The sequence below is a fragment of the Piliocolobus tephrosceles genome, chromosome 1 (genome assembly GCF_002776525.5).
Source record: "Piliocolobus tephrosceles isolate RC106 chromosome 1, ASM277652v3, whole genome shotgun sequence".
In the NCBI taxonomy this organism is placed as follows: domain Eukaryota; kingdom Metazoa; phylum Chordata; class Mammalia; order Primates; family Cercopithecidae; genus Piliocolobus; species Piliocolobus tephrosceles.
Window position 1 is genome coordinate 22497039 of NC_045434.1, and position 72089 is coordinate 22569127.

Below are 72089 nucleotides of genomic sequence, written 5' to 3' on the forward strand. Positions count from 1 at the left end.
ATGCAATATGACTCATTGGGTTGCTGGGAGGATCACATTCTTGACACAGGGTAAATAGTAAACGGTGGTTATCATGTTTCCTTAAATCACAGGCAATCTCTGTAACAACACTGGAGAAGCAATATTCATCATCTCTATTTTACCAAAGAGAAAACCAACGCCCATAGAAGCTAAAGTGTGTGCCCAAAGCCACCCACTGAGGAATCTTCTCACTACAAAGCTCACACTGTGGTTACCACAGTTTTCTCTCCCATACTGAAATCTACAAGGCACCTATAAAGGGTCCATATTCTCGTCCCAAATCAATGGGCTTAGACAACTGCCATTATTGGCAGTTACAAATCAAGTTTCAAGAATAAGGACTGCTACACATAAGCTTAGCCATGGGCAACAGTTTATTGATTTGCTATAAGCTGAAAACATGATCCAATTCTGCCCCTAAAAAGGGTATACAATTTACAGGCTTCCCCTTGGATCCTCTGGACAATGAATCCTGCAGAAGTGTAGAATGTAGATGAAGCCTAGAAATCAAAGATATCCCTGGTGAATGCAACAAACGGGAGTGATTTCCTCTGGCCCTCTGGCCTTTACTGTGTTAGGGTCTGATCTCCTGAGTGGAGACTCCAGCAGCCTGAAGGGAAAAGACAAAAATAGTTTCTACCAGCTGGCACGGGAAACAGAACCAAGACTCATGAATAGACAGATACATACATATTTAGCCCTTAGGCCTCAGCCCTCCCGGCATGTTTTGGAACTCTTTTTCCACTTTCAGGCTGAACTTCTTGTCCCCAGGCACCACACCTGCTGAGAGATGACTTTGCTGAAGAGGGCCCAGGCAGTGTCAAAAGTCTGGAGTGAACTGGATACTATAAGTGGCTCCTACACCAAAGTCCTTGAGACTGTGACATTCTTTAGACCTGAACCCACAACATTCCCTGCCTGGCGAGCAGTTTAACAAAGTACTGACTTGTGTGCCCCTATGTTGCTAACCCCATGTAAGTCCTAAGTTGAGCACATTGGCAGTTTCAATGGAATAAAATGGCACGTGCACTTCCTTCTGCTATTTTTCTCCTGAGAAAATAAAAGCATGCCAAAATTAAATATCCCTTACCACTTGTACCCAGACAGCTGAGTGGACTATTTACTAGCTAACGTTCACGGTCTGCTTTGTAATCGCTTGACTCTGTCTTAGTTGCTTGGGCTTTGACGCTTCAATCATCTGTTCTCTCCCTTCACAACCGAAGCTTGATGGAATTTTAAAACTGGGAAAGTCTTTGGAGAGCATCCTGTCTTGTTTTACAGAAAGAAAATCAGGGCCTTGAGAGGTGGCGAAGTCATACTGCCTCAGCATCTCAATTGTGTTCACTTTGCCCTATGTCATCCAGCCTCTTCTTTGTATGATATCAGGGGCTGTGCCCACCCATCCTTTGGATCACCAGAGAGCTGTTTGGAGGCATGCTGGCATCTGAGAGGGATCACTAAGCTGGGAAGACAGTGCCTCCATCAGATACAGCTAAAAATAGGAGCCTGCCTGAGAGCAGAGTCAGCTAGCACGATTGTATGAGATAAGAGGGGCCTCCCCAAGTGCTCACTTGATACTTCACCTGTCCTCCTGGAAGGATGGGCACACCAGCTATCCAAGCGGCAGGGGCAGGCTAATAAAACAGCCACACACACGAAGGGCAACCATGTTGCAGCTGAAGCTGCATGAGCTGCTCGCTGGGTAGAGAGATCTCCCTTTTTGCAGCCACATGATAGGTGGGACTATATGGTGTGATGAGAAGGAGTAGGAAGGCGGCGGGGCACAGTGGCTCACACCTGTAATCCCAACACTTTGGGAGGCCAAGGTGGGCAGATGACAAGGTCAGGAGTTCGAGACCAGCCTGGCCCACATGGTGAAACCCTGTCTCTACTAAAAATACAAAAAAATTAGCTAGGCATGGTGGCAGGGGCCTGTAATTCCAGCTACTTGGGAGGCCGAGCAAGAAGAATCACTTGAACCTGGGAGGCAGAGATTGCAGTGAGCCAAGATCACGCCATCGTGCTCCAGCCTCTACTGGTTTGCTGGGTGATGCCTGAAACCTTTCCATTATGAAGGAATTTGGAAGTCCTAAAGACACTTGGAAATTATCTACTTCATTTCCCTCAATATGTAGATGATAGAAATAAAGCCAAGAGAAATTAAGCACCTCAACCAAGGGCAAACAGCTTAGTGTAGGACTTCCCAATGCAGCATTTCTGAAATAATAGTTTCACAAGTTGTTCTCTGAAAACAAAATTTCTTTAAGGTTCTGAAATCAGGTAATTTAAGCAATGCTACATTCTCTATTATCCTTTGTCTAGTCTACTTCTTCTTTATTGAACATATATTTATTCAGTCTCAAAATGAGGTACACACTTTAGAGATGTGGTCTAACATGGCAAAGCTGAAACTAGCCCATGAGTGTCCAGACTTCAGGACCAAAAAAATACAGCTACCTCAAACAAAAAGAATCTTCCCTGAGGTTAAACCAGTCATAGTGCTTTGTGAAAATGGTAATACTCCAGAGCCAGGCATAGCTGACTGGTGTCAGTCAATAACCTTTAGCATGACATATTTACCTAAGGCTTTTCTAAGGAGAGCACTTGTAACTAAACAGGTAGGCGTAATCCTGAGGCTACTATCTTGAGAAAGCTAGTGTGGATAAGGAGGCTGGAAATGAAGTAGGGCAACCTGGAGATGGGGCTGTCTGAGGGGAAGAAGTCAGAAAGAGGGAGAACGGCATAAAAGAAAAGGTGAAAGAAACATCAGCAAAATCACTCCATGAGCTTTGGTGAGTGAATCAGTGATCATTTCTCATCGAAGGGAAGCAGATAACAAAAACGGCCCTTCCAAACAAAGCATCCCTGCCACACTCCACCAGCAAAACACACCCTCGCCACAGCTCCCAGAGTAGTCACTTTGGAAATTAATTCTTTTCTATAGACTTCATATGCCAGATTTCTCTCCTCAGCAATCACATAAGATCTAGGAAGGAACTTATTTTTTTAATAGAATTTGTTTTAATTATGAGGAGAGGGTGTCTGCCCTATCAATTAAGTCATGCTTCAATTAGTACAGCTATCATTTGGGTCATTACTTTAAGTATTTGAAATGTCTACTTAAATAAGGTCACTTTCAATTTGGTAAACACGCCTAAGTCATCATATTAATTCACAGCCAGTCACCCAAGGAATGCTGAGTAAGTAAACAATCAAGCATTAGCTAACTAGCCACAAATCCATTTGACTTTATTAATTTCTCTTGGCAAAGAAGCAAAAGAAGGAAACAAAACATTAGAAACATTCTCACATCGTTCATTCACTACACATTTATTACACACCAGGTGCCAGGCACTCTGCTTAGCTTTCAATATGTTATTAATATTCACAACTCAGTATATATGAAGGTTTTTAAAAAATGAAATCCAATTTTCCCAAAAATAAAAGTTTCAACTCCTCAGATGTTTTATCTTATTTCTGTCTGATATGCCTTCTTCCACAGGGTGTGTGATACATCCCAACTCTTCAGCTTCCAGGTTTTCTATCCCTCGCTCCAAAAGACTCCCATCACCTGACAAGTAATTAATGAATATAAACTCACACTAGAAGTACTAGAGAGGCACTCACTATTTTAAAAGTCCTAGGAGAATACGAGTGGTAAAAAAATAGTTCTATTGTTGCACTCAGATTTTTTTTATACATACATTTGGGTTTTGTGTTAGGAGGAGTAGCTTATACTTGTTCAAAAACTTTTTAAAATACACACACACAGATATCTATATATACATTCATATATATATATTCAAAATGCAGAGATGTATACATCCTAGGAATAAAGTCTGAAAAGAGTACCACTTTATCAGAGGAATTCCCTTTGCCTCATTTCAAAAGAAACAACCCCCTTTCCATCTTCTGGCAACACTGAAAAACTGGCACCCATCCAAATCTATACCCAAGAAAAGACCCACGCTGAGAACTGACCTCAAGCAAGTCACTCTGCTCATCCCTAAGAAAAGAAGTTGGCCTGGAGATGTCCTGTGTTCCCTCCATGGCCTGCAGATTAGGGGGTCCAGTGTCACCTAATCTTCCACTACAGCTCCATGCGGAGGGGGTACAGATACTATACACATCCACACACTGAACCCAGCCCGGTCCCCAACACACGCATGCTGCAGGCTCCTACCCATGAGGCCCCAACTCCCCCAGGGAGTTCCAGCTGGCTTACCAAGACACATAAAACACCCCCACACCACCCAGAAGGAGAGGTGAGGAATCTCTTTCCCTCAGCCAGGCAGTCTCCGGAGGCTGCTGACATCACAAAGGTGTCCACTGGCAACCTCATTGTCATGTGGCTCTCCCCTGGCTCCCCTTCACTTGCAAATGCAGGGAAAGGGTGAGACCTTTCAAAGCTGCCAAGTGGGCAAGCTTCCAGCAGCAGTCTGGGAGCGAGAGGCAGAGCCACCAAGCTGGGTGGCAGGGCATTGAGCCTCGCGTTTCAATTTCTGTTCAGTCCTCCTGTAATGGAAAATTGCTCTGCACAAAGCTAAAGTGTTACAGTTCTTTCCAGCGCCCCTCCCCCGCCCCACCCTCCACCGGCAGCCTTCGGATCAGAGGGACAGAGCCCGCAGGAAGGTGGAAGGAGGGTGGTTGTGGCTTCTTACTATGTCCCTTGCTTCAGGCCCTGGCCCCGGGTGGTTACTCTTTTCCTTTGGAATGGGGCTGGTATCAGGGTCAAAGTGTCCAAATAATTGTCTGTGTCAAGCCCAAGAAGTAATCTGCACAGCGAAGCAGTTAACCGAATACCCCCTTGACATACCCCTGAACACCCGGAGGCTGTTCCTGAACGAGAACAGAATCACTAGTTTGCCAGCAATGCATCTAGGACTCCTCAGTGACCTTGTTTATTTGGACTGTCAGAACAACTGGATTCGAGAGTTGATGGATTATACCTTCATCGGGGTCTTCAAACTCATCTACCTTGACCTCAGCTCCAACAACCTAACCTCAATCTCCCCATTCACTTTCTCGGTCCTCAGCAACCTGGTGCAGCTGAACATTGCCAACAACCCTCACCTGTTATCGCTTCACAAGTTCACCTTTGCCAACACCACCTCTTTGAGGTACCTGGACCTCAGAAATACCGGCTTGCAGACCCTGGACAGTGCTGCCTTACACCACCTCCCTGTTCTGGAGACCCTGTTTCTGAGTGGAAACCCCTGGAAGTGCAACTGCTCTTTCCTGGACTTCGCCATCTTCTTAATAGTGTCCCATATGGACCCCTCAGGTGAGGGCTTGATCGGGTGTGGGGAAGAGGATGTGATTGAAGTGGCTCCAGAAAAGGTGAACTCAAAAGATGGTCAGAATGGGAGATAAAGTTGGGTGAAGCTGATTGAATGCATTCTTATTACTCTGCAGGACCCACCCTTGGGTTGACTGGAGTAGCAATAAGAAAAAGTTCTGAAATAGGAATTCAAAGAGCTGAGTTCTGGTCCCAAACTAGCACTTACCAGTTGGCTACCCTTGAAAATATCACCATTTCTCTGAGCCTCAGTTTTCTAATCCATAAAGTGGGGACAATAATATTACCTAAGCTACAGAGTTGCATCAAATAGATGATGTGTGTAGAAATGATAAAGTAATTGCAAAGTGACAAGGTAATATAGGGACACTGTATTCTGTTGGTAAACTGTTTTAATCTGTTTAATTCAGCAACAGAATTTTTCCAGGATCAAAAAGTAAATTCAGTTATTCATAAGCAGTAGAGAATTCAATAGAAGTATAATATATATAGAAGGGAAAGTTTAATATACAGATGGAAGGAGGGGCACGTGAGCTACCCAGACAGTGAGAGAGGGAAGGAAGAAGGAAGACAGGGCTTTTGATAGCTGCTTTGTTTTGAAGATGCTGGCCTCCTACGGAAGGAGAGAATGGCATGAATCAATGGAGAAAGGGTCCCAGTGCTCACTGTGTCAAGCAGAGAGATTCTAGTCTTACAGGTAGATGCTCAACTCTTACCTGGGAGATTTCCAAGCTCCTTGCCACCACTCTACCCGCTGTCCTCACCCGGCCTGCCATGGCACCTGTGCTTCATTCCTTCTTTATCTTAGGGACTTTACTGTCTCATCCTTACCCTCCAATTCTTCTCTCTACCAATAATAGCACTTTTACCCAGGAAAGTCAGAGCTTCAGAAAAACGAGAAAAAACCCCTCACAGAAAGTCTGGAGCCACTGATGTAATCTGACAAAATTGGACTCTGGGTAGAAAATCAAATCCTGTCAAAACCATGTCTTTTCCCCCTTCCCTGGGTGTTTGCCTTTGAAAATGTTTTCATAGATGCAGGTTCATAAAATTCCTGCTAAAGCTTCCACCATGAAGTCCTGCCCAGGTGGCAATATGCTAGGAATAATCCTGGCCAGAATGACAGACTTCAAGGAGAACTGGGGGAGAGAGAACCAAGTGGTGACAGCAAGTAAAAAACGTGCCCTCCTGGCCTCCCAATGGGTGTGTCTCAAAAAGTCCTCCTGGCAGAATCTGGACTGGGATGAGGCAAGCAGGACTTTTAGGAGGCAAAATTTAAGGAGGCACTGAGAGCGAGTGCACTAAGAATGAGACATTGTGAGTCAGTGCCTCCTTAAATGTTGTGCCTTAGACACCTGACCCTATTGCCAAATACCTCATCTTGAGTTGTTAGAATAAATCAAAACAAACTAACTTTGTCAGACCCTCTTCCAACAGGACTAGAAGGCAGAAGCAGTTATCTGGGGTAGGTGGCCTTGCCTTTCTATAACACCATCTCTAGGAGCCAGAGATAATGTTTTCTACTTTTCTCCAAAACCGTGATAGTGTCTAGAAAGCACTATCAAAGATGTTCAATACTAATCATCGTCATGCATGACCTGTGGTCCATAAAGGGATTCTCCCTGTCCATGTTCCTGTAAATTAGCCTATGGAAGGGTGTCATCTTCTCTTGCCCCTCCCCACCATATATGCACTTTTCCTTGAGTAGAGCCTATCAGGTTGCAAGTAGGACCTCCCACCCCAGATGACAAGAGTAACATAGCTTGGCTTCCACCCCAGCACCTAAGCCTACCATTTCACCTCCCACTCCATCTCCCTTCATCAAATTTCTGCTTGCACTCTTCTATCTTCTCAGAATTTTCAGGCTGACCACTTTGGACTCTTTGACTCTTCAGTTCAATCCACAGTTGAACGGGATTATAAAGTAGATCTTTTTCACTGCATATTTGCCAAGACATCAGAAAGGAATGTCTATCTTGTCAAGCTTATAAGCTCCTCATGAATGAAGAGTCTGTTTTGTGAGGTAGAGAAAGCTTTCATCCCCCAGTCGTGGGACCCCACACATGCACCCACCACTGCTAATTTGCTCATCTCCCTCCATTTTTCCACACATGGTACCTCATTTTCTTCAGTGTGAGTGTCACACCAACACTTAAACTTGTGCCCTCAGCCTGTGGAAGAGACTAGGATTGATATTTTTAACCCTATCCTTGGATGAGAAAATAGACTGACCCGCCCCAAATCACACAGTTGATAAATGGCAAGAAAGTGATTTGAACCACTTGATTTCAAATGCAGGTCTTTTTCCACAAGACTATACTATCTCATAAGTCCTCAAATTACATAACTATCATCCTGTAAGTGAATTTAGTTATAAATATAAGTCATATTATAAACATATGGCTACTGCATCTAAACTTCAGCTTTATTTTCTATCTGGCTGCCACTTGGAACTGACTCAAGATCATTTTCATTGGATAATAAGCACTAACCATCATAAAGTCGTTGATATGCCTGTACTTGCCTTGCAAACCCAGGTTTCACCCCAGTCTACCCCAACTCCAAAAGGGTGAATCTAACTTTAGCATTTGCTCTCATTTGGGCCTTATTCAGTCTGGTTCTCCCTTCCCATACACACATGCAATCACAAATATGCACACAAACACACATGAAAACACAAATACATACACACACATATGCAAACACAAAGGTTTGTATATACCATGTATACATATGTTCATACCATATATACATACATACTCACATACCCGTACGTATATACCATTTATACATACATACCTACTTACATACCCACTCGCATATTACATACACATACATAAATGTACAGGTTCACACCCACATACATGAACAGATACATGCATACCCATAAAGTTGAACACCCTTACAGTAAAATTCATTGGCTGCTTCTCTTATTTTCTATGAAATAAGTTGAGTAATCTGGTTGTTTATAGAACAGAATCCACTTCACAAACAGGCTCATTTTAGATCCAGGGAAATACTGAACCTTAGCCCTGGGAAATTTTCACTGTAGTGTAATATTAAGGACAATATAAGAATGCACATGTATTCCTTGAAAAGCAATGCAGTGAACTAAAGGACTTCCATGCTACAATTCAGTTCATCCATTCATCTATTTAAATACTTATTGAGTGCCTACTATGTGCCAAACAAGTGCTTATGAAGGTATCTAACCAAGAAACCTAAGGCTGCATATGGAGACTCACGTAACTCTGGGTCATCTGCGCCATATCTGTGCCATAGTTTAGTTGGGCATAACGGAACAAAACAGGGCATGACAAATGAGGCCAGCATGTGCCTACTCGGGTGACAGGCACTTGGGGCAGCCACTTGTCCTCCAGGTGATGAAGGACAGCCACCCTCAGGCAGCAGAGCCCAGTGTTAAGAGCTCAGGTTCTGGAATAAAATCAATGGGTTATAATCCTAGCCCTCATGCTGACTAGCTGCAGGATATAAGATAAGTTACTTAACTTCTCTGAACTTTAATCTCCTCGTCTTGAAGACAAGGATAATAATAGAACCAAATTCCTAGGGCTGTCATAAAATGAAATGAGAACATTTATGAAGTGCCATTAGCATTTAAGCTTGACACGCTACAAGCAATCAAAAAACAAATGGTTGGTAGATGAGGAAAGGTACAGGATACTAAGAGAGTAGAATAGCAGAAAGCAGTCAAGTGTTCCCCTAGATAAGCAGTGGACTTCAGGAAGGCTCAGCATATGTGGTGTTAAAGGACAATGCACCCTGTCTAGAAACATGACTATAGAGATGCAGGCAGGAATATAGATAGGATGTAGGAAGGTGGGCAGCTGCTTCTAAGACTCTAACCCAAACAAAAATGGGGCAAAGAGAATCCTGGAGGGACAGGACAAGTCTATGTCACATTCTGAGTTGGGTATTATTAGGTAAGTTAAGAACATGGGTGTTCAGACCCTAGTCAACAAAAGCAGAAGCTCAAATCAAGGCTTTGTCTCAGCCTGGGCCATGAGACCTGGGGCTAGACCAGCAGCAGCAGGGTGCCTGTTCCTGAGTCACCTGAATCTAGAACCAAAACTCTACGGAAAGACAAGCTCCACTTCCAGAGGCAGGTGTGGATGTGTAGGCAACATTCTGGGGATGTTAGAAGTAGGCAACTTTCACTAGCCTCAGGAGAAAGACGTCACCTACATGGTATAACTGAGTAATAAATACTTTTGCCCCAGTGTGTCCCTATCCACTTCCTACCACTAATCTGAAATTAGCCACTAGAGGTTCATCCTTTTGGGTCCCAAGTATGTGTTATGATCTTGTAGAACCTGCAAAAATACATGAACTCCTGGGAAGAATAACACAAGTGTCCTTAAGCCTTTATCAGCTCTCACATCAGGGGGAGTTAATTCTTGGGAATTTGATTAGCTAAGATTAATTCTGCAGCAGTGGAGAACCTTGAAGGAAACAGAAGTGCAAGAAGGAAGTGCAGAGGTCTTAAAATAAAAGACATGAGGACAATATCATATGCTTCTTCTGTGTCACATTTTTGCTAAGGACATCCCCTATAGAGGGGTTGTAGAGGAAGCCAAGTGTTTCATTCACTTTATTTTATCATAAGGCTACACTGAACAAGGATATCAAAACTTTCTCAAGTTGGCAAGAGATTTGGCACTATAATCAAAGTTCTGAATCAAAAGAAACTCTCCAATGGCATACTCACCAGATGTACTGAAAAGTATTCAGTTATCAAAGAGTTAATATCGTCACTCTTTAAACACAAAAGTTACAGCAGAAGTGGAGGTGTGTTGTAATGTGTCCCTTGCCAGGGTGCTCTACTGAGCCCTGATCAATACAGACTGAAAACAGACCCACATGTTCCATTTCCTTTCTGGCACAAGTTAGCAAGTGGGAGGACTAATTCCTGGCCAGAACTGTTATTTTCCAGTCATTAATGATACTTGAAGGTGAGAGTGGTCATTGAGTTCTTCCCACGATATTTGATTTCCCTCAGGGGATAGGGTCAAATGGCTTTCAGGATGCTCTCAAAAATTCAATCAAACTCTAAGCTCTGAAACATACAAAACCTGGCCTCATACATCCCATTCCCCTCTACCGGCAAAGTCTGCTCTAATGCTATCCAACAGAAGTTTCTGCAACAGGGTAAATAGTCTACATATATGGTGCCCGATACAGTAGTCTCTAGCCTCATGTGGCCATTGAGCTCTTGAAATTTGACTAGAACAAATGAACTGAATTTTTTTATTTTATTTTATTTCAATACATTTAAATAGCAACCTAAGGCTAGTGGCTACCATACTGGTCAAGGTAGCCTTTTAACATAGGATGTTTAAGCTACAACTTTAGAATCCAGAGTCACAGGTAAGTGGCTATAGAGAAAAGCCCAGCACAGAGATATCCTGACATCCAAGTTCAATGTTTTTCCCTGATGCCACGATATTTCTTTGCTGTCAGGCATATCATGATCCATTTAACTCTGAAACATTTATTGTATATTCATTATGTCCCAACATTGCATTATAATGCTGGAGTGGCTGTTTCACAGAGAAAAAAGTCATAATTTTTGTCTTGAATAAGATAATCTAGGATACAAGAGACAGAAAATAGAATTAAAAGCCGGGAGGCCCTGTCCTGATCCCAGAAATGCCACTATGTGATATGGGGAAAGTCACTTTCCTTCTTCAAGGGTCACTTTTCTTGTCCTTAAAATAAAGGATTTGGGTTAGATATCCTCAAAGGCCTCTTATAGCTGGTAGCCTATGGACCTAAATAGAAAGATAAGTGCACAGGAGGTGAGAAGAGAACAGTGCTCAGCAGGCAGGGTCCCAGGTGAGCAAGTGCATAGTGGCAAGTGCTGAGGTGGAGGTGTTCCCAGTGATGAGGGCTACATCACATAATTAGGAAGTTCAATTAAGAAGCAGATGCCTCTAACTCCTGCACTCTCCCAAGTCCTATATTAAGCACCCTCAACTTCGCTAAGACAATGCCTCCACCCCAAGGAACTCATTGCCCCAAACTTTTCTCCCAGGCCAGACCTGCTCAAACAGTGCTTCTCAAACTCTAACGAGCACAAGAATCCCAGGTCCTATGCCCTAAGGTTCTGATTCAGTCAACTCTTCATGCCAGTGGTCCTTAGGCCACTTTTCAGAAACCCTAGAACAGTGGCTTGTGTTCTGGACCTTCCGTGGCTGTTCCAATTAGTAAATGAATCAATTTGCACTGAGATGCTAATGCCTAATGTTTTGAAATATCCCCTCAGGGAACACTTGCAATTTGACAGGGAACAACCAGAAACAGTGAGAATTCAGAAAGTGACAGGCTACCGGGGCCAGAGTGGGGCGGTTTGAGGACAGAGAGTCCCCTCTGTGTCAGCTCTGATAGCCTTAGCCAGTCCTAAATGAGCCTGATGGTGGGGCCCATACATCAGAGGAGCTTGAGCAAGGGTGCTGCAGAGGCAGTGGACAAAGCCACTCAGGGCCATCTGCAGGGAGCAGATGGGTTGAGTCATGTGCTGCTTCAGGTCCAAGTCATTTTGAGGGCGTTTTGAGCAGAGAACATCTTAGTTTCATGATGAGGTTATATCATCCTGTATTCAAGACTGCTGTAATGGGATAGTGGCCCCATTTCAACCTACCAAGTACAAAGTCATCCACAACTGTGCCCGAACTTAGATTTCCAGAATGAATTCAGGTCCTCACGTTATTCCACTATCAATGCTTACCCATGTCCTCCATCAGGGCAATTAAAATAAAGATCAAAGGCAAAAAAAAAAAAAAAGAAAGAAAGAAAGCCTGGGCAACCAGAAGTTCCAAGCCTTCCAAGGCTGTTGAAAGCCAGAAGAGCAGCCTCCCGAGGGCAAGTAGGGGTCTGAGAGGGGTGCAGCTGAGTCAGTGATCCCTAAGCCACCCAGAAAAGCTGAGAAGGCATAGGAGCAGCAAGCATGGGACATTTAGGAACCCCTGGGTGATGCTGACACATTCCCTGATGCAGGCCAATTGGGATCCCTGAGAGTAGGTGATCGAAGGTCACTCCAAGCTCAGAAATGCCAGATCTCTACACCTGGCCCCTCAGGTCACCCAGTATCACTCAGGACTCTGGAAAACAGCAGTGCAAATCTGGCCAAAGCAGCCAACCTCAGTTTCCTCATCTTTAAAGGTGAAGAGCTCCTCATCCTGGAGGTAATCCTGCAAAGGATGGAGGCGGCTAGAGAAAAGGATGGGGGCCCAGCTAGGAAGGGCCTTGAATGGTTTTTTGGGGAACATGCAATATATCCTAAGAAGTCTTGGGAGGTAGCAAGCTGGTGGTAGGGCTAGGAAGGAAGTTTCTGTAGGCGTTCAAGCCAGACAGTATGGCAGCCTATAGCAACAGTGAGGAGGAGAGGTGTAGACATTTGAGAAGGAATCATTTAGAAGGCAGAAGCAACAAGATTTGGGACTGAACTAGCTCTTCTCATAGTTTCTTGTGCACCCTTTGTAACTTCTGGCACAATTCTAATTAATAAATGTGTATTCGTTTAACATTTGTCTTCCCTGATAGACTGGAAGCGCTATGAGAGCAGATCTGAATCTTCGGAAACAAGCACAGTCCTGACACAGAGAAAATGCTCAACTAGTGTTTCCTGAGTGAATGAATGAGATACAGAAGAAATAGGAAAGGGAAATAATCAATGGTAGCTCCCAAGACTTTGACTTGGACAGTGTGGGGGCTTTGCTGACATAAACACACTTGGAGGAGGGCAGTGAGGAAGTCAGGGGAGAAGCCGAGTCCCGTCTTGACCTTATTGAGTGAGAAGTCCCTGTTAAACACTAGGCATTTGGGTGTTCTGACCTGAAATTCAGAATAGAGAACAGGGCATAAAATATACATATATTTGGGGATCATCAACTCACTAGTGATCATTGAAACCTAACAGAAGATAAGATCAATCAGGAAAAAGAGTTTCAAATGAGGATAAGGGCCAAGTACAGAAGAAGCTTTGGGGAATGCAACATACCAATGGGTCAAGTAAGGAAGAGCAACCCATGTAGGACAGCAGGAGCCCCCAGACAAAGGAAATTAGAACGAGATAAATTCATGGGAGCCAAAGAGTTCCAAAAAGTGGGAGCAGGTCAGATAAGGACAGAAAACTGTCCATCAGGTTTAGCACCGGAGATCCCTGATGTCTTAGGCCGTTCCACTGGCATGATGGGAGTGAACACCTATCCATGATGGGCTATGAACTGAACATCAAAGATAAGAAGGAGTAAACCATGTAAACTACTCTTCTAGAAAGCATGGCTGTGGACTGAAGGGAATAGGGTGCTAGTTGGAGAGAAAACAAACGAAGAACGAGGATTGTTAGGAGAAAAGAAATCCAACCATGTGTTTATCTGCTGATGGAAAGAGTCGATGCAGAGAAAAAGGACAAAGATACAGGAGAGAGGGGAAGTCATTTGTGGGGTAGAGTTCCCAAGGGGACAGGAGTGGATGGATGGTCTCCAGAACCAAATGGAGGGCTAATCCTTGAAAGGGGAGTGGCACCTCCTCTGCCCTCTGGGACTGCAGAGAAGGAGGCAAGGGTAAACATAGATGGGGGTGAGTGTGATGATGGGGGACGAGTACAATTGAGTGGCCCAATTGGTGCCTGTATTTCTCTTTCAGTGAGGTAAAAAACAAAGAATGACTATATATCTATAAAGTACACAGTTTCATGTAATATTTTCTATGATGCTTCCATAACACCAATCCAATTAGGCGACTATAAAATATCCATTGTCCTTGAGATATTCACATGCTAGCTGAGCAGGCAACACTAAGGTGGGCTCTGGATGCAGGTCACCTGGCTTTTCATCCTGCTTCTGTCACTTGCCAACTACTTGACTGTGGGCAACAGTCTCCATCCAACCCAAGTTCTCATCTGCAAAATGCAGATAAAATAGTGCCTATTACCTCAAGTTATGATAATTAAATGAAAAAACCCACATGAAGATTTTAGAACTGCACACAGTAAATGTTCAATTAATGCTAGCTGTCGTTGTTACAAATTCTTTGCCTGGTGGTGATTCTGATTGTCACATGAGATGTGGAGAAGGCGTAGAGCAGTGTGGGTTTGCAGAAACAAACAGGGTGAGCAGAGGCAAGGAGTTCAACTTAGGGGTGCTGGAGCTCTTGAGGGGAGTGTTAACGCTTCCAAGATGATGTCATTAAAAAACACCTAATCTGCTGCATGGTCCATATGCAATGATAGTTAGTGTTTTGTTTTTTGGTTTTGTTTTGTTTTTTTTTTTTTTTTTTTTGGAGGCACACTCTTGCTACTCTGTCACCTAGGCTGGAGTGCAGTGGTACAATCCCAGCTCACTGCTGCCTCGACTTACCGGGCTAGGGTGATCCTCAGCATCCCCAGGAGCTGGGACTATAAGCATGTGCCACCATGCTTAGCTAACGTTTTTACTTTTAGTAGAGATGGATTTTGCCATATTGGCCAGGCTGGTCTGACCTCAAGTGATCCGCCCACCTTGGCCTTCCAAAGTGCTGGGAGGCGTGAGCTACTGCACCTGGCCAATGATAGCTTTTTTGATCACACAGATGAATTTGGCCTTCTCCTCAACCCAAATAAGAGAATAACTAAAAACCTGATGCATCCAATTAAAACATAGTTAAGACTGGAATTAAAGTCATGTTAGACAAACCCTTGTAATTTTCAACGCATTTTCTTCTAACAGTCAAGATGTTTTGGTCACAGCATTTGGCTGAGGTGAGGCACAGGCATTGTTATCCCTATTTCACATTTACAAAGGGGTAAGGAGCCCAGACTGAGATCTGAGTGCATGCATTCACTGACAGTTACTGAGCACCAATCAGACGCCAGCGCCTTGGCCAGGCACGGGGCATACTGGTGTGAACAGAAACAAACATGCTCTCATGAAGCTTACATTCTAGTGGGAGAAGAAGACAATAAATAAATTGACATATGACATAATGTCAAATAACAACAAGTGCCATGGAGGAAAATAAGAGAAGGGAAGAGAAGTGTGTGCCTGAGATTGAGAACAAGGCAGATACTTCAGGCTCAGTGGGCCCGCAAAGGTGATTTTGAGCAGAGAACTGAAATAAAGTGAGAGAGAAGTCATGGAAATATTACATGAGGAGGAAGAAGCTCTTTCTAGACCAAGGGGAGAACGAACACAAAGGCCTTGGGCTGGAATGAGTATGACATATTAGAAAGGGAATATGGCTGGAGCAGAGTGAAGGAAAAGGAGAAAGGGAAGAATGAGATAGAAAATTACGAAGGCCAGGTCACATAGGGTAGATAGGCCATGGAGAGGCTTTTGATTTTATTCTAAGTGTGACGGTAAGTCGTGGAAGGATTTTGAGCAGGGAAGTGACAGGATCTGTAATTACAAATTGCTCCCACTGCTGTCTCCAGACAGAGATTGTAGGAAAAAGCAAGGACACACATTCAGAGGCCAACACAGTTCAGGCAAAAGAGGACACTGGCTGGGACCAGGGCAATGGTCCAGGTGATGAGAAGAGGTAAGAATCGGGACACATTTTGAAGGTAGGACTAGCAGGGTTTCCTTATGATCCAAACGTGGAATGTGAAAGAGGAAGCAAACAGTTTCTGCCTGGTGTTTCTGCCTGGTGGACTGGTGAATGATGGTGCCCTTCGGCTCCTGGGGTTTCATAATGGTTTGTTATCCATGAGGACAACTGTCTGCCCTCTGGATTTTTCTGAGCAGATGGGTAGTTCTTAAGTAGGCTCAGCTTTAGGCCAAACTGAGAAGAAAGTAGAAGGAAAAAAATTTAATTTTTAACTTCCAAGAAGAACCTGATCCCAGCCCCCAGCCCCATCAAGCAGCTTGTTCCCCTCACCCCACCAAAAGGTGGTAGCAGGGGGCTACCCCTGAGTAGGGATTAAATCACTTGCTTCTTTTTCAGAAAACGTTACACTTTGAGTGTTATTTTATTGGTGAAATGAAAGGTTTCATCTCCCACTGACAGAGTTCTGGGTACTGATAAGCCCATGAGACGGAATTATGAGAAAAAGAAAGCTTCTTGCCTCTGAATCATGCCCACACGCAACCGGTTATACACAAGACCAGTTCTATAACCTAAAACACCTGTAAAGCACAGGCATCATCGGGTTGAACTTGCTGAACGTCAAGGTCTCATCTACATGTTCCATGAGTCTATGAATCACTTTTAACCTTTAAAAATCCATAGACTGTATACACAAGGGGGGGAAATTGTGAATACCAGATAAGAATTGTACTTTGCACAAGCGCATATAACACAAATCCTTAAGGTTTTAAGGTGCCTAGGATAGATTAGACCAGGAGTCAGCATATGCTTTCCAGAAAGGGTCAACAGTAAATATTCTAGGCCTTGTGGGTTTTCATTGCACCTACTCAACATTGCCATTAAGGTGAAGGCAGCATTAGAAAATAAGCAAAAGGATGGGAAAACTGTGTTCCAATAAAACTTTGTTTACAAAACAGCAGTCTGGATTTGGCCCACAGGTTGTAGTTTGCTGACCTCTGGCTTATGCCATCATTGGATGACAGCTGGGCAATGAGTAAGTGGAGCTCCACAAAGGCAAAGGTAGAAGCCAGTGCCAGGGCTTGAAATTCTCATAGGTTTGCGCATGAGGATCTGAGAAGGGGGCCTTGCTGGCCAGTTGGCTTTGGTGTTCTTGAGCAGCCATATTGCCCAACCCAGGTTTCCTTCTAGGGAATCATCTCCTCTGGGCACCCGTAGTACAACAGAATATATAATAGTGATCCCTTCGAATTCTATTTGGGGAACCAGTCCTAAACAACAGGCCAAAGACATCAGACTTTTAAAAGTACTATAGGAGATCAGACCAATAATCCACCCTTGCATTCGACATACATTCATTGAGCACCTACTGCGTGCCAGGAACTAAGGATACAAGGGTTCAGAAAAAGGGTCTCTGCTCTCAAACAGTTCTCAAAAAGTAATTTGGAAATAATAATAATTACCTTTTGATATCATACCTGCAGCAGTTTGTCCTCATACTCTTACCCTTGTTTCCTTCTCTTTGGTCTCACAGGACAGAGGAGGTGCCCTTCCCAGTTCAAGGCTTATACCTCCATTTGGTCCTAGAGAGCATCCATTCCTGCCTCCTTGGAGCTTCACTTAGCTCACTGAACCTCCCCAGACTCTCACAGGGATTGCTACTCACCCAGTGTAGAGTGTCTGAGGCAGTTCAAGGTCAGCTGACCCACGTATGGTATTCTACCACTCAGGTTCCCTTTCCTCCACCGGAGCATTATGTCAGGGACAGTGAGCCCAAGGAGTTTGAATAGCAATCAATTCATTCAACAAATACACCCTGAGCTCTAGCATCCTGATAAACGTCAGTGAACAAAACAGACAAAAAATCTTTATCCTCATAGTATCTGTAATCTAATGAGTGGAGTCAGACAAATGAATAGGTGGCAAATCAATTTCCTTGACAAAAACATAATTTACCTTGCAAAAAAAATAGAAGGCAAAACACTGTACACCTACTGATATTTGGGTGGACTGGGGCCTAAAAGAAAACATGGGGGAATTAGGCTTTTCTCTAGGTCCAGGATAGAAGTTGACAAAGTGCTTGACAAGGTGCTTAAGCTGATGGAAACATAATTTACTCACTGAGAGGTAATTGCAGTACCTTCAGATTCCACTCTCTTGCTTTCCATTGCCACCGCCTAGATGCTCACCCCGCCAGTCAGCCCAGAAGGTTCCTAAGCAAGCTGCCACAGGGGCTCAGAGCAACCTGACTTCTTTGGGGGCACCAAGTCACTGGGAACCTGCAGCAGAGCCCTACGCAGAACTGGGGTCCCTCCAGAAGACAGAGAAAAGAAGCAGTTCCTCTTATAACCAGAGGGTTCAGGACTATTTTCTGAAAGGGAGGTCTCCTGGGCTGCTATACTAACAGGTGTGGTTCCAGGCCCCAGACACTATAGTTGTTCCATGCATCTGATTCTGACAAAGAGGTTTTCTGCCTTTGAGCAAGATACTGTGTACAGAAATAAACCAGGTGGTAGTTTGTATTTCCTTAGGAACTATTTGAAATAAGAAGTTCAATATTAATGACATCTGTAGTTAATGCCCTGGGCCACTGGAGTGAGGTTGAGTAAAGTGGTGTCATAAAGCTGGGTCACCTATCTATAAAATGAATGGAACCTCCTGGAGTTGTGCAGTGCACAGCATGTACAACAGTACTTGCTGACGCCCTGTGTGGGAGACAAGGAAATCAAGAAAGCCAGAGAAGGAAGAATTGATGTATAGTTTATTCATTCCATAGCATGGGAATAATTAAAACTGCCCTGTGGGGTGATCAAGAGTAGAGCTTAGAGTTTAATTTTGTAAAGCATCTCATATAGTGCCTAGCACATGTCAGGCACTCCAGGATCAGTAGATGGGTATAAAACCTCTAAAGTCACCATACTAGAATAGGAAAAGAAAGTGTGGTTAATAAGCTAAAGAAAAGGAAGTTAAATGATTTATTAAAAAATAAAAATAAAAGGAGGCAACAAAGGGTTAGAAAAAGGACATGAAATAAGGAGACAAATGAAAAAAATAGATACTAGATATAAATCCAAATATATCAGTAATTACATTAAATGTCAATGGGCTTATTAAAATACAAAGTTTGCTAGCTTGGATGAAAAACAAAACCCAGCTACATACTGCTTACAAAAATATACCTTATATATAAGAACATAGAAAGATAAAAGTAAAAGGATGGAAGAAGATACACAATGCAAACACTAACCAAAAGAATTTCAATGCAGCCATAGTAATGTTAAACAAAGTAAACTTTAAGGCAAGAAGCATTACTAGAGATAATGAGAGATATTGATCAATATTAGAAGGGTAATTCTACCAGGAAGACGTAACAATTATAACTTTGTATGTACCTAATAACACAGCTTTAAAATTTGTAAAGGGAAGGCCAGGTGTGGTAGTTCACACCTGTAATCTCAGCACTTTGGGAGGCCGAGGCAGGTGGATCACCTAAGGTCAGGAGTTCGAGACCAGCCTGGCCAACATAGTGGAACCCCATCTCTATTAAAAATATAAATATTAGCTGGGCGTGGTGGCATGTGCCTGTAATCTCAGCTACTTAGGAGGCTGAGGCAGGAGAACCACTTGAACCTGGGAGGCAGAGGTTGCAGTGAGCCAAGATCACACCACTACGCTCCAGCCTGGGCAACAAGAGGGAAACTCCATCTCAAAAAAAAAAAAAAAAAATGTGAAGCAAAACTTGAAAGAACTATATGGAGCGGACCAGTGCACAGTAAAAACTGGTAATTTTACATAGTTACAGAGACTAGTAGACAATAGTCTAATAATAACTAAGAGACAATAGATGCTTATAAATAAAAAGTCAATAAGGGTATAGAAGATCAGTACACCACCACAACATAACTGACATGCACAGAACAATGTACTCAACAAAGAATACAATAAGTCCTCACTTAATATCCATAGGTTCTTGGAAACTGCCACTTTAAGCAAAATGACATATAACAAAACCAATTCTACCATAGGCTAATTGATATAAGCAAGAATTAAGTTTCTAAAGCTTATTTCTAGTCACAAAAACATCACCAAACTTCTACACAAAGATAAAAAAATACTTCTGATATTTAGCATTGAAATATGAAACATACATACATTTAAGAAAGATTCATACACACAAGTAAGATAATATTTGCCTAATTATTTCAGTTCAGGGCTGTGAGTGGCTGGAGCCTATCTTGGCAGCTCAGGGTGTAAGGTGGGAAGCAGCCCTGGCCAGGACGCCATTCCACTGGGGGCCACACATACACACACTCGCACATACTCAGACTGGCCCAATCTAGACAAGCCAGTTCACCTAATATGCACATCTTTGAGATGTGGGCAGAAACCAGGGCACCTGGAGAAAACCTGTCCAGACATGGGGAGCGTGCACACACCGCATACAAACAGTGGCCCTGGCTGGGAATAGTTTTTTTCTCATTAATATTGTAACAAAATGACAGAGGATGAAACAACATTATTAGAGGTTCTACTGTATAATATTTTTGTAGCACATGGAAAATGTACTAAAATTGACCTTACATTCAGCCATATAGCAAATTCTCAAGAAATTGCAAAGGATCAAAATTACAGAGTGTTTTTATAGAATTAAACTAGAACAGTAGGATTAACCTAGAATCTCATAATTTAAAAAAAGAACATCCCTCAATTTTACAAATTACACAATTTGGTCAATGAATGATAGCTCTTATTAACCAGAACAATAATGATCAGACATGGTTTATACCTTTAAGAGCTAAAAGTCTATCTAGTAGGGGAGAAAGGATGCACATTGTAAATAACCATCATGCAAGATAGAATGTGATAGGTACTTAAGAATGACACACGGAAATGCTAGGGATGAGTTCACAAATGGGAACAATCACATGTCCTCCAAGCTCTGAGGACGGGGTGGTTGAGGAAGGTCTCCTTGGAATAGACGCATTTAAGTTAGATCTTAAAAGATGGGATCCTGCAAAACTAGGAGTATGAGGCATTTGATACAAAAGGAGCCGTGTAACAAAGTAACTACAGATGAGGGCAAGGGTGAGGTGTAATCAAGGCATAGTATGTAGTTTAATTTGATTGGAGCAAAGGTTACCAGCAGTGCTGAGAAGCAAGGAGAGAAGGGGAGAAGGGGTAGATGCTGAGGGGCTCTGAATGCCAGGCCAAATGGTCTGAGTGTTATTCTGAGGTTCACAGGAGGTCAGAGGAGGGTTTTGAGCCAGAGTGTGACCGGGGAAGAGCTGTACTTGGGGAAGGCAATTTGGCAGAAGTGTATGAAATGGCCCTGAGCTGGGAAAGGGAAACAATGGAGATAGGGAGCCGGGGAGGGGAGAGCCCAAATCTTGGCAGTCACTGAGACTGGGAAGAGGGGGAGATAATTCAACGGGAGAGAAACCCAGGCCTCCCTCCCAACAAAGCCACCCACATCCCTCACTTAGCAGCCTAACAATGCATTAAAATCACTGCCTAATTGCTCCTTTCAAAGTTAATGCTCCAAAACGGGGAAACGTGTGTGATGTTTAGTCTCATCCCTGCCGCCCAAGCTGCAATTTGAAAGCCCAATCTTTTTAAAAATAGAATGAGATAAACCCCCCTAGACACATCCCAGACCCTCCGAATCCCGTGTTTTCATTTCTCAAATACAACTTTCTTTGAAGATTCATGTCTCCCAGAGTTTGGGCAGGTGACCTGAGCTCTCTCTCGATAGAATTCTTGGAGAGCTTCCAGGTGCCTCCCCAGCTCATGGGAGCCCCATGCTCAGGCCTCCTGGGCAAAGCCACAGAGGTCCTCAAGCCAGGCTGACCAGAAAGAGGTACAGAGGCATAATTGCATTCCTGCGACTTCAGCCCTCAACTCCTTTCCCTCTACCTGAGAGCTCTCTGGTGGGGCAGGTTTGCCCTGAGGGCCACCATCCCATACTCAGTCTAGAGAGAGGCTTCTTCCTCTCCCTTCCTCTGTAATCATTACAAACAGTGGATACAACACAGTTCCTGCACTGGCTTCCCCTCTTGTGTCTACAACTTTTTCTGAGCTTGAGTCCTAAACAGCATTACACACTTCAGGCCATCTTCCTGAACAAAACAAAATGACTTTGCTATAGGTGCATTGATACAGAAGCAAGAGGTAGGTAATGGTGTCCAGGTGAAGAGGACAGCTCTTTCTAGCCACCCATAATCCCAAATGCCTTCTCCCCAGCCAACTTACTTCTGTACTTTTTCTTTGAATGCTGCTTCCAGCCCCCATTAGGATTTCCCTAACTGAACCGGATTTTCCTAACATCCTGGGTCACCAAGGATAGTGATGTTTTCACTAGTCAGGCAGTTCCTGCCCTGAAGTTTAGAGGAAACTCCTCTTCACAATGGCTCCTGTTTGCAAATCCCACTTATGCAAAACAAGCTCACACTGTCTTTCTGTCTTCTGTCTTCTATCTAGATTCTGCAGTTATCTACAACCTTCAAGTTATGGGATCTCCTGAGTCTCAGTTTCCTTATTTGTAAGACAAGGAAAATAATATTATGTGCATCAAGGTTATTATTAGAATTAAATGAGATATTTGTAATTCACTTAGTGCATAGTAAGCACTTAGCAAATACTGGCTGCTATTATAATATTGATTGTGGTTGTCTCAAGCTCTGGCCTCAGTGCTGAGCTGGAGCTCAATGATCTAGCGTGTGCTGGATACATTCACCTGAGCATCTCACACAAGCACTCAGCCTCAGCATGACAGAGTATATGGAGTTAGAAAAATGCAGGGGCAGTGATAGGGCTCCAAGGATTCCATGCTCGAGGCACAATCACTTGTGCCTTCTTACCTGTGTCAGTACGTTCTCTCAACTACCCTGAGAAGTGTCATTCTTTGCACTGGTAAGATGAGGAAATGGAAATCAGAGAAAGAATTCAGTATCCTGCTGAAGTTTACAAAATTAGCAAGTAACAGAGTCTGGATTAGAAGCCTGGCCTGTCTAGCTCCAGAGCCCACTTTTCTTTCTGTTATATAGTGAAGGCCATGGCATCACATATGGGGAGGTGCTCAGAGAAGTAGCCAGGAAGCTGAGTCAGCTGCTAAGAATGACTGAAGACTCATGTGGATGACATAATCAGCCAGTGATGGCCAACACCACCTCTGAGAAGCAGAACTGCTTTCCCTATTGGCAACCTGTTTACCCTGGGCTCCCCTGACTTGTTCAGGGGCGGGGGGTGGGGAAGTGGTGAGCGGGTAGAACACACAGTAAACATTTCAAGAGACTCTCGTCCCTTCCTAGAGTTGAGTGGCTTGCAATGCTCTTGGCGGGTGCTGATGGTCCCAGGTTGGTCTCAGCTACTGCTAAAGAGAAAGGGACAAGGTGAAGGGAAAGTTGGGATGGACACAAGGGAGGGGCAAGAGGAAGGTGATCGGTAAAGAACAGAGAGATGTCAACACTTCATGGCAATCTTGCCTAACCTTTCAACCTCCCTACCCCTGTTGCGGCCTCTCCTTCCTTGAGCATCCTTAAGAAGCATTTTCATGGCCTGAATGCAGCAAAGCCTGGGGACAAGGAACAGTCCAGGCCCAGTACTTCTCAAACTCCAATGTGCAACAGATACCCTGAAGGCCTTGTTGAGATGCAGATTCGGATTCAGGAGGTCACAAGTGGGTCCTGAGATTCTGCATTTCTAACAAGGTCCAGGTGATGTTGACGCTGCTGGCCCACAGACCGTACTTGGAGCAGTGAGGGTCCAGATGGCCCCTCCAGATCTCCTTTGGCCTTAGGACCCTGGGAGTCACGCTGTTTCAGCACCCTGCCTGCTGTGTTTTTCTTCTTAGATGATCTAAATGCCACATGTGTGGAGCCCACAGAGCTGACAGGGTGGCCCATCACCCGGGTGGGGAACCCACTCCGGTACATGTGCATCACGCACCTGGACCACAAAGACTACTTCTTCCTGCTGCTCATCGGCTTCGGCATCTTCGCCGCAGGAACTGTGGCTGCCTGGCTCACAGGTGTGTGTGCTGTGCTCTACCAGAACACTCGCCGCAAGTCAAGCGAAGAGGACGAGGACGAGGCCGGGACTAGGGTGGAAGTCAGCAGGCAGATTTTTCCAACCTAGACGAGCTCGGTCCAGGAGTTCCCTCAGCTTATTTAGTTGCCAGAGACCACTATCTTATGTGCCTCCCCCAGGCTTCCTGCTTTCTCTCTTGCCCTCCCCATCCCACCACCTTGGAGCTGTCATAGAGATTGAAACCTACTAGTAAAATAAATAAAATCTCTGCTAGCCATTTCACAGGTTGGTCCCTTCCCACTTCACCAGCCCGAGGATGACTTCTTGAGCTCAGCAGGATGGGGTAGAACAAAATCTAGAAACATTGTTGGATGCATCTAAATACCAAGAAAGCCTACCCCAAAAGTCAGCCAACTTGTGTTTAATAAGCACCTACTATGTCCCCAAACTAAGTGCTGGAGGGATGGATACAAGGAAAACACAATTTAAGATCTCTCCTAAAGAGCAAACAATTTAAGTGGAAGTGAAGATTAATATTAATCAAATGGAAAAACATATAAGACAATGATAAGAACTAACATTAATGGAATGTGTCCATGGGCCATCTTCACACTCCATCTCGTAGTTATCACAGCAATCCTATAATATTGATATTATTTTACCATGAAAATTTGAGGCCTGAACAAGTTAAACAACTGACAGAGGTCACACAACTGGTAAGTAGCACAGCTTCCCAAAGTCCATGTTCTTTCCTTTACATGAAATACAAATATTTTAGCAGCACAACCAAGGGTTCATCATATAAACCTGGCCACATAGAGGTGGCCACCACCCAGTGGGTCCATCCCAAGTGCCCAGAAATGTGCTTTATATACATTTCCCCCTGGATTAATGTGCCTGACAACAAGGTCAGATGGTCATTGTTACCGTTATTTTCCTGATGTATGGAGAGATGAAGTCACCAGCTCAAGATCACGTAGATGGTAAGAGCAGAGCAACTGATGGACCCATGCCAAAGTCCATGCCCTATGCACTATGAGCTACTGTTTGTCACGAAGTACTAAACAGAATAGCCAAATGTACACAAGCATGTCCTGCACTCAGGCCTGGGAAAGGGAGTGAAGAGAGGGTCGGCTCAACCCAGGTCCCAAAACCCACTCCAGGTTTTCCTTTTTGCTCTACTCAGATCAAATTACACTCATGTTCAAGACTCAGATCAAACCCCCACCCGTGAAACTAGCTGTCTCTAAACTCCCAACCAGATCTGTTTTTACATCTGCACTTCCGCTGTGAATTGCATGTGACTCTAATCACCACTTGCCCTCCAGTTTGTTTGGTGCAATGCTTAAGAGCATGGGTCCATACTCAAGAGCTGGATCTCTATCCCCAGTTCTGCACTTAGCACTGTGTGAACTTGGGCTTCCTACTTATAATGACCTTGAGAGCAGAGACCACTTGCCTTCAGTATTCTCTATGGACACAGCATATAGGGTGATAACTTACACAAAATAAATGTTTATTATGCATTCTATTTAAATCCCAACCCACCAATCATTCCTACTTTGTTATCCTGAACTAAGAGTGACCATGGGCAAGTTACTTAACTTTTGTGTGCCTCAGTTTCTTCATCTGTAAGTGGCAATCACTACAGTACTTATATAGGGATATTGTGAGAATACAATGAATATCAATTATAATAAGAATTTATTTTAATACATTTTTTATGATGGAATAACTTTGGACTAAGCTACAGAGGTAGCACAGAGTCCCCATATACCTCTCACCCAGTTCCCCCTAACGTTATCTCAATTACAGTGGTACATTTATCAAAGCTGAAAAACTTATACTGGAACACTACTATTAACTAAATTCTAGACTTTATTGGTATTTCACTGGGTTTTTTTGTTGTTTGTTTTTTCACAATGCCCTTTTCTCTGTTCCAAGACCCAATCTAGGATACTCTATTTGCAATTACGGTATTTTTAATGTAATAACACGTCTAACATTTATTGGGCCCTTCTATATGTTAAGCATTGTTCTAAGTGCATATACATACACACAAACACATTCACATACACACATAAACACGTGCATCTCAACTAATTGAATCATCACAACAATCCCATGCAGTAGGCATTATTCCCATCAGATCCTGAAACTGAGGCTTAAGAGGATAAGTAACTTGCTAAACATCACACATCTAGTACAACCAGAAGTGAAACCAGCTCTGTCTGACTATAGACTGTTTCCTCCAAATCACTAATCAATATTGTCTCTCAGGAATTTAAACTACTAAGAAAGTCTTAGCAAAAGAAATGTGAACTGCGGCTTTTCACGATAGCTTCTTCCCCAAGATTTTGCCTGGGTCTTCCAGCAATAACTCATTCCACAAAAATGATCTGAGCACCTACTCTGACAAGGCCTGAGAAGATCACGGTGAATGGGGCAAAGTAGTGAAGCTCAGGGAGCTTCCAGTTCACTTTGGTGGAGAAACAAGAAAACAGGCCATTTCAAGACAGAGTGGTAAGTGAAGGGCCGGCACAGTATTCTAAGGGGACCCAGAGGAAGGGCGCCTCAACCAGGAGGCAGTAGGGTATCCTGGAGGGCTTCTCAGAGCAAGAGGCATCTACACTGAGGCTTGAAAGTTGAGTTGAGATTCACTAGGCAAAGTAGTAAAGTGGATGTGGGTGACAAAAAGACATCCTAAGCAAAAAGAGCTGCATATACAAAGGCCTGGAAGTGAGGAAGAGCCTGGCATGCCATTATAACTGGAATATAGAATATAAGGGAAGGAAGAACAGAGAAGTAATGTTAGAGAGAGAAGCAAGGCCAGATCCTGAAGGGCCTTTTCTATCCCTGTGGTGGTCAGGATTATGGTAGCCTATACTACAGTAACAAATTAACCCCAAAGTCTCATTGGCTTACCACAACAAAGACTAATTAGTCACTCATGTAGAGTCCTATGTGGGTAGGGAGCCCTCCCACCCTGTAGCTCCAGCACCTAGAACACGGCCTCAGATGTCCACTCCAGAAGAGAAAAGAGAGGCCACAGGCACACAGTTTGTAACTGCTGGGCCTGGAAATGACACGTGTCACTTCCACTCACATTTCACACGGTCCCAACCTTACTGCAGAGAAACGTAGTCTGTGTGCCAGGAATGCTATGGAAAACAAGGAATTGGCCGGGCGCGGTGACTCAAGCCTGTAATCCCAGCACTTTGGGAGGCCGAGACGGGTGGATCACGAGGTCAGGAGTTCGAGACCATCCTGGCTAACATGGTGAAACCCCATCTCTACTAAAAACACAAAAAACTAGCCAGGCGAGGTGGCGGGCGCCTGTAGTCCCAGCTACTCAAGAGGCTGAGGCAGGAGAATGGCGTAAACCCAGGAGGCGGAGCTTGCAGTGAGCTGAGATCCGGCCACTGCACTCCAGCCTGGGCGACAAAGCGAGACTCTGTCTCAAAAAAAAAAAAAAAAAAAAGGAAAACAAGGAACTGTCTCTGCCCCACCAGGATAAGATATGGAACTTGCTCCTGAAGTAAGCATGAGAGTTGTAAGCATGAGAACCACCGAGTCTAGTTAACCTGTGTTTGAGAAAACTCACTCTGGCTATAAGGTGAAGAAGAGACCAGAGGGAGGCATGATGGAAAATGGGGAGACTAGCAGTACTGTAGTATTCTAGTGGGGGTTGAGGGTAATAGACCAAAGGCAGTGGCTGTGGGAACAAACAGAACTGAATGAATTTGTGAGGTTATGTCAGAGGTAGAGCTGACAGAATTTCATGAGTAACTGGATATGGGAGGTTGGGGAAGAATTAATGGAGGGAGGATTCAGAGAAAGAAGAAGGAGTTAAGGAGAGGGCCCAAATTTCTGATTTGGATAGCCAGGTGCCTGGTAGCATCAGTCAACCTGAGAACCACCACATGGCATACTGGATGCAAAAACATGCTGGGCAATAAAATATGGGGAAGGAATATGGGAAGGCGGGAGGGTTAAATCCTCATTGTCTCAGTGGAAAGTCAATAGCTGGTGCCTAACACTGAAAAATCAAATAGGAGCAATAAAAGCATACCTTTTAGACATATCAAAAGAATCAGCAAAAAGAGTTCCAGGTGCTTGCCTCTGGAGAGGAAAAAAACACTAGGACAAAAAAAATGGAAGACTGCTGTTTAATAAAAAACTGTTGTACAACTGCTACTCTTTAAACTATGTGCATGTATATCTGATAAAAATGAATTTCTTTAAAGGAAAGACCAGCTGGTCCAGGATGTTTCTCCTTTCCTCTGAGAGGTGTCTTTTGTCTTTAACCACCTTAAATGGCGAGGTGTCCATCGTGATTACAAAGGGTAGAGTACTAGTCAATGGGACACTCATACCACCTGCTGCATTTCCCCATTTGCAACAGGCCCCTGCACTTAATTATCAGAAAAATCAGGGAGGGCTTTTTAGGGGAGACTATGCTTAACCTACATCTTGAAAAATCATAGAATTTCATATAGGAAGGAGCATTTCAAATGGATGGTAAGGGTGTGAGTATGGAGGTATGGCAAACAGATGTGTTAGGGGAAGAGTTGTAGTTGTGTTTGGAGCCTGGAAGAGAAATGAAGGTGACTAGAAGATGAAGACCAATGAAGGTGACTAGAAAATGGAGACAGAAGACCAATCAGGGAGCTGACAAAAGTGGTCAATGTTTCTCCAAAGAAGGCTCACGGACCCACATCTCAAGACTCCGAGGATCTCTCATTCCTTCAGATGCTCAGGAAGGATGGGCAGTATCCTGCATTTTAATAAGTTCACTAGGTGAATTTCATACACACCAAAATATGAGAAACACAAGTTAAGCAAGAGGATAAAGTCCTGAAATAAGGTCATGACAGTGTGAATGGGAGGAGGAAATGGTCATCAGACCCAGGGACTCTTGGGTCCAGAGCTAGCCTTGGCCAACAAGTCAGGTAAAGTGGCTCTTCTGCCTGCAAAGAAATGCAGATAGTGGAGAAGCAGCAATGCCCTACAGCTCCTGCTCACCTTTGACTTTCATTCCTGCTTCAGTGCAAGTCCTCCCACTAAATATGATATAGGGAAAAAGTATTGATTTCGAGTCTCACCTTTTCCACTATGTATGTAATCTGAAAAAAATCACTTCATTGCTTGGGTCTCAGTTTCCCCAACTATAAAATGAAGTGGTTAGACTAGATTACCTCAAAGGTCACCTCTAAATCTAAGCTTCTAAAAACAACTCTGGATAATATCCAAAACATACAAGCAGCTCCTACAAATCAAAAAGAAAAGCACAGAACTCCAATAGAAAAAAAATGGCTAAGAATATGAACAGGCAATGCATAGGGGAAGCAAAAAAAAAAAAAACTAGCAAGCATATAAAAAGATGCTGATGCTCATCAGTAATCAGAGAATGCAAATGAAAACAATAGATGTCACTGTGTCCCTATTAGATTTGCAAAGTTTTGAAATCTGGATGTTGCATATTGAGCTGCAGGAACCCTCATGCCTTGCTGAAGGGACTCTAAATGGGTGCAGCTAGCCTAGGGAGTCATCTGGCACTATTAAGTTAAATTCAGTGTCTGTCTACCCTGGGATCCAGCAAGCCCAATTGTTCCTGGGTGTTTCTCCACAGAAATGATCATACAAGTGCACAAGGGAACACATACAAAGACATCCATGGCAGTATTATTTGTAATGGCAGGGGGTTGGAAGAGTGACTAGGGAAAATTTGTGGATTACTATGGGACAGTTAGAAATAAATAACTAGGAGCCAGGTGCAGTGAGTCATGCCTGTAATCCCAGCACTTTGGGAGGCCAAGGTGGGCAGATCACAAGGTCAGAAAATCGACACTACCCTGGCTAACATGGTGAAATCCCGTCTCTACTAAAAAATACAAAAAAAAATTAGCCGGGCGTGGTGGCAGACGCCTGTAGTCCCAGCTACTCAGGAGGCTGAGGCAGGAGAATAGCATGAACCCAGGAGGTGGAGCTTGCAGTGATCCAAGATCATGCCACTGCATTCCAGCCTGGGTGACAGAGCGAGACTCCATCTCAAAATAAATAAATAAATAGGCATACATCTAGCAACAAGATGAATACAGCTGAGTAGGGAAAAAAAGAATAAATATAATGAGAATATTCTACAACACTCAGCGTCCTGAAATGGCTCCCTATCGCAATAAGAGCCAAAGTCTTCACAATGTCCCACCAGGCCCTAAATGATGCGCCTCCACCCCTACTCCCACCACCTCTTTACCTCACTGATGTCATCCTCTATCACTACCCCGCTACTCACTCTGCCCAGCCTCACTGGCCTCCCTGCTGCCATGAAATGATATGGGGCATTGATGCTGCCACAGAGCCTTTGCACTGGCTTTTCCCTCTGCCTGGGCTTGGAACCCTTCAAAGTCCCCTATACATGCCTTCACACTCCTTCCCCCTTACCCTGCTCAATGTTTAACTTAGACAACAATCAACTATAATAACTAAATTATATCCTAGTCTAAAAGGCAGTAAGTACTGTCTTCTCACCCTCACCTTCACCTCTAGAATAGAAGCTCCCTGAGAATGGGCATTTTTGCTTATTTTGTTCACTGATGTCTCCCAAGGATGAGAGCAAAACCTGTCACAAAAGAGGCACTATTTTAAATACACTTTTAAACACATTATATGAATGCACATGCAGAAAATGATGAATGGGAACTGGCGGTAAAGAGGATTAAACAAAATAAGAGAGGAGCCTAGCCTGGAACAAGGATGATAACTCACCATTAAGGGAGGATTCTGAGTAACTCAACCTTCTGTACCTGAGGTTAACAAAAGGGGAGGAGGGAAGCAGTGCCTGGTCACCTCTCCTGAGCCCATCTGTTGAAGTTTCTCTTTTTGCCGGGTCTTTGCCAAGTCCATCTACACAGCAGCTGTTTCTGAGATTGCAAGGTCGTTACTGGGCTGAGGATACCTCACAAGCAACCCTTCCATGTACAACCTCACCCACCTCCCTACATTTCCTCAACACTGGCCCACCTGAGGAAGAAAGGACTGGGCTCCACATAGAACACTACCTAATAATTTTAGACTGATTTCTAACTCACAAAATCACTTCACAACTTTGAAAGATATTACTGTCCCCATTGTATGGGTTAAAACAAACTAAGGCTTAGAAAGATTCATGGTTGTCCTGTTTCACTGGCTAGTCCCCAGCAGAACTGAGATGTTCAACAACCCAGGTCTTCCTGACACCACGTTTCACGTTTTCTCTACCAACTTACTCTTCCTCTAGGTTCACATAAAAAGACTTCCATATTAAGGAAATTAGCAAAATAAGCTTTTCCAGATCTGATTTTGCATGACCCTGTTCTCAGCTCTTTCCTGTTTCTAAGTAACTGCTCTCCATCTGTAGGCTAGGATGCAAATTCAAAACCTGTGGATTTGACACAGTCTGTCTAAAAGCTAATGTTAGAAAATAAGGCCAAACAAATCATCTATTACTATTAAGACTTTAAAAGGATTATCCGTTCTTTGCAAGGAGCCAGATGGTGAAGACCGCACACTGTCAATCAGCTCTGGCAATAATAGTTCTGATACTACCGAGGAGTACAGAGGAACCACTAAGAATGTGGGGAATTCTCAATGCAACACTCGGTGTTTGACAAGAATCAGATGATGAAAGGGTTAGGGCTGGTTGATGTTTTAAGCAGGCCAACTATTTAGGCCAAGAGATTAACATTTAAGAACAACAGCCAGGAGTGGTGGCTCATGCCTGTAATCCCAGCACTTTGAGAGGTCGAGGTGGGCGGATCGCCTGAGGTCAGGAGTTCGAGACCAGCCTGACCAACATGGTGAAACCCTGTCTCTACTAAAATTACAAAATTAGCCAGGTGTGGTGGTGCATGCCTGTAATCCCAGCTAATAGGGAGGCTGAGGCAGGAGAATCGCTTGAATGTGTGAGGCGGAGATTGCAGTGAGCTGAGATCGCGCCACTGCACTCCAGCCTGGGCAACAAGAGTGAAACTCCATATCAAAAAAAAAAAAAAAGAACAGACTCAGGTACATAACTTAGAGTTTACTTGCATGCCACTCTACGGACTCACTTAAGTGACTCTGGGCTCATTCTCATTCAGCAAAATGGATCAGGACTGGTGCATACTCATGGCTTCTGGTTCTTCTTTACCTCCACTTAACTTGGCACGGTGCAGTACACATGGCAGGGGCTTCATAAAGCTCCCTGAATTACAAGCTCACTGAAACTCATACTGCAACAACTTATATTAAAGCGCTGAAACCTTGCAAGTCTCCTACTAAGAAAGCCTCTCAGGGATTACCAGTTTCCAATGAAAAATCTCCTTAGGCTGATCTAGTCTTAACTCCTCACCCTGCCCAATAATCAAGTAAAAAGAAATACAATATAATGATAAGTATTATTGACATGGTTAGACATTTCCTAGTCAGTGACATGAGCCTTGAACACATTATAATCTCTGTTATTCTCCTTTTCCCTCAAATTAAAATGGGGATTAAACTCGCCTTGTGGTTCTAAAAGTTAGAGACTCTTTATGCAAAGGACTTTAATATAATTACTGGCACAAATTAGGTCTTCAAAAAAAATTGGTAGCTTTGGGGAAAGAATGAGCCACCTTAGCACCCCACACACAAGAACGCTCTTTTTCAGATGGACTGATAGCACTCGTGTTTTGTTCTTGCTTGACACCACCAGCTGCATAATCATAAGTAAACCATTCCATCTGTCTAGCCTTCAATTTTTTTATTAAGTAAAAATAAAGGTTGTGGGCTAGAGCTCTGATATTCCTCCTACCTCCATTTTCTTTTTCTTTTTTTTTTTTTAAGATGGAGTTTTGCTCTTATTGCCCAGGCTGGAGTGTAATGGCATGATCTCAGCTCACTGCAACCTCCACCTCCCGGGTTCAAGCGATTCTCCTGCCTCAGCCTCCCAAGTAGCTGGGATTACAGGCATCCATCACCACGCCTGTCTAATTTTTGTATTTTTAGTACAGACGAGGTTTCACCATCTTGGCCAGACTGGTCTTGAACTCCTGACCTCGTGATCCACTAAGTGCTGGGATTACAGGCGTGAGCCACCATGCCCGGCTGCCTCCAATTTTTTATGCCTGTTATTACAGGGTTTCATTTAAAAGAAGTCCTCAAGTAGGGAATCTTGGTTTCTCTAAGCCTGGGTTTTGCACAATTTTTTTTGAGATCAAAAGAACGTTTAAAAATTGTTTGGAAAATGAGATGGTACCCTACTCTAAGACTTTGCACCCCAGGCGGAGTGTCATATAAGCAAATAATAACATTACAGGATGAATTCTACACACATAAGTATATGTATAGACTTTTTCAGACCACAGAAGAGCAAAGAGCTCTCTCAGCCTGGAGAAGTTAAGGAGCGTTTCAACAAGGAGACATCTGAGCTGGGATTTCAAGGATGGAGGTCAGGAAAAAACACTGCAACTGAGCAAAGCATGTGCAGAGTCCCAAAGGTAGGTGACAGCATGACATATTCAAGGATTTGAAAGAAGAGAGCATTGAAGCTACAATATAAGCAATAAGAAGAGGAGTGTAAAATAAAATGGGACAGACAGGAAAAGGCCAAATCAACAGGGCCATGGAAAGGGTTTTGGTCTTTATCCTAAAAGCTACTAAAAGTCACCGAAGAGTTTTAAGCCAAAAGAAGATATGACCAAGTTTGAATTTAAATAAAAAGACTCTGACTAGAAAGGGAAAAGAAAGGATGTAAAAAGACAATTAGGGGACATTGCAATTGCCAGGTGAAAGAGGATCATGGTTTGGTGGTAGCAGTGGGGATGGGAAGAAGTGGCTGATCACAGAGTCCCCAAGGAGGTAAAGAGAAGAGAATCTGTAGATTGATTGGATAGGAGAGTAAGGGAGAAGGAGATACTAAGAACGGATTCTAAGTGTTTGCCAAGAACAACTGGCTGGATGGCCTGGTCCTTGAGGGTACACTTACAGTGACCAGAGTTAAGTCTTACTATACTGACATTTATGTGGAAATCAAACCAGAGCTGTCGAGCAGGCAGTAGGCTATATGGGTCTGGGACTCTGAGGCATCTGTGCTGAGAATGTGGAAATAAGAATCATCAGAGAGTACTTAACTGAAGCCATGGTTATGTATAAGATCACCTGTAGAAAAGCATAGAAGAAGAGAAAGGGGCCTACGAAAGCCTTGAGAATGCCAACAGTAAAGAAGGATGAATCACAAGTGGCTGAGAATAAGAGGTTGGAAGAGAAACAGGAAATCTTTTCTCAGATATTGACAAATTATCTTTCATCGGCTCTGCTTTAAGTAAGAAAAACTGAATAAGGAGACAAACTTCCATAGCCAAAGGGAAAGATAGAAATGAAAAGGCTCAAATATTCCATGCATGCAATGATCAATACTTGTATTACCAAGAATTGCCTCTATTAAAATTCTTACTTGCTACAGATTATACTATTCATTTACAAACCTCCTACCATGTTTCCCTTTAGATGAAGTACACTTACCTACCAAGTGACTCTGAGCTTGACCATATGATCATCAATGTGAGCAAATATGATACACACCATGGCCAAGCAGAGACTTTAAATACACTAACATGGATTGGCTCCAGTCCTCTTGAGTTTCTGCCCTCCACCATAAGAACAGCATGTTCCTTCAACCAGGGTCTTGCAATAAAAAGATACAAAGAGCAGAACCCAATCCAGCAAAGTCCAGCAAGGCCCTCATGCAACATAAGCAATACATAAACGAATGTGATTTTTTTTAAATTTTATAGAGTCGAGGTCTCATTCTGTTGCCCAGGCTGGAATGCAGTAACCCAGTCATGGTTCACTGCAGCCTTGAACTCCTGGGGTCAAGTGATCCTCTTGTCTCAGACTTCTAAGTAACTGAGACTATAGGTGTGTGCCACCATGCCCAGCTATTTTTTCTTAATTTTTTTAGAGATAGGGGTCTCACTGTGTTGCCTAGGCTGGTCTCAAAATCCTGGCTTCCCGCAATTCTCCCACCTTGGCCTCCCAAAGTGCTGGGATTATAGGCATGAGCCACCACACCTGGCCTGAATGTCATTTTTAGCAGCTGAACTTTTGGGGCTGTTTGTTACTGCAGCAAATGCTGACTAATATACTTGCCACAGTGAGATATCTTTGACACTAAAGCTACTTATTTTAAACTCCAATCCAAAGAAGAAATAGTACTATTTGTCTAGATTGTATTATATACCTGGCACTAATAAGTGGTTTATAGACATTATCTCATCTTAATACTCATGACAATTATTTTCACCATTTTACAGGCTCAAATAAGTTAAATACATTTGTCAGGATCACAAAGCTAGCAAATAAATAATGGAAATGGAACAAAAATTCATCTAACTGATTCCAAAGCCCATGCATTCTCTATATTGCCATATTAATGAATCTCCTAGAAATCAAAACCTAAGTCTCCCACATGGGAAACAAGACATGTTAATACATTGACAGTTGTGCTACTGTTGAGCAAGCCAAGAACAACCAGCAGGAGAATATTTACAGCTCCGGATCCGAAGCTCATATTGCCACAAGCTCCACCTTCCTCTCACAAATATCACAGCTGAGAACATGGGAGCTTTTTGGCTTGAAATTTGGTGAAATGTGGTGCTCAAGTCAGGTCACATTAAAACATTGGCAACAAAGGTTTCATTTTTATCTCAATCTCTATAGCCAGGTGACTTTTTGTAATAGCTCACTATGATCACCCCTTATGAATTCAGCTTGCACCTGATCCTTAGTAATAGGAGTCATCACTACCTTTCTGAATCTTGAGGCAAAGTTAAAACTTTAACATGTTAAGGAACAAGGAGAAGCAAGATATAGTGATCACTTACCAGTGTCCATTTGTCCATTGAGGACTTACATGTCCTGCTTGGAATTTAGGGCTGCCTTGCAGATCCCCTTATGAGACATTGTGGGGTCAGCAGGTGTGATGAGAAATAGTGAAAAAGCATAAGCTTTGAAGTCAAACAAATCTGGATTTAAATCCTGCTCTGCCTCTTACCCACTTTGTGATCCCAGGAACTCGACTTTATTTCTCTGAACATCAGTTTTCTTGGTATAAAATTCGGGTGATAGTAGCTAATTCAATTAGCTGTGTGGATATAAAATGAACTGGAATATTCTCTTCTTCTCTACTGTGGATCATCAGCTTCTGTCTTGGGCTCTAAGGAGACTCTTTGGCCAGGACTAGGGCCCTAAGATCTCCTCTCAAGTTCTTCCCCTCCCCTTTAATGGCATGCACAATGCTGTATAATCATCATCACGGGCACCAACAAGGTCAGGCAGCAAATTGTGAACACCCACTCTATCCCAACATTTTTCTAACTCTAATGCTTATAACACTGAAGCAAAACAAATTGCATTACATTCATTTTAGAGGTCAGCAAACTGAGAGGTTAAGTGGCTTGCCACAGCTCAGACCCGGTCCTCCTGACCCCCAGACCCACGCCTTTCCTACTTGGCACACCGCCCCCTACTCTTAGCTGCTCAGCCAGTTATCTCTCTCCATTGCTTTCAATGAGACCTCTGAAGAAAAAACAAGTGTCCCTGGCAGGACCACACAAACTCACAAGAAGGTACTGATTGTCAGACTTGCACACCAAAAATTAAGTCATTGCTCAGAAAAATTAAAGGAAACCTATATTAAGGGAGAAACATTTCATCCATGTACCAGAAGCTCAATATTGTTAAGGTACCAATAATTCCCCCAAATTGATCTATAATAAAATCCCCAGCAGGTTTTTTTTTATTTCTTTTGCAGAAATTGAAAAGTTGATTCTAATATTTACACGGAAATACAAAGGACTCAGAGTAGCCAAAACAATTTGGAAATAAATAGAGAGTTGGAAGACTTATAATTAATTGCAAAACGTATTATAAAGCTACAGTGATCAACACAGTGTAGTACTGACTATAAAGATAAACATATAAATCATTGGAATAAAATTGAGAGTCCAGAAATAATCCCTTATATTTATGGTGAATTGATTTTCAACAAAGGCACCAAGACAATTCAAAAGGCAAAGGATAATCTTTGCAAAAAATGGTATTGGAACAAATGGATATCTACATGCAAAAAGATTAATGTACACCCCCTGCTCCCACCATATAGAAAAATTAACTCAAAATTAATCACATACTTAAATGTGAGAGCTAAAGCTATAAAAGTTTTAGAAGAAAATCTAAAATCCCCTAAAGTCTAGGAGAAAGTCTTCTTGATCTTGGGTAGGCAAATATTTCTTAGATAGGACACTAAAAGTATGACTCAAAAAGGGAAAAAAAAAATCACATGTGGACTTCATCAAACTTAATCACTTTGAGCTTCAAAAGACACCATTAAGAAAATGAAAGAACAAGCCAGTAAGAAAATATTTGCAAATCATGTATCTAAAAACATACTTACCCAGAATTTGTAAAAAAAAAAAAAAAAAAAAAACTCTTACAACTAAATAATAAAAAATGATAAAATAATAAAAAAACTCTTACAACTAAATAAGACAAGAAACCAATCTGAAAATGAATAAAAGATTTGAAGAGATATTTAGAGGAGATATATGAATGACAAATAATCCCATGAAATAATGCCAACATTATTGATTATTAAGGAAATGCAACTTAAAACCAGAAGATACCACCGTACACCCATTAGAATCAGAAAGCAGACAATAATAAGAGTTGGTGAGGATGCAGAGAAGTTGGAAACTGTATGCATTATGGTGAGAATACAAAATACTATGGCCACTTTGGGAAACAATTTGGCTGTTTCTGAAATACAAATTTACCATACAACCTAGTGAGTTCACCCCTAGCTATTTATCCAAGAGAAATCACAGCATATGTCCACACAAAAACTTGTACACAATGTTCATAGCAGCATTATTTACAATAGCGAAAAAGTAGAAATAATCCAAATGCCCACCAACTGTCGAATAAATAAAATGTGACATATCCACACAATGAACAATTCAGGGAAAAAAATATGATACATGCTACAACATGAATGGCCTCAGGAATATTAAAGAAGCCAGACACAAAATACTACATATTGTATGATTTTATTTATATGAAACATGCAATAACAACAGAACTATAGAAACAGAATGCAGATTCCTGGTTGCCTGGATCTGGGGCTGGAAGCAGGAACTAACTGCAAATAGGTAAAAGGGATTTCTGGGGGATGATGGAAATATTCTAAAACTGGATTGTGGTAATGGTTGTACAACTCTGCAGATTTATGAAACCTCATTGAATTGTTCACTTAAAATAGATGAAGTTTATGGTATGCAAATTATACCTCAATAAATCTGTTTTTTAAAAGGTCTTAATGACTCCTTTGCAAAATATCAAAAACAAGGCAAAGGAGGCAGCCCGATAAATCTCCTTTCCAGCCTTTCTCCTTTGTGTCCTCTGACGCAAAGATCTGCTTTGTGTCCTCTAGGACACCTGAGTTCCTATCGCTCCACAGTAAGAACTGTCTCCCCCAGCAGCCTACAGCAGCTGTGCTGGACTTCTCTGCCTAGAGACTTAGCAGCCCCAATTCAGGCTTCTGGCAGCAAAGCTCACCTTGCAGAAATACTATAAGAGTTATAAATACTTTAGGTCCTTAGAGAGCTCTGTCAGTTCTCTGCTATGGCACTAGTGACCTAGGGCAAGGAAACTTCTATTCCTAGGTATAGTGAGTGTCAGTGAGCAAGGCTGCAAGGCATTCTGGCATCATAACCTCTTTAATGGCATGGTTTGGCCCCTTAAGACATCCATGCTGTATTAAAAGCTAATTCCTACAAGCTAATTGCTGCCAACACCCCAGAAAAATAGACTGGATGCAGATAATTCAAACCAAAGTCCATTTATCAGGCATAGGGGTTGGGGAACCTGACTTCAGAACAGGGAAAGGTTCTTAACCTCGGCTGCATAATTAAACTATCTGGTAAGCTTTTTTAAAAAATACTATATCAGGTATAGTATTTTCTAGTAAGTCTTAATCACCACAGAGATTTGGATTTAACTGGCCCATGTGGCTTAATATCTGTGTTGTTTTTAAGTTCCTCAGGCAATTCTCCTGCTCATCCAGGGCTGCAAATCACCAGCTTTAGGAGACGGGTTTCTTCCACCTATTCTCTACCAGTGACTCACTCAAAGCCTAAAATGCACTACTCCTTAAATAAGGACTTTCCTCCCCATCTAGTAAGAGCAACAGGATAAAGATGGCTGAATGTCAGACAACAGGATGTTGCCATTTGCAGTGTAGATGCTGCCAATTTATCTCCATTTATCCCAAATGACTTTATGTTGAGTATATTGATTTATATGTCCTTAATCCTGACACCTGAAAGAAGGGCTAATACTAATAACATAACTGATAGTGGAGAGGCCAAAAGAAAAAAAAATTAGTCTTTATTTTCAGTACTCAAGGACTTTTCTCCACAATAGGGAGAAAGAATAAAATTAATTAGCATTCAGTACAGTAGTAACACATTAAATATTAAAGGAAATAAGCAAGCATGAACCTCAGACATCAGCAATCATGAGAATTTGGGACAGAGTTCCTTGCTGGCTTGAGTGGACAGGAAAAACTTTGTGGAGGGGGCACAGTTCTATCTGGGCCTTATAGGACCAATAGAATGTGAATTGGGAAAGTGAAGGAACAAAAACAAATCAGCCAATAACAATCATTGCAATAGCCATTTACTATACTCCAGGTATTCTCTCATTTCAAGCATCCTTTTCTTTAAACCACATAACCACATTATGATCCTCATTTTACAGATTAGAAAATGGGGGATTAGAGAGCTTTAAAAAATTGCTGGAGCTTGCAGTGAGCTGAGATCCGGCCACTGCACTCCAGCCTGGGCGGCAGAGCGAGACTCCGTCTCAAAAAAAAAAAAAAAATTGCCATGGTGGCTCATGCCTGTAATCCCAGCTACTTGGCAGGCTGAGGCAGGAGAATCTCTTGAACCAGGGAGTCAGAGGTTGTGATGAGCTGAGATTACGTCACTGCACTCCAGCCTGGGTGACAGAGAAAGACTGTCAAAAAAAAAAAAAATTGCCCAAGTTCACAGTCAGCAAGCAGAATTCAAACCCATGGAACCTGACTTCAGAATTCAGGTAGACAGGCCAAGGCAGAAAGACAGACAGGAATCTCCTGTTTGTGTGATGGTGTGCAAAGATTCCAGCCTGCTAAGAAGGTTGGATTCTTGTCACTAAAAGCCCAGAAGAGAAGAGAAAACTGCCTAACTAGGACAAGGTCGGATCATCCATACAGCTCTACCCAGATATTAAGCCAACTGCAATAAGGAGAGCTGAATCAAAAGTGAACCAAAAAGGGATTTCCTTTTTTAGAAACACAAGATGATAAAAGCATCAAATAGGTGAGCACGACTAGGAAAGAACAGGTCCGGAGGTTCCCAAGGGGTGAAGTTTCACCAGAGGCTGTGAAAACGCTGAGAGCTGAGACTGGAAAAGAGTCACCAGGCATGAGTGTCTGTTCCACCCATCAAGGACTCTCCAGGATGATGTGAAGGGCAGAAGAGCTAGAAAAGGCAGAGGCTGTGTGGAGGACATTCACAGGAAGTCCACAGGACAGCACAGAATATTGAGGCATGAATAGTAGTTGTGAGTGATTTCCTCAAGTCATTGGAACCAACTGACAGAAGCTTTATTTTGACTTTTCCCAATACTGCAATCTGAGAACAAGCAAAACACCAAGAAAGAAATAAAGGCAAAAAGAAGGAAGGGAAAAAGAGAGGAAAGGAGGAAGGGAAGAAGGGAGAGAGCGCAAGGCAGGAGAGAAGAAAGGGAGGGAGGGAGAACCAAATTCATATAAGAAATTCATTAAGAGCGATGTTAAGTGTGAACCATGTACCATCTGCAACAGTCACCCTAAGGTGCTTCATATAACAAGACAGACCCTCTGAAGCAGGGCTTGGGAATCTGAACTGTTACCAGTCCCTCAGAGGATGCTTAGGCACTCTGAAGTCAGAGGCCCACTAGTCTGGACACTGCCTAAGGCCAGTCCATGTGCTCACACCCCTGCATTTGCTGCTACATCTCCAGCTATCAAACTTTACCTGACAATCTCACGTTCAGAAGAGTGGTCCTTAAGTGAGACAAAGTCCCAAGTCATCAGATAAAGATGAACTTATGTTCATAATTTGTCGTGGGCTTTGGAGTGAGGCAGACTCCAATGGAAAGCCCAGTTCTCCTTCTTCCTAGCAGAGACTTTAGGGAAATTGCTTAAACCCACTGGATGTCAGGGTCCTCATCTGTAAAATCCTCACAGGAAGGTTGGGCGGGTGATCAGGTAGGAACAATGTCTCAGCTGCCTGTTATTTGCTGACTTTTGAGAAGGGACATCTTACTCAGGCACAGTCACATGTGCCTGCAGCCCTAGCTACTTGGGAGGCCAAGGGAGGAGGATAGCTTGAGTCCACGAGTTCAAGGCTACAGTGTGCTATAACTGTGCCTATGAATAGCCACTGCTTAGGCAACATAGTGAAACCCCATCTCTAAAAGAAAAAAAAAAAAAAAAAAGATCAGACATCTTAAAAAGATTCTTCAAATCCTAACCCTAGACACTAGACATTGAATGCCTCTCCTAGCCTCCACTAATGGACGAAAAATGCCCTTAAGTGTTTCATCTATTTCATCTTACTCATTCCTCAGAACATTCTGCTGACATCAACAGCCTCCAGGCCTTTACACATGCATGTCTTTCTTTATGAAATACACACACACACATGCACACACATCTCTACACCTTGCTTATTCTATAAATCCATATTCATCCTTCAACTTCTTGCTCAAGGATCACTTCTATTTTAAAATTTCCCAGACACCACAGCGTGCCCCAACTTACCCATTCTCACTGCAGTGACTGCTCCCGGAACCTGAGCAAACCACAAGTCTGATCCTGCCGCATTATGATGACTGATCTTCTGGTTTCTCCCCAACAACCATGGGTTCCCCAAAAGGCAATACTTTGTAACCCTAGCACTTACTATCATGCCTAATGTCTAACAAGTACACACAATTTGTTGAGTTAATATATTCCACATGTAGCTTCTTCTCTGAGAAAACATCAAATGGCAGATGACACTGATGCAGCAGGCAGGCCCTGGGATGGGGAACCACGGTGGCTTCCCTGCAGGTTTCCGCAGTGGCATTCGGGGCCGGGTCGCTGCCCTGGACCAGGCCCTGCCGAGGCCACGGAGCTCGCAGAGGCAAGGCCGAGGATAAGGTGTGGATGCCTATCACCAAACTGGGCTGCCTGGTCAAGGACATGAAGATCAAGTCCCTGGAGGAGATCTATCTCTTCTCCTTGCCCATCAAGGAATCTGAGATCATTGACTTTTTCCTGGGGGACCTCTCTCAAGGAGGAGGTTTTGAAGATTATGCCGGTGCAGAAGCAGACCCGCTCCGGCCCAGCGCACCAGGTTCAAGGAGTTTGTTGCCATCGCTGACTACAATGGTCATGTAGGTCTGGGTGTTAAGTGCTCCAAGGAGGTGGCCACTGCCATCCACAGGATCATCATCCTGGCCAAGCTCTCCATTGTCCCTGTGCGCAGAGGCTACTAGGGGAACAAGATCCGCAAGCCCTACACCGTCCCTTGCAAGGCGACAATCCGCTGCGGCTCTGTCCTGGTGCGCCTCATCCGCGCGCCCAGGGGCACTGGTATCGTCTTGGCGCCTATGCCCAAGAAGCTGCTCATGATGGCTGGTATCGATGACTGCTACACCTCAGCCAGGGGCTGCACTGCCACCCTGAGCAACTTCGCCAAGGCCACCTTTGATGCCTTCTCTAAGACCTACAGCTACCGGACTCCCGACCTCTGGAAGGCGGCTGTATTCACCAAGTCTCCCTAGCAAGAATTCCCTGACCGGCCAGGCGCGGTGGCTCAAGCCTGTAATCCCAGCACTTTGGGAGGCCGAGACGGGCGGATCACAAGGTCAGGAGATCGAGACCATCCTGACCATCCTGGCTAACATGTTGAAACCCCGTCTCTACTAAAAATACAAAAAACTAGCCGGGCGAAGTGGCGGGCGCCTGTAGTTCCAGCTACTGGGGAAGCTGAGGCAGGAGAATGGCAAACCGGGGAGGCGGAGCTTGCAGTGAGCTGAGATCGGGCCACTGCACTCTAGCCTGGGCGACAGAGCCAGACTCCGTCTCAAAAAAAAAAGAATTCCCTGACCACCTCGCCAAGACCCACACCAGAGTCTCACCAGAGTCTCTGTGCAGAGGACCCAGGCTCCAGCTGTGGCTACAACATAGGGTTTTTATACAAGAAAAAGAAAGTGAATTAAACCTGTAAAGTGTGTGTGTGTGTGTGTGTGTGTGTGTGTGTGTGTGTGTGTGTGTATTCCACCTATAAAATATAAAATTATGACACTGATTTTTAAAGTGTTATATAACTTACTCATACGGTTGTTTTCAAAAGCCAGTTTAAGCCAGAGGGGAAAACAAAATAATCACACTAGTTTGGTCTTCCTTTTTAATCTGAATCAGAATTACTTGGCTTTATCCCCTACCTAATTCATTCGATTTGGCTCTGAATTGTAGAATTCGCCTCATAAGTGGAAGATTTGCCACCATCAAGAATATTAAGAAGACTCCCTCTGACTTCAGAGGCAATTCAAGTCAGTGCAATGAACAGTAAGCTAAGTACTGAAATTCTACAAAAAGAATCCTTCCAAAAACACAGCCTCTCTGATGGAACCAGAGCTCTCCTCCAAAGGTGCTAATTTCTTGTTTGGCTGACAGGCTCTGCCCCAGACCGTCTCTTGGTGTGTGTGTTTTTATCATAATTCTAACACAAAGAGTAAGAGCCCCATTTCTAACCACAGGTGCTACCCAAGCTTACCTCGCTGCCCCAAGCCAGAAGTTCCCCCTTTATGGCTCACTGCCCATGCCCTTCCCCAGGCCTGAGTTTACCTTTACATTCAAGCCATCAATGTTCATTTCTCAAAATTCTACTCAATTAATAGCTACCATTTACTGAGTGGCTCTATGTGCCAGATACTCTATTAGAGGTTTTATAGACACTCTAGAATCTTAAATCCCAAAAAACCTATGATCAAGTATTATAAGTATCCTCATACACAAGTAACTGAGCAAGTGATGGAACCAGGTGTGACTCCAAAGCTCATGTTAATTGTGGAGGTATACATCTTCCACTGGCTCATTAAATATTCACTTAATACTCTATGGACATAGTGTTACTATCTCATTTTACAGATGAGGAAACCAAAGTATAGCAAGGTCATAAGGCTTCTCAGACTAGTTCCAAATTATTTAAGCCCCTCCAGTTACTCATATCTCTTTAGGTCTGTGCTGGCAACTGTCTTGCCAACATAGACAAAATTGCAGTCAACCAGGAAGAGGCCAGGCTGAGAGGTGAAGACAGATGGACCCTTGAGACACAATCAAGCCTTACTGATATATCTATAGTCTTCTCAGTCACATGAGAATTAAATTGCCATTTTTACTTTAGTTTGACTTGGCTATAGTCTGAGTGTTTATGTTGAAATCCTAATCTTTAAGGTGATGGTATTAGGAGGTAAGACCTTTGGAGAGGTGAATAGGTCATGGGATGGAGCCCTCATTAATAGGATTAGTGCCTTTTTAAAAGAGGTCTGATCTGCCATGTGAAGACACAACAAATAGGTGCTATCTGTGAACCACAAAACAAGCCCTTACTGGACACCAATCTGCCATCACCTTGATCTTGGACTTCCCAGCTTCCATAACAGGGAGAAATAAATTTCTGTTGTTTATAAGCCACCTGGTCTATGGTATTTTGTTATAGCAGTTTCGATTAAAATAACTTCACTTTTTAACTGTTGCTTACAACCCAAAGAGGCCTATTTAAGAAAAAAATGAACACCTGCAAGGTGAAACAATAAAATAATGTGGATGACTTTTTAAAAACTCACATACCAAGGTTTGTTCATCCAAATGACAGCAGTTCCTTTCAAAGTAGCTATCTGAAGGAAAATGAAGTTGCAAGTAAGTAGGCAACCAGAGGAAATGCTATGAAAAAATGCCCCCAAGTTGTGGTATTGATCAAGCACTGGCCAGTATTTTGGAATGAATAATGTACTTGATTTTGCAAGCCTAGTTACTTCGTGTTGTCATAGGGAGTAGCTCAAGGGACAGAAAGAAAAGTACTTGCTTCCACTCCTATTCAAACTACAGGCTCTTGATCTGTCAGTCCATTCTGAACATTGGTATAAAATTAATGAATAATCAGCTTCTTTTCCCTGAACTAATAGCCTGAAGCTTGCAGATAAAGTATCAAATCTCAACAAAATCAAACATAAAGTCCCCAGATGTTCAGATAAGTCATATGCCAGGATCTACCTTTGGCCCCAGATTCTCCTTTCCCAGCTTTGACTCAGTTGAGACTCAGTGGCTTCTCTCCTGGGACAAGATCAACGGTTCAGCCAAGGCAGCACATTTCTATACCCAGTTCATGACCCATGGCCACCGCTGCTGTCCAGACTATTATACAGTGGAATCAAGTCACAAGACCATGCTTACCACAAGCTTTGAAATACGAGAATATGAGGAAACAAAAAAAAAAAAAAACCCTCCCTTTAGAGCTGTGCTGTTTCTCTTCCTACGAATAAAAGAATATTCATGGTCATTACCCAATTACAGAAGGATCAGATTAGCACCAAGAAGAATTTCCTAAGTATAAGAAGAAAAGAACCTGTGAAGTGATGAGTCTCACAATGCAAACCTGAGACTTTAACTCAGGCCTGAGTGTGGCCTCCAACAACAGAGCTGGGCAAGAAGAGAGAAACTTCTCCTTTGCTTATTCCTCAGAGGTCTCTCCGGCATGTTGAGTTTGTGTTCAATACATTGTTGACCTCTCTTTCCCTGCCTAAGTGCACGTGAGAAAGTGAAAACTTGGATTAACATATTACATGTTAATGAGCCCATGTAACACACATAAAGCTGGACCAGTTGCAGAGAAGTATTAAATCTAAAGAAAGAACAAGTTAGCCTTCAAAGAGATCTGAAAAGCAACTGAAATTGTCACTGCAATTTCTTTAAAAGGCACCAAGGGAGCATTCCTTTCATAATAAAAATAAAACTTCTCAAGACCCTCTTTCTCCATCCTCTTCCTACTCTCTCGTGAGAACAGACGTGCTACCAACTTCATGTCTCACACTCCCCCAAACACCCAAAAACTAGCTCTCAAATCTCAGCCTTCATTTGCTGTCATCCCCTTCCTGTTTCCCTTTCTGGAATATTCTTCTCTCCCTCCAGTACCTCTCTGCCCTAACCAATGTAGCTCAATCCTTCAATTCTCCCTTCTCATTATCAGATACCACATAACAAAAGCAGCTGCCCATCCAAGAAACCTACTTTCTTTTAGAAGGCAGGAGGAATGGAAAGATTCTGAATGTGCATATGTTAATTTTTTTGTCTTTGTCACATTTGCTCACCAAGATAAGGACTTAAATATATGGAAAGAGGCTGAGATCTGAAGTCAGATGACCTGGATTGTCTCAGTCACTGCGTGTGACTTTGAGGCAATTAAGCTAAGCTTTCTGGCCTCTGTTCCTTTATATGTAAGACGAGGTCACAGTATTGCCTTATTTACAAGGGTATGGTGATGATTAAACGAAAAAACATGTTTTGCCGTAAGAATAACCACAAAGTGCTTTATGTACATGATTTCCAATCCCACTGGCTTTAATTCTTTACATTGCTTAGAATATTATATATACATCATTCAATGTCATTATAGAAAGTTTAATCAGCTACTTGGAGATACAGTTTGTTAGGTTTGTCACTCTTCACAATCTTGACTAAAGTCTTAAAGGTTGGTTACCTTTACCTGTGCAGTGAGTCACCTGATTCTACCAACCCATTTTGGCATACTCCATAAATTGGAATCCAGAGTCTTTAGACAATCAATTATAAATTTAAATTCCTAATTCTCAACTCCAGACTTTATATAAAATGTCTAAACTCCAGGCGCCATATAAAATTTATAAAATTTCTGACCATAGCACAAAAGGTGTTTCTGACTTGAGCCCCCCTTTTAAAAAGAGAGTCCCATCTAATTTCTTATTCTATAAATCAAGACCTCTGTCACCTTCAAGTTTCTAATGAACAGCAGGTAAAGGCATCAGACATAGGTTAAAAGAGGACAGGAAATAAATGGGGCCAAATTAGAAGGGAAAAGCATGTAGAACTCAAAACCAAAGAAACAAAGAATTAAGGAAAAGCACTAGAGTGCTTACACAAAAATACCAAAACCATTCCTTCTGAAATAGAATATGAAAAAATTGTGAGCACATGTGAATTTACTGATTTGCAGTGAAAATGATTCCAAATCAATCCCTTTAGATTCCATGTAGGAAGGTGTAATTGTGAATAAGTCGAGATTGGGTAAAAGCGAGTATAAGGAGAGCGAGGATGAAAGCACAAAGTGATATTCAAGCTAACAGAGGGTGGCACCCATAGCTAGGACCTTCTTAATCTTTGAGCTTGTCATTTGGGATAGGGATAGCTATGGCCCAGTCATGAAAAAAAATAAGACAGCCCCTGCAGCACCTGCTCAAGAAATGCAGCAGATGGTAGATATCTTTTCCTCCCCTCCCCCAGAATAGGCTGTGCTTCGCCTTTTGATGAAGATGTGGCATTTACCTTGGTTCACAACTGCCTACTGGCTAACCCATCACTGAGTAGAGGGGAAAAGATAGACAAGAAAGGCTGGGTATAAGCATCTGGGAAGGATATGCTATCTTCATTAAAGAAGATGAAGAGAAATTAAATTTGTTGTTGATTATCTGTCTGGCATAGAAACTAGCAAACAGAGCAATTCAATGGTCTGTTTTTAGCCCAAAGGATCAATTTAGCTCTGCCCAAGTAGGTAAGAGGCTAAGAACGCCAACTGTCCGTGTGCTCAAATTATAAAATTTAAATTTGACATTGAAACCTAAATAAACACAATGCCATAAGACATTTTCCACTGATGTTTCCCTTGAGTTCCACTGCATTTTGCTTAACAAGCAGCTCATCCACATGTGGCTAGAGAAGAAAATACCTCAAAGGCCAGAGAAGGCCAAAGAGACCCATGCAGGATAGAAGGCTCAACCATGGAAACTCCATACTCCAGATTGAATTTCACAAGCAGGACAGACAGGCACCACAAAACTGGGTCCAGTGTCCTGGCTATGGCTTCTAATTCCCTAATCTGGTTCTATCTGTGAGTCAAGGGAAAATCTAGAAATAGTATACAGTCACCAAACATGAAGACATTTCCAAGAGATCCAGGATTCCATTCCAAAGAAAAGCACCTTTTCCTTTCACCTTGCTATCTACCCACCTTCAAAGGCACATTCTAAACATTGCCTCTGCAGTGGGTGGCAACATTAAACATTTCAAAAATAACCAAACTGGATGTTGTGATACTCCAGAGAACTGCAGATTTTTCCCCAAATAAGAAAATGTAGCTCCTTAGCGCATATCTGAGGAACCAAATATCTGCTTAAACCCTTCTGCCACAGACACTGACACTACCAAAAATGAACTTTTCTTAAACATTAACTATAGGTCTTTACCATCTTTCTGAGATGTCAGGGCACTAGAAAGTCTCTGTCTAAAGAGAAAATTAAGAAAGAAATAGCCCACTGTCACAGCCTGACAGTGACACCAACCATCCATTGAAATGCTCTCTTTGCCAGATCTGTCCATTCATTTGATAAATAAATATTCAATAAAAACACCCACATATAGAACACCTACGTAGCAAGCAAAGTGAGGATAAAAAAGTAGCTTAAAAATAGACCTTGCCTTCAAAAACTAAGACATATATAACCCTCCCCAACCCCCCAAAAAACAAGGTAGAAAGCATTAATTGCCCTAAGAGGGGTATAAAGTGCCACACTCATGAGAGTTCAGAGAGGCTGAAATTATTTCTGACGGAAAGAGTCTAGAAAAATTTCACAGAGGAAAATAGTATTTGAGATGACCTTTGAAGGGTAGGCAGGATTTGAACCTGAAAGATGAAAGCAAAGTGCATCCAGGTGGAAAGGATGTTCTAAGCAATGAATCTAAGGAAGCAAACACAGGAAACAACACATTTGTTTCAGTCTGGCTGGAAAATAGGCTGCAAGGCACGTAATTTGGGGAGGGGGGTAGAAAAATAAGTGAGAGCCATTTTATAGATGGCTTTCAATAGGAATTTGGAATTTACACCATAAACAAGAGCCACTGAAGGTTTCTGAGCTGGGGAGTGGCGTGGCAAGGATGAGGCTTCAGAAGGATTAATTGGGCAAGGCAGATTAGAGGAGAATGTGAGCAGAGGCAAGAAGACTAATCAGGATAGAAATACAATGGTGTGGGTATAAAGCAAAGAACTGTGGTGTCAGAGAAGGCATGGAGAGGACGAGGTAGATGAGAGAAACATTGCCAGGTTAGGGTCAACATGATTTGCTCATTGGTGCTCATGTGGAAGAAGGACATGAAAGATCATCCTGATGGGTATATTCTGGATGTCTGAAAAGATAATAATATTATCAACAGAAAAGGAACTCAGAAAGTGAAGATGCCTGTAGAAATCCCAAATGCTTCTGTTTGGTCATCCACTGGAAATGTGGGCCTGGTGCCAGGAAGTCACAGAAGTATCTTTAGAAGAGCAAAGATACTGTTCAGTCCCAGTTACTTTATCTCTGTGATGTTTGCCATTGTTGACCCTCTCCTCCTTGAAATTTTCCTCTTGGGTTTCTAAACAGTATCCATTCCTCATTTTCCTCTTCCCTCTATGGCAACGCTTTCCATCTCCATGAGCTCTTCTTCTCCTATTTGTCCCACAAATGGTTGTATTCTCCAGAGCTGCAGCCTCAGTCATTTACTGTTCTCATTATACATCCTGTCCCTGAAGTCTCACCTATACCTGTTGCTGCAGTTACCACTTCCATGTGGATGGCTCCTGGAGAAAGCAATGGCTAAGAATGCAGATGCTAGTATCAGCCTTGGTTCACATTCCAGCTCTATCTCTGGCTGGCCATGTGACTTTGGACAAGTCATGTACCTTGATCTTCCTCATCTGTAAAATGTGGTTGTGGAATTGTTAAGAGGATTTAACATGAGGATTAAAACGAAATCTGGTACGCTGGAAGTCCTCAGTAAATGGTAATTATTATTGAATAAAATCTGTAACTGGAAATCTAGATCTCTCTCTCTCGATAGCCAGTTCTATAGAGTCAGTTGTCACCTGGGCAGGATCCCTCAAAGTCCTGAAGTAAACTCATTGTCTTTCTCACCTCCCACAACCCTGCCCCTCTGTATTCCCAACATTCATTCTATCATCCAAATTAGAAGCCTGGGAATCATCCCACATTTGTCCCACTCCTTTACCCCCACATCCATCTGTCATCAAATCCTATAAGACACAATGCCAAACTACTAAACATGGCATGAAAGCCTCATCATTATCTCACTCCTGCTTTTTGTCCAAACTCATTTCCCACTACTCTCCCATTCCCCAATGCACTCATACCCTGTGGCTCTGCTTAATATCAACGTACTTGCCGTTCCTCACAAATATCGAGCCACCTAATATGAAGGTCTTTGCACATTTCTTTCGAATAGCCTTCTTCCAACTTCCCATACCCAATTCAGATAATTATAATCTGCCTTTAAAGACAGCTTGTGTCACCTCCCTGTCAAGGCTTTCTTGACTACCAGTGGGCAGGTAGGTGGCCTCTCTATTTCTATAACAAAGTGTATTTCCCTATCGTGGTACTTACCACATTAGAATTATTGATTTGCTTATCTCTCTTCTCCAGTAAATTATAAGGACTTACAAGTAAGGACTGTGCTTCATTCATTGTTCAACTCTCCTTCCTCTGCCCTCCCTCTAGCACAATACATAGCACATGGAAGGTACTTAATTTTTTTTTTTTTTTTTTTTTTTTTTTTTTTTTTTTTTTTTGAGACAGAGCTTCGCTCTTGTTGCCCAGGCTGGAGTACGGTCACGTGATCTCAGCTCACCACAACCTCTACCTCCCAGGTTCAAGCGATTCTTCTGCCTCAGCCTCCTGAGTAGCTGGGATTACAGGCACGCACTACCAGGCCTGGCTAATTTTTTTTTTTTTTTTTTGTATTTTTAGTGGAGATGGGTTTCTCCGTGTTGGCCAGGCTGGTCTCAAACTCCCGACCTCAGGTGATCCGCCCGCCTCAGCCTCCCGAAGTGCTGGGATTATAGGCGTGAGCCACCACGCCCAGCATTTTTTTTTCTTTTTTTTTTTTTTTTTTTTTTTTTGAGACAAGTTCTTGCTCTGTCACCCAGGCTGGAGTGCAGTGGTGTGATCACAGCTCACTGCAGCCTTGACTTCTTGGGCTCAAGTGATCCTCCCACCTCAACTTCCCAAATTACTGAAATTATAGGCTTGAGCCACCTCACATGGCTAGGTTTTTTGTTTGTTTGTTTCTGGTTTTTGAGACAGGGTCTCACTCTGTGACCCAGGCTGGAGTGCAGTGGTGCAATCTCAGCTCACTGCAGCCTTGACCTTCCAGGCTCAAGCAGTCCTCCCACCTCAGCCTCCGTAGTAGCTAGTACTACAGGTTCTCACCACCATGCCTGGCTAATTTTATATTTTCTAGAGACACGGTCTCACTGTGTTGCCCGGGCTGGTCTTGAATTCCTAGACTCAAACAATCGTCCTGCCTCAGCCTCCCAAAGTGCTGGGATTACAGATGTGAGCCACTGTGCCTGGCCAATTTTTTTTGTTGTTGTTGTTGTTATTTTTAGTAGAGACAGGGTTTCTCCATGTTGGCCAGGCTGGTCTCGAACTCCTGACCTCAGGTGATTCACCCACGTCGGCCTCCCAAAGTGCTGGGATTACAAGTGTGAGCCACGGCGTCCAGCCCAATTTTTTTAATATATAAATAAACGACTGAATACAGACAAACCAAGATAATCCTAGTGGTTTCCTGCTCTCTTTTTTGTTAGCATGATTAGTCATAGAATTCATGTAGCTTGACTTCAGAAGTTTTTCTGGTTTAGTCCATCCTCTGGAATAATAACTAATAGTTTCTATCCTATTTTCTAAGATACATGTCTTTTAAAGCTAATGGGATTTTTGAACACAATCTCCTGCTGGGGTGTTAAATAAAATAAACCAAAGCTTTGTTTTGTCTTTGGTGTCTTTCCTGCATTCTCCAAATGTTCTCTAGTTAATCACTTGATCCACACCAAATAAGTCAAATGAACTCACCTGATGAAATGCAAAGGAAAGTCTGTAAGAACTTTAAGTTTGCAAATATAATTAGACTCTCTTTAATTCAAATAGTTGAATAATGCGATTCCCTAAGATTGCCATTCAGAATACCAACTCTCATTGTACTGAGGGGAGAGAAGACGCATAGAAACTCCAGGTAACAAAATATTTAGAAACACAGAACTTTTTTTTTCAAATGTATTCAATTTAAAGATGACACATCTTACTAGGGGGGATGAGAGCAACAAAACCACTCCCGGTTATTACAGTGAACCTGCCAGAAGACCAGTCTTTGATGCCTATCAGCAGTCTCTGTCTATAGAAGCTGTTCCAGCTTTCATCCAGCCTTCTGGGTCCACTTCTCCACTCTCATTCCTCACATCTTGACCCCTGGGGATCTCCTACTGGAAAGTGTTCTTTCCTGCCATTACCCTCCTAGGCCCCTATCAGGGACCCAGCCCCAGTGGGGCTTACTAGGCACCTTGACATGGCAGTCTGGTGCCCTAGACTTTTTCTCTTTTAATTGAGGCAGAGTCTCACTATGTTGCCCAGGTTGGTCTCCAATTCCTGTGCTCAAGCATTCTTCCTGCCTCAGCCTCCTGAGTAGCTGGGATTACAAGCCACGTACCACCGCACCCAGCCAGTTACCCTAGACTTTTTGAGGAAAAGAAAAAGTTTTCCAGGTTAGGAAAATGAACCATAGATAATTACAACTGTAGCACCAAAAAGGAAACTAGCTGACAGACCAGCAGCTCAGAGATCAGTGACTTAGACAATGCTGCCACCTATCGATCAAAAATAGAAATACTGCTGGTCTTTTCACCAAATTTAGAGCGACTTAATGGAACATTTCATACGGATTTGGAATAGGTGGTCACTGAATTGTTATTACCATCATTACTGGTGCTTCAGAAAAAAAGTTTTTTATAGTCATAACACAATCACAACTAAATCCTATGAGCAGAGGCTGCGGCAGAAACTGAGGATGTAGAGTAGGAAGGTAGAGTAGTGAATGTGAAGGAGTAAGTACTCTAGTACTTTTCCTTAATTCTGGGAATGTGGAGTAGGAAATCAGTTCAAATCCTGAAAGAGGGAATAGAGGAAGTAAAGGCTGAGAAAAGCGCCCTTATTAGAAAAACAGATGGAGTAAGAGGAAGATAACAGCACCAGGAGATTGAGCATCTCCCATACACCACACACTGACTCAATGAGGTACATGCACATAAGGAATCTAATTTAATCCCCACTAAAACTCTGCAAGACTGGCATTTTTGTCTCCATTATTGGGCCCCTATTATTAGCGTGTAGCCAAAAAGGCTGCAGATTTGCATAAGCTCACAGCTCAGACCCAGCAGGGCTGGTTTGGACTCAGGTCTATCTGCCCTGTCACAAAAATCCATTCTCATTCTAACAGGCCAAAACCACCTATTCTCACTTTTCAAATATTTTAAGGCAAATATTGAGTACATAAGATTGTTCCGATTACAATCTCCTGCTGGGGTGTTAAATAAAGGAAACCAAAGCTTTAGGGGATGCCTGTGCTGGGAGATGTGGTGCCATGGATTCTCTTGATCCAGTAGGGGCTCTTTTTTTCCTTTCTCCTTCCTGCCCCTAAAATCTCTCCCCTCTAAAATCCTCTGCCTAACTATAGATACAGTGCAGTAGCAGTTCAACAGCCACTATCTACATGTGGCCATTGGTACTTGAAATTAGGCTAGTCTAAACTGATACGCACTGTACATGTAAAATGCACACTGGATTTCTGGGACTTCATATAAAAATTTTAAAATCCCATTAATTATTTTTATATTGATTACACAGTGACATGACACTATTTTGGCTATATCCAGTTAAATAAAGTATGTCATTAAAATTAATTTCATCTGTTTTTATTTTTAACGGGACTACTAGAAAATTTTAAATTACATGTCTGGATGGCACTGTATTTCAACTGGATAGCGCTGGTTTAAAGACATGCAAACATGACTTTGTAAAGAAAGGCATTTCATACATTAATTAGTATAAGATCACAGACATGAAACCAAAATCTATTTCCTGCTCAGTTGATAGGCAGAAAACTGCCATCTAAGGTTCAATTAAGACAACTATAATTATTAACCGGGAGCTTCTCATCATGAGCAAACTAATGAGGCCTGATTTTCTCTGGTTATATGCCTTATGAGTGACTGATTTGTTCACTAATTATCCCAAAGATTTTTATCCTGCAGATTACATTAATAATAGTGTGATTTATATACTAGAAGAATATGCCCTATCAGGCTCAACAATAACTTCACATTTCTTATATTAGAGAAAGCTGAGCTATTACTATTCCCCTCAGAAGCATGTTCCTAAGACACTGCAGAATCTTCTCACCCCTACCTAGTTCAATGTCTTTAAAGCAGATGGAAATGTCATTGTGAGCTAAAGGCTAGTCACATCGTAGGATTAAACCAATTCACCTTGAAGGCTTATTTTCAGGCTAACCAGGGGTCCTTACATGTTTTTCTTATCAAAAACAACTCTGGAAAAATGGACTTAGAGAAATCTACAGGTCAATGGACTCCTAAAGACAAGATACAGTCAAAGTTTCTAACCAGGAATTAAAAGATCAGGCTTACTCCCTAGGTTGACAAACTATTGGTCCAAACCATATGGAGTTGCTCCTTCTACAGAGCCCTCAGCACAGTGGTACCTGAGACTAGACTTCATGAGCAAGGTTCTTGGGCAGGCAAAGCGCATCCTGGGATGGCAGAAGACATTCTGCCTGTCCAAGAATTTCAAAGAGCCTCCATCTGCCCTTTGGAGTCAGGCTCTATGTCCATCAAGATGCCGAGTTTCCAGATAGGAGGAGAATGAACTAATTAATTTCTCAAGTTCACCTTCAAAACCAGACTCTGATCCCCCACTTTCAGCATAAGGGAACAGACCCAACAAGTTAAATTGAAGTAAAACAAAAAATAACCCTGGTCTGAGGTTTCCTAGGAACCCATTTGAACAGTGTGCAATACAAACTCAACAGATATCTTCTGCCAGCTCTTTTCAATTTTCTCTGCTATGTGTGATATTTTCCATGGATGAGACCAGAGATGTTTGGTTGTAAATGATTGTCAGATGTTTAAACAATTTTGTTGCTGAAACATGATAATTTCCAGAAGCCCCTTTTCTGTACACGGTATCTTTTGCTAAGACCCACCACAAAGAAAGTGAGTTGTACAAGAAGAATGGCAGAAGATCTGGAAATTAACCAAAAAAATGGACCATAACATGCCTCAAACAAAACAAAAAAAAAATCATTAATAAGAAACAGGCCAGTTTCTAAGGGTCATGGAAAGAATACACATTGGGTTCCCAGCAGCTGGCTATGTTTCAAAGTCAGTAACCTCCAACTTGTCAGGGAAGATTGTGGTTAATGCTGTGAAAGACATGTGCTGAAAGATTTTTAGTTGCCCTTAAATTCCTGAATTTCTAGTCAGGATATCTACATACATGTGCAAAACAGAAAAGTCTAGTAAAGTCTAAGTATGTCCTGCTGTAAGTGTATAAAATCTTAACTTATAAAACCAATACATTACGCAATCACTTATATCAAAAAAGGATTAACTCGAAAATATTTTTAAACAAAATTTCCCTATTCACACAGTAGGTTGAATCATATGAAACTGCAAATATTTGACTCCTTTTGACCCAAAAACCCCCAAATTCTGGCAATTCAAGCTATACATTTCATTAACAACATTGGCACTAAAAATTTAAAGAAAGTATTAGGAATCCCTACAAAAGGTTGCAGAAATAAAATTTTTAAAAAATGTTTCTCAAATTACAAAGTCAACAGGAAATTATTTTGTTCAATGTTTTCTACTTTTAGCTGTATAATCTTTTTCAGTGACATACCTGTAGCCTCTTTTAATCTGAATACTGAATACCACAGGATATAATCAGTGATAACTAAGAATACTTCTTCTTCTTTTTTTTTTTTTTTTTTTTTTCAATAAATAGAGGCACTCACTCTGTAGCCCAGGCGTGACTGCAGCGGCAGTCACAATCTTAGGTCACTGCAACCTCCACCTTCTGGGTTGAAGTGATTCGTGTCTCAGCCTCCCTGGTAGCTGGGATAACAAGCATGTGCCACCATGCCCGGCTAATTTTTCTATTTTTTGGTAGAGATGGGGTTTCACCTGAATGAAGAATTTTGGTAATAAATTTGGCAATGCCTAAAATAATAGTAATAAACTTCATGTTTGTATATTTTTTTATATTTCAAAGTAGCTTTAAATGAAATGACTCTATTAAGCCATTTATCCAAATCCTTTGTGTGAAAATGAGACAAAGATGGAAGAGACAGAGAGAAAGAAAGAAGGAAAGATGGGCTAATTTATCAGAATTTAGACATCCAAATGCATAAGAAAACCAGTGCATTCTTTAACAGTCACATTTTTTCTTTTTCTTTTTAAATTCCAAAACGGGGTGCCCAGCTAGATCAGTTGGTAGAACATGAGACTCTTAATCTCAGGGTCGTGTGTTCGAACCCTACGTTGGGTGTTGTATTTCCCAGCATTTTGGGAGGCCCAGATGGGCAGATCACTTGAGCTCAGGCACTCGAGACCAGCCTGGCCAACACGGCAAAACCCTGTCTCCACAAAAAAATACAAATATGAGCCAGGTGTGGTGGCACATGCCTGTAGTCCCAGCTACTTGGGAGGCTGAGGTGGGAGGATCACTTGAGCCTAGGAGGTGTAGGCTGCAGTGAGCCCAGAATGCCACTGCACTCCGGCCTGGGTGACAGAGTGAGACCTTGTCTCAAAAAGAAAAAAAAAAAAAGAAAAGAAAGAAAAGAAAATGGCACCAACTAGCTTACTGATCTACTTAGTTGCAAATGCTTTTTGACTATTTGCTAAAATGTCTACATACACGCATACATAAAAATAAAATAAAAACAACTCGGGAAAGGGAAATATTTTTACAGTGAGGATATCCAAGAATGCCAGGTACATTCTCCCACTTTCCCTTTTTGTCTGTTTGTTACCCACTTCCTCCAGCAGTACCCTCCACCTTCTGACAGAAAACCAGGTTTCTTCTCTGTAAACCAAGGTGGTTCGAAATGAGATGGTGGGAATGTCCCTTACAGCGGTCAGCCCCAATCCCACCGGGAGTAACTTCGACATATTCCTTTACTCTTTCTGCGTCTTTTAACACATCTGAAAACAGAACGTAGGTAAATTGCACCTACTCTTCAGAAGGTGGCAGGGATTCGTGGTGTAATCTCTCTACGTGGGTGGAAACACACTGTAGGCACCCAAATAGCAAAATGTAAATGTCTAGCAAGTATATAAAAAACCAGCAGGAAAGGTTTTTTTTGTTTGTTTTGTTTTTCCATATAAAAGGCCAAAAGTAGGGAAGTGACAGAAAGGCTGATTGCGGACCTTTTCAGAGTTTACTTATTTTAAGCAATTACACTAATTCATAAAATAAAAGTATTTATTGTGCTCCTGTCAAAAGCAAGTGGGTTTTTACTTTAAGGGTGAATAATAATAAGCTTTGGGGATGACGAATAAAACTTAGGGCTTCCCGTGGCTGGCCGAGGTGGAGCCATCGGGACTTTCCCACCTCTCCCCGTCTATCTGGAAGCCTTTCTGAAGGAACTGGGGTTTGTATCCCTGGCAAGCCCGGGACTTGAGTGGGGCTCAGCCTGCTGCCAGGCGGCCTCAGCAGCCCAGAGCTTCAGCGGTTGCTACGGCAACAGGCCACCCAGAGCAGCGGCCAAAGTCCCTGCCTGGGCGAGGGCACCTCCCAAGCGCGGAGAGTCGGCCCAACGAGTTCCGCCCTCTTTAGCGCGCTTTTCGTGATCCACCAATCAGGCGCTGCTACATAAGCTCGAGCTGAGTGGTCAGCTTCCCTGGGAGGGCGGGGTTAGGGTACAGAAACTGGACGGAGAAGGGGGCTGTATTTCCCCTGGCCTGTGAAGTGGATGTTAGTGACTAAAGCTCAATCTTCTAGTTAAGGGAGGAGCGGAGACTTTTAAGTCGAGTGTTCCTGTGGGGCCAACAGGATGGTTTCAGAGGAATCCCAGAAAGTGAGAGTGCTGGGATATGCGACTGGCCCACGGAGCCCTCCCCTGCGTGTCTGAGATCACACCCTGCTGGGTACCCTGCCGTCATGTGCTGAAGAAGGTGACTGGATCACGACTCCAGAGTTTGCTCCTGAGATCGAAAAACAAAACAAACCAGTAATAATAATGACAGCCCTGGGTGGGGACAGTTGCAACAGGTCTTTGGAGAAAGTCAGTAATTGTGCAGGTTCAGGGAAGGCGTGGGCATGTTGGTGAAGTAAGGTTCTGAGCGGAAGAAGAAAATGCTGCTTCTGGGGAAGAGAATACCGTCAGAAGGAAGGAAAGAAAGGAGGGAGTGGGAGGGTAGGGGAAATGAAGGGAGAGGAGAAGGAGGAGGAGGGAAGGTGAGGTGAGGTGACTGGTATTCTGCCAACCCCGTTCTGCACACTAGTGAGACCTAGCAAGGACTAGAGTTTCAGGGGGAAAATACGAGAGTAATGAAAGATAACAGAGAGGAAAGAAAAAAGAAATAATTGAAAAGTTTGAAAGAAGAAAGACAACAGCTGAACCAGTAGGGGGAAAATTAGAAGGAAATGAATATTCTGTAAGCTTCTCTTTCATGGATAAAATGACGATATTTTCTGGTCCATTATCAGGATACAAGATGAAAAAAAAAAGAGCTATTGAACTGGTGGGGAAAGTGGCTGGTTTAAATTAGTCCTGCCCCTGCAAATCCAAGCTGCGTGTTTGTTAGTCTTATGGCTGATTTAACTCATAGGCCCAGAAGAGAAAGGATAGAAGGATGCCTGAATAACCAGCAAAGAATTTGCATCCAATCAGCACTCAGAGCATGTATGCTACTTTCTTCAGAAACCTTCAGGAGTCATAGACTATGGTCAGTTCTTCGTCAGAATTATTTTAGATTTACTGCAATTGTTTTTCATCAAATGCACATGAAACATGGAATTGTTCTTCTTAGTTATGCAGACCTTCTCTATTTTCTGAAAGGAAAAACAATGTTAATTTTTAAAGCCCTACATACATGAGATCTTTGTACTTTTTAAATCATTGTGTTACCCCCTTCCCTTCTCTTCTGATAGTGCCTGGCGGAATCTCTCCTATTCTCACAATGGCTTTGCCTCCATTCTGCTGAAGTCACTTCCCATTGCTCACATTATTATACTGTTTTTACTTCACTTCCAAGCTTGTTTCTGACTACAGAAAGGGTGCTGTAATTCTGAGTTCCCTATATATGGAGTTGCTTTTCCAGGAACATTATTAATAAAAGGAAAGGTCTTCCTTTTCCATTATGGAAATATACCAATGTTATGTTGTGCTTTGATGATCTGGGCTCTGACTTATAAAACCAGTGTTACTATAATTTTCACATATTTGAGCAGCTCTGCCCAGTCAGTTCTCCATAGGTCCCTCAGGAGGTTTTCTTGTTTTATTTTTGAACCTTAGCTGGAATCTCTCTTCATTAGGAGTCTAGCATCTTGTTCTCCATAGAGCTCTGAAATGGTATAGCAGAGAGAAGGGTACTAGAAACAACAGACTGACTCTCTTTACTTTTCTAATAACGCAGAAGAAAGTTTTTTGGCTTCTACTATTTCCTGACTCTTCCGTTCCTCTTTTCATATAGCTGGTCTACCTTACTGGTGTTTCAAGTCACTCTAGCTGCTAGAATTTAGGTGAATTATATTTCAGGCTTTCAAGCCATTTAAGGGGACAAGGAAGATTGTTAACGTCTGGACCTTAGATCTACTGGCCTTAAGAGCTCAATATCACTCCCCACGATGTAGGCAGGTTGGTGTATGTTTTTCTCTGATATTACCTTGCAGCCATCTAAATGGCTCTCTGCATGTTAAGCCTTGGGGAGGAAAGACTCAAATAGGGTTCACCTTCCCTAACTCCTACTCTTCTATCATTTTTTTAAATATCACAGTATCCTGGACATTCTCATTCATTGCTGAATCAGTATAGTCTGAGTGTTTGGAAAAGAGGCAGTGGGAGGAGAACGAAGACGAGTGGAAAAAGCTGAAGTGAAAGCCTTTTCTCAAAAGCTCCTAGTCAGGAGAAATGACACTGTAGGGCAGACAACTCTAGAAATAGTAGGATACACAGAAGAAGGGCCAGAGTTCACAGACATATGTGAACTAGTGGTTGCTGGCACAAACTCCTGGGTTCTGATTTCCACTGTGGTGATTACTGTGTGGTGACCCTAGACAAGTTACTCAACCTCAGCTTCCTTGTCTGTAAAAGGGGGATACTAATGGCACCAACTTCACAGGGTTGTTGTGACAATTGAATAGGTTGATCACATAAAGTGCTTGGAATAGCATCTGGCATTTGCAAGTGCTGAATAAGTACTGACTAACATTATTCTAGAGCCATAATCCCAAACCCACAGCAGCTTGCCACCACAGGAGTGTCTCTGACACAACCATTCTTTGAGCAAGAAGAGTAGGGCATTCTTTCTCATAGTTATTTGCTCCTTTATTGCTATAGGCTCTACTTGGAGTCCAGGACATTAATTAAGCAAACAAGCTTTTGCTTAGAATTCAGTAAAAGCATCATAATCCATTTTCATTTCTATTTTAATACAAGGGTCAGTATGAATTGTCATCCATCGATAGTGGAAATTCTCTACAACAGTTTATTAGTGTGTTAGCAGCACAGCGGAAAAAGTAATATATGAGGACCTTGACTGCTTTCTACCTCTTTCTCTCGTAACTCTCAGTATTCCACAATCAATTCCTTCCACGCTACCAAAGAGAGTTCAAAGAAATCAGTGTCCTGAGATCCACCACTAAAATTAAGCATTGCTATGGGTGCAACTCAAGTGACATTGACTTTCCAGGATGTAGGAGTAATTAGAAATATAAAGTGAATAAGAGAAGGTGGAGTATTTGATGAGAAATGATAAGATGGCCACAAGGTGGCACAGGATGACAACCACAGAGCACTCCCTTCCTCCCAAGTGACTCCATTTTGCATAAGGGCTCTGTCTCTGCTGCCCTACCCTCTTACAACTTAGCGCCCTTAAAAGCTGTCATTGCAAACACCCTCACGCCTTTCTTCTCGCACATTCTGTAGTCAGTGGTCCTCTTTCCCTAGTCCCTCTTTTCTCTCAACAGGTCTCAATTATCATTGTTTCAGCATGGATTCCCTTTACTCCCAGGTGATCCTGCTTGCTGGTCCTGTACTCAGCAATTCCTCCTTCAGAAAAGTGAGCTCGGCAGGGCTTGGTGGCTCACGCCTGTAATCCCAGCACTGTGGGAGGCCAAGGCGGGCAGATCACGAGGTCAAGAGATTGAGACCATCTCGGCCAACATGGTGAAACCCCATCTCTACTAAAAACACAAAAATTAGCTGGGTGTGGTGGCAGGTACCTGTAATCCCAGCTACTTGGGAGACTGAGGCAGGAGAATCACTTGAACCCAGGAGGCAGAAGTTGCAGTGAACCAAGATCACACCACTGCACTCCAGCCTGGGCAACAGAGTGAGACTCGGTCTCAAAAAAACAACTAAGTAAATAAATAAAATAGAAAAGTGAGTTCCTCCACTGTATCTCCAAGTCACAAATTCACTGGAATCTAAGTGAGGCATGCAGCAGAGTCCACTGATTTAGCCATTTCACCAGTCAAGTTGGGGTCCAACAGGGCTGAGTAATAGAAGGCTGTTGATTGACTTTATGTAATCTTCAAGAGTTTCCTGAGTAGTGTCAGTTTGAGTTTTTTAGATGATATGATCTTCTACAGAGGAAACAGATTAGGGCATTAAACTTGAGAAAGCAGTGTCTGACTGGATGTTAGTTAAGGAATTATTACCCAAAGACAAGTGGCCTAGGAGTCAGTAGACTGACCTGGATTTTAATCCCACCCCTACCTAGCACATAGCTTGTATGTTTAGGCCAGTTACTTAATTCTGTGAGTGGCATCCGTTTGTCCATAAAATGAGGGTAATATCCATCTTGTAGGATTTGTAACATGTAAAATATCTACTTCAATAAACGTTGGTTTCCCCTCTTTCCCTCATATGCAAAATTAAGTGTACTAGGCTAGGTGTTGTGGCTCACACCTATAATTCCAGCATTTTAGGAGGCCAAGGCTGGAGGATAGATTGAGCCCAGGAGTTGGGGATCAACCTGGGCAACAAAGTGAGACCCCGACCTCTACAAAAAATACAAAATCAAAAAATTAGCTGGATGTGGTGACATGCACCTGTGCCTGTGGTCCCAGCTACTCGGGAGGCTGAAGCAGGAGGATTGCCTGAGCCCAGGAAGTTCAGGCTGCAGTGAGCCAAGATCATGCCATTGCACTCCAACCTGGGCAACAGAGTGAGACCCTGTCTCAAAAATAGTTGGGGGAGGAGGGACTGGACTAGATCTTTAAGTCTCTTCCAATGTTAATATTCTATGTTCTATATTGTATTATAATGATGACTCTCATAAATTAATGGAAGTCTGGCAGCAACTGAATAATAAAGTATCTCCTGATTTTAGGGGAAAAGGTGCCATCAAGAACTAAAATAGGATTGCTTTATACTTCTGTGAGTATTCTCTACAACTCCTTCCTCTCCAGACCTTTTGAAGAGGCAGAACAGTTCCCTGTCCCTCAATCAAAGGCTACATATAAATAGGGAGTGGACTGGGCATAGTGGCTCATGCCTGTAATCCCAAAACTGTGGGAGGCCAAGGCAGGCTGATCACTTGAGATCAGGAGTTCGAGACTAGCCTGGCCAACATGATGAAACCCCGTATCTATTAAAAATACAAAAATTAGCTGGGTGTGGTGATATGCACCTGTATTCCCAGCTACTTGGGAGGCTGAGGCATGAGAATCATGTGAACCCAGGAGGCAGAGGTTGCAGTGAGCCGAGATCATGCCACTTTACTCCAGCCTGGGTGACAGAGGGAGACTCTGTCTTTAGAAAAGTAATAATAATAGGGAGTGGCCTCAGCCAGGGACATGGCTACTTCAGAGTGGGAAGGGCTCAGCAACCTCCCAAAGCGCAAGGTCCCAGCAGAAAGGCTAACCTGTGATCCTTCCCTCCGGAGTGGCTTCCTTCCAATGCTCCATTACCACCTCTTAGAGCCCAAGACACCACAAATGTCAGTGTCCAGGATGCTCTGGGTAGAAGTTAATGATGACATGAGTCAGCTCTTTCTACAAACCCTGATGCCTAAACCTGGTTGCTCCAAATCTGGAAGAGATACTGCATAATCTGTGGAAATTCACTGCAGTTATTGTCTTCATCTCCCCATAATCAACCTCAACAACATCTCTCAGTCCTAGGAACTTCCTAGCTGGAGTTTGGTCTCCAGAATAGCTATGGGATATCATAACAATTATGAAGGAATAAAATCATTTTGTGACTTTAACCTATTAGCCCTCTAGTACTGGCCTTAAACAGAGAGATCGGTTTAAAACACAAAGCCCGTGACTCAAGTTAAGGACTCCAGAGCCTGGAAACTCTCTCAGGATTCATACCTCAGTTGTTTTTTCAGGACTTAATGTTAGGAACATGGGTTCTCTATACTGGGGGAGTATTATACAGTGAATTGTGTCTCCACAAAATTCATGTGCTGAAGTCCTAACCTCAGAATGTGATTGTATTTGGAGTGAGGGCCTCTATAATATAGTTAAGGTAAAATGAGGTCATATGGATGGGCCCTAATCCAGTATGACTGGTGTCTTTTAAGGAGAAGAGATTAGGACACAGATATACCAAAGGTAGATCATGTAAAGATACCAGAAGCGAATGGCCACCTACAAGCCAAAAACAAAACAAAACAAAACAAACAAACAAAAAAAAAAAGGTCTTCGAAGATACCAACCCTGCCAACACCTTAATCTCAGCCTCCAGAATTATGAGAAAATTAATTTCTGTTGTTTAAGCCACCCAGCTGGGGTACTTTGCCATGTAATTCCAGAAAACGAATATCAGGAGAGTTAATAAGATATGTCTCATATTTCTGTCCTTTCCTAATGCCTCCAACCAGATTGTATCTGCTTCCCTGTGTCTACTTGCTGGCTTGGAACTTATTAAGATTGGACCCTTCCTGGAAGAAATCTGCTGATGGGGGCAGAAGGACACTCAGAATTGAAACTGTGTGAGCTTTAGTGCCTGGGATCCTTACTTGCCCATACTTAATTCAAATACCCAATGGATATTTATTATGTCCTAGGGCTATAAGAACGTAAGAAAAAGACCCCTAAGACTAGGGAAGAAAGCTTCAAAGAGATGGTCATTTAGACCATTTTTAAAGGATGAGAGGAATTGTTGGAGAAGACTAGCATGGGAGAAGAGAATTGAAGCAGAGGGAACAGCATGTACAAAGGTACAAAGATGTGAAGCAGAATGACCCACTGGAGGAACTATATCCTACTGACTAGAATATAGAGTCCATGTGGGCCTGTGGCACAAGGAGAGATAGGAACCCAAATCCAGTTGGAAAATACAACCTGGGAGGCAGCTATGGGGTGTGGAGGAGCCTCAGGTAATTCTCCAGTATCTACAGCATGCCCAGGTAGAGTGGTTTCAGCAGTCAGAGAGTGCTCTCAGGTAAAGAATAGCAGCTGCTGGCAGCTGGAAATTGTAATCCATGGAAATGGTTATAGCTGAGATGTGGGTGATTGCCCCTAGCATCTCCTAGATCAACCATACATTTATGTGAGCCATTTGGTTTTCTCTAGTAAGTCTTGATTTAAGTTCCTGAACTCTGCCCACCACCACCAGTAATCATGACTTCTTGGCAAGACTCCAACCCCCTCTGTACCTTCACTTTTCAGATAAGTTGTTTAAAGATGCTGTGCCTCCTTGGGAATTTTGTTGATTTCCATGTTCCATTCTGCCTGTTCAGCCTCTGCCAGCCACTCTCCTGGACTCTCTGGCAGTCTGTGCCTTCCTGGTTCTTGTAGGTTACTGGTTGCTTACTGTTTGCAGCACTATACCTGTTCTTGAACCCCAACTATTGACCCCGTCCTAGGTTTAGTTTACTAATATGGCCTAAATTCTAGTACAGTGATAACTTGAAGAAGCTCAGGTCTAACTTACTAACCATAATATCTTACCTTTTTGGAACTGAGCTTTTCCCAAAGAGTACCTCCAGTGTCTTCACTCCATCAGGATCAGTCAGTCCTTCTACCCTCACGCAACTATCCGTAGCCCTAAAGGACCACTGATCATGGCAAGTTAAGGCAATTCTCAATCAGGAAGAACAATGATAAAGCATTAGAAGAGGTTAAGTTAAAACCTTGTATTGCTGAATTTGAAATAGAGAAGTATCAATATTAACTTGTAAGGTATTTTATCTTTTAAAAATTCCCTTGCTCTGTCCACTGAAAAGCCAAGAAATAATGATCAACCTAGTATCAATGAATATCTCTAGTGCCAATATCATGATTCTGAAATCTATTTTCCATTAAAAGAAATCATGGCTGATTCCAGATCTAGGGCAGGAAAGGTACAAGATGAGTCTGGAACATCTCATAATAGAAAGGAAGGAAGGAAGCTACACATGATCATTAGATGTAGGGTCCAGCCTTATGGGGCTTAGCAGATGTTCTCCCCATGTGCAGAGTTGAGAGATTGTAAGAAATAAAAACACAAGACAAGGAGATAAAGGAGAAAACAGCTGGGCCCAGGGGACCACTATCACCAAGATGCGAAGACCGGTAGTGGCCCCGAATGGCTGAGCGCGCTGATATTTATTGCATACAAGGCAAGACGGGCAGGGTAAGGAGGGTGAGTCATCCAAGTGACTGATACGGTCAAGCAAGTCATGTGATCATGGGACAGTGGGCCCTTCTCTTTTAGGTAGCCGAAGCAGAGAGGGAAGGCAGCATATGTCAGCGTTTTCTTCTATGCACTTATATGAAAGATCAAAGACTTTAATACTTTCACTATTTCTTCTACTGCTAGCTACTATGAACTTCAAAGAGGAAGGAGGAGTATGGAAGGAACATGAAAGTGGACAAGACGCGTGACCACTGAAGCACAGCACCACAGGGAGGGGTTTAGGCCTCTGGATGACTGCGGGCAGGCCTGGATAATATCCAGTCCCACAAGAAGTTGGTGGAGCAGACTGTTCCCTGACTCCTCCGAGGAAAGGGAGACTCCCTTTCGCAGTCTGCTAAGTAAGGGTGCCTTCCCAGGCACTGGCGTTACTGCTTGACCAAGAAGCCCTCAAGTGGCCCTTATGCAGGCATGACAGAGGGCTCACCTCTTGCCTTCTAGATCACTTCTTACAATGTCCCTTCAGTACCTGACCCTATAGCCACTGGTTATTCCTAGGTTATATTAGTAATGCAACAAAGAGTAATATTAAAACCTAATGATTAATAATGTTTATATAATGACTGATAATTGTCCATGATCATCTCTATATCTAATTTGTTTCTTTTTATTCTAACTAATTTCTTTATTATATTGTTACAGTTTGTGCCTTCAGTCTCCTGCTTCGGCACCTGGGTAATCCTTCGCCCACAATTAGGGCCGTGTTAAAGGAGCTCAGGAGTCACTTATTAGCAAAGACAGAATAATTGGAGCACAAGCATCAAGAAGAATAAAAAACGAAATCATTTGAAATGCACCAAATTATGTTTAAATCCATGGGTTTAAAATGTTACTTTTTTAAAAACTCTATTTGATCACCTATGGAGTATGATAAGGAAGCAACTTAACTATTTTGAGAACTTTTAAATAAAGGGAAAGAACCAGACACTTGTTCTGCCTTTCGTATATGAACCGAATCATTAGGTAGCCAAATAGTCTGGGGAGGGGTCTTTTAATATACATATTAAAGCTAATAAATTAAGAAACAGTGGCTGAATTAGAATATCATTTGAAATCCTTAATATGCTAATAGAACTAGGCAATTAGTATCAATGGCTGCTAACATACACACTCACACACACACACACATCACACACACATACATGACATTATGTGCCATCTGGCAAAAGGACACAACACAATATCATCTCCAAAGTGGTCTTGTCAAAAAAGACCAAACCTATCTAATCAAAGCTCTAAATCCAACTACTAATTTACAGAAAATACAAATGAGAGGGAACATGCTAAACTACATCATACAATGTAATTAACAAAATCCATACTATGGGAATCTATTAACGAAGCAATTTAGTTTATCCAGCAAATAAAATGCAAGGTGAAAGAAGAATACGGTGAATTGTAGATTAAAAGACATATAAAAGACATCATTTTTTAAACATAAAATAGTGTTTAGGGATACACACTGGAGTGAGAAGAATTTTTAAAAAGCAAAGAAGCCTAGTGCATTATAAGAGTTACTGAAGGACTGGAAGAGTCTGGGTTTTTACTTTGTGATATTTCTAAAACTGAGTCCCTTGAATGCAAATACCTCCCAAAAAATAGAAGGGATTTTTTTTTTTTTTTTTTTTTTTGAGAAGGGGTTTTGCTCTTGTTGCCCAGGCTGGAGTCCAATGGCACCCTCTTAACTCACTGCAACCTCTGCCTCCTGAGTTCTAGGGATTCTCATGCCTCAGCCTCCCAAGTATCTGGGATTACAGGCAGCTGCCACCACACCAGGCTAATTTTTATATTTTTAGTAAAGTAGTTTGGATTACGGGCACCCGCCACCACACCTGGCGAATTTTTTATGTTTTTAGTAGAGACGGAGTTTCACCATGTTGGCCAGGCTGGTCTCGAACTCCTGACCTTCAGGTGACCCACCTGTCTCGGCCTCCCAAAGTGCTGAGATTACAGGCATGAGCCACTGTGCCCGGCCACAAGGGATCTTGACAGAAGAGATTTTAGCAATGACAACACAAGCAAATTTCAACATTTATAACATGGCCTAGTAATTTGTTTTTAAAATTTAATTTAAAGTGATCATTGTAAAATATGCCTCTTATATCATGACTCAGTATACATGTATGTAGTCTAGCTCAGGATTTTCCAAACTATAGGTCTTAAATAAATTTAGTGGGCTGTTATCGGCATTAGAAAATATCAAATAGGCAGCTTAGGAAGCTGAGGTGGACAGATTGCTTTGAGTTTCGGAGTTCAAGACCAGCCTGGGAAACATAGCAAAACTCCGTATCTACAAAAAATATAAAAATTATCCAGGCCTAGAGGTTTATGGCTATAGTCCCAGCTACTCGAGAGGCTGAGGCTGGAGGATTGGTTGAGCCCAGGAAGGAGAGCCGTGGTGAGAGGTTGCATGCCAGCCTGGGTGACAGAGTGAGATCCTGTTTCAAAAAAATAAAATAAAATAGGATGAATAAGTACTGAGGACTTAATGAACAGCATAGTGACTACAGTTAATAACAAGGTATTGCATACTTGAAATGTGCTAGGTGAGTATATCTCAAGTGTCCTCGCCACAAAAAATAAATGGTAACTGTGTGAGGAGAGGGATATGTTACTCAGCTTGATTGTGGGAGTCATTTCACAATACATACATACATATAACATCACATCATACAGCCTAAATATATGCAATTTTAATTTGTCATTCAGACCCTTCCAGCTCATAAAGCTGAAAAAAAAAATCAAATCAGAAAGAATTAAAGAGAAAATTGAGAGCCAGGCAGGTATGGTGGCCCAAGCCAGCACTTTGGGACACTGAGTTGGGAGGATCGCTTGAGCCCAGGAGTTTGAGACCACCCTGGGCAACATAATGAGACCTCCTCTCTATAAAAAAGTAAATGAAACAAAATTAGCTGGGTGTGGTGGTGCATGCCCGTAGTCCCAGCTACTCAGGAGGCTGAGGTGAGAGGATCACCTGAGTCCAGGGAGGTTGAGTCTGCAGTGAGCAAAGAATGCACCACTGCACTCATGTCTGGGCAACAGAGCAAGACCGTCTCAAAAAATAAAAAGTAATCATGCCTGTAGTTCCAGCTACTAGGGAGGCTGAGGTGGGAGGATTGCTTGAGCCCAGGAGGTCGAGGCTGCTGTGAGCTGTGTTTGCGCCATTGCACTCCAGCCTGGGCAAGATTGAGACCCTGTCTCAAAAAATAAAAATAAACATAAAAATATGGCCAGATTTACACCTGTAATCCCAGCATTTTGGGAGCACAAGGCAGGCAGATCCCTGGGACCCACAAGTTTGAGACCCCATATTTACAAAAAAATACAAAAATTAGCAAGGCATGATGGTGCCCTTCTGTAGTCCCAGCTATTTGGGAAGCTGAGGTGGGAGGATCCCTTGACCCTCGGAGGTTGAGGTTGCAGTGAACCAAGATCACGCCACTGCATTCCTGCCTGGGTGATGGCATGAGATCCTGTCTCAAAAAAAAAGAAAAGAAAAAGAAAATATATACATATATAATAACAGTAAAAAATAAAGAAAATTGAGTCCATGTCATGTGATTAAAGGAAGTATTATTTTATGGAAATAATGGAAGTATTGTTTAAAGTATTATTGTGTAAAGGAAGTATTATTTATTTCCAATGTATATATGAATGTGTGAATTTTTATGAATGTATATACTGGCTTGCAACATGAAATCAAGTTCTTACTGTGATACAATGACCCCTACTCGCAATTGGAAAATATAGCCCTCACTGATTTCACAAATTGAGCTTCATTAGTCTTGATTACATATATGACTGCGAGGTTGGGACCTGGAGCAAAAAACAGCCTGGATCAGAGCAGGGTAGACCTGCCGCACTGCAGAGCGCTCTTCTTGAAACACAGTCAGTTGTACCTTTCCCAGCTTGTCTACATTGCAACCTCTGGTGTAAAAAACGTTATGAAAACTAGATACTGTCGCTGGATGAGAAGAGTTTCAAGTTTTAAAGTCTGCTTTCAGAAGGGGCGTCCCGTGGACATTCAATATACATGCGAAAATAGCGTGAGCTCCTTTCACCTGGCTGGCTCTTCATCTCAGGACTTGTTTGTACCGGAAGATGCACGTTTTCCTCGAGAGTCCTCCAAGGCACCCAGACTCTCTTTTAATTCAACTCTCCCTTGGTGCTCTCGTTCTGAAGTCCTCAGACTGACATGTCAGAAAATGTTTTTTGTAATTCTTGGCTATATTTTTAAATTTATATTTATGGCAGGTAGCAGAGGCTTAGAATTCAAGACATACAAAAGTGGGAAGCCTCCTTTCACTCCTGTCTTGGCACCACTCAGTTTCCTCTCTAGCGACAATAAACATTACTAGTTTTTTGTTTGGTTGGTTGTTGTTTCGTTTTGCTCAGGCCACAAATTCTAAGTGGCAACCACCACCATAATTTGAAGCAGAGCCTGGAAACAACATTCCTGAAAACTGGTTTTGCAACCTTTGCACTTTCACCACCTGAAGGATGAAAATTTGGAGAAAGAGTTGGAGATGTATAGATTAGGAGGGAGCTGCTAGAGTGCCCGGAGACCCACTGCACTCTAAAAGCATCTTTATAGAGCATTTTATACTTGTATTGTCCTTATTTGTTTTGTGTGTGTGGTTTTCTTGGTTTGCTTTTTGTTTTTGAGACAGGGTCTTGCTCTGTTGCCCAAGCTAGAGTGCGGTGGCCCAATCTTGGTTCACTGCATCCTTGACCTTCTGGGCTCAGACGATTCTCCTGCCTCTTGGCTCACTGCATCCTCGACCCTCTGGGCTGAGATGATTCTCCTGCCTCAGCCTCCTCCCAGGTAACTGGGACTATGCAAGTCACACCACCCAACTAATTTTTTTTTTTTGTAGAGAGGGGGTTTCGCCATGTTCCTCAGGCTGGTCTCGAACTCCTGGGCTCAAACAATCCTCCTGCCTCAGCCTCCCAAAGTGCTGGAACTACAGGCATGAGCCATGGCACCCAGTCTGTTATTCGTTTACATGTCTCCTCTCCTCTCCTGAACTGTAAGCCCCTTGAAGGCAGTGTGGGTGCCACCTCTGGCCCTATGACAGCACCACCTTCTTCTGACCCTCATATCTGAACAAATCTTTGGAGAGTTGACTGTGTTCTTAGAACAGAGAACAGATGTTATCAACTTTGATATGTAAAAGTAAAAACATAGTTGAAAAATGTAGAGGAATGGAAAGGAGAAGGAAGGGGAGAATAAACTGTAAGCATAAAGGACAAAAGTGGAAGAGTCAAGGGACGGTGCCTGGAGCCCATGGAAAAAGCAATAGAGGGCAGGGCGCAGTGGCTCACCCCTGTAATCCCAGCACTTTTGAAGGCAGAGGCGGGTGGATCACCTGAAGTCAGGAGTTCAAGACCAACCTGGTCAATATGGCAAAACCTCATTTCTACTAAAAATACAAAAAATCAGCCAGGCATCATGGCAGGCACCTGTAATCCCAGCTGTTCAGGAGGCTCAGGCAGGAGAATCGCTTGAACCTGGGAGGCAGAGGTTGCAGTGAGCTGAGATCATGCCATTGCACTCCAGCCTGGGCAACAAGAGTGAAACCCCATCTCAAAAAAAAGAAAGAAAGAAAGAAGAAAAGGAAGGAAGGAGGGAAGGAAGGAAGGAAGGAAGGAAGGAAGGAAGGAAGGAGAAAAAACAGTAGAGGTATGAGTAATTGACAGTGCATGGGCAATCATGGAAGAAGAGAGGAAGGTGATGTAACTGCATAGGCCGGGGTAGGTGTGGGTACAGGGCAGCAAACACCAACTCTCATAGCATACAGGCAAAATAGAATGTCTAAAGATGACATATCAAAAAGTAGTATGCAGAGGACATATACAAGTAAGGAGGAAACCACCAGAAAAATCAAACATAGAAAGAAATAAAATATAGTTGCTCCAGTATACCAGGAGTATGTAAGACTGAGGAGTGTTGTTTTGCTGTGCTACCTGATTTATTCACAATTGTGCCAGATCTATATCAACGAAAATTTTAGAAATATGAGGGATGATTGTGATGCATCTAAGAAATTTATCCATTCA

The 72089-nt window shown here is 42.6% G+C and overlaps 1 protein-coding gene, 1 non-coding gene and 1 pseudogene across 2 annotated transcripts; all 3 read left to right on the forward strand.

Moving 5' to 3' along the window:
- The first annotated feature begins 4683 nt into the window (after window positions 1-4683).
- LRRC52 (leucine rich repeat containing 52) lies at window positions 4684-24167 on the forward strand. The gene is made up of 2 exons (XM_023207038.1): window positions 4684-5305; window positions 23715-24167. Exons 1-2 carry the CDS (start codon window positions 4684-4686, stop codon window positions 23996-23998), a joined length of 906 nt encoding a protein of 301 aa, XP_023062806.1. The 3' UTR covers window positions 23999-24167.
- Window positions 24168-42028: 17861 nt separating this feature from the next.
- On the forward strand, window positions 42029-43248 carry LOC111539239 (annotated as a pseudogene).
- A 13401-nt stretch (window positions 43249-56649) lies between these two features.
- TRNAK-CUU lies at window positions 56650-56722 on the forward strand. The gene has a single exon. It is a non-coding gene; the product is annotated as a tRNA-Lys (tRNA).
- Window positions 56723-72089: the final 15367 nt, after the last annotated feature.

Coding starts and splice junctions, on each gene's coding strand:
- LRRC52 (XM_023207038.1), top strand. CDS start 4,684: ATGTCCCTTGCTTCAGGCCCTGGCCCCGGGTGGTTACTCTTTTCCTTT. Junction 5,306..23,714: donor GTCCCATATGGACCCCTCAG/GTGAGGGCTTGA, acceptor TTTTCTTCTTAG/ATGATCTAAATGCCACATGT.